Here is a 71943-nt window from a genome sequence, read left to right on the forward strand (position 1 = left end):
CCAGAGTGAGATCTGGGCCGCGTGTTGGGAAACTGAAAGCATGGGCATTTCTTCGGCACAGGAAGCCCTGGAGCTCCGCGCGGGGCTGGGCGGCTTGGGAAGCGGCTTACTCTGCATTCCACGGCGGCCACGCGCGGTTGCCTGGAGAGCCTCTGGGGAGCATCATTAATCACGGCGTGGCCCCTCGTGGGGACTGGCCCCACCCGCCCTGCCCCTCCTCTCTCCCTTGCCGAAATTCTCACTGAGAAAGGGAGAGTGGCTTTCCCTTGAAGGGTGGGCTCCTGGCCTCCCACGGGTGTGTAGTTGGAACCAGCTCTGCCCTAAAGTTGATCTTTAAGGTTTTTCTGTGTCCCTGCCAGGGGCTTGGGTCCACGAGGCCCAGTCGTGGGCTATGGATGGGATGAGATGTATGAAACCCAGGCCTGGCGCAGGGCACGCACAGGCCACACGGCCAGGAACCGAGAGGGCAGGCTCACAGGAGTATCAGGGGCCCTGAGGGTCGGGGCACTGGGTCAGAGAAGGCTTCCTAGAGGAGGGGGAGTCTGGGAGCTTTGTGGCAAAGGGGTGAGCAGACAGGTGTGGCCTGCTACTGGGAAAAGGGTGGGAGTGACAGGGGCTGCTGGCAAAGCCCTTGGGGCCACGTTTGTTGAGCCCTTTTCCTCCCAGGTCAGGAGGGCTGAGACCCCTCTTGGTGCTGGGCCACAGGGCCCCATCATGTAGGCTCCGGTATTCACCCCTGTGTACTGGCGTCACCCCTCTGTGCGCCCCACGGGGCAGGGCCCAGAGCACATGGGCAGCACTTAGAGGAACAAAGGAACTAAGGACAAGTAACCGGGTGATTCCCCACCAGACCTTGGCACCCCAGCAGAGCCTGCCTGCAGCAGAAGCCTGGGTCAAGCCTGGAGGACGTAAGCATGGTCTTCCTTCACCTTAGCTGTGTGCCTCTCCGGCCCGCCTGAGCCCTGGATTCGTGTATGGGGCAGCTGACCCTGAGGGTGCTGCGTTCTCCTCCAGGGTCCCACCCTCAGCCCAGGCACCTGGCCGGGGGGCCCTGGGGAGCTCTCAGCGCCCTTCCCCCTTACACCCTGTCACCAGGCAGGACTGGGGGAGATGCCGGGCAGTGTCAGCAGGGGGCCTCAGCCCTGATCAGTTCCCCTTACTCATTGGTTTTGGGGGGCGGGGAACACCCTTGGCCCTACCTTGGTTTAGACTGACCTCAAAGCAAACACAGTGGCGTTTCTTGGGAGCCAGGCCACGGAAGTAAGAGGGCTTCTCCCTCATCGCCAAGGGAACACCACGGAAAATTCAGGGCCGGCCTCTCGCCATCCTCTCCACATCTCTAGCAGAGGGGTCATCAGGAATTACATACCCTGAAGACCTTTAAGTTTGATTTTCTGTCTGTGGGCAGCTGGGAAAGCCTGTGGAGAGTGTCACCACGGGCGATAGTCTCCTTCCTCCCCGCCCTGTGTCGGTCTCAGTCAAGCCCAATGACCCCGCCCCTGCCAGGCTGGTGACATGGGGAGCGGTGGCTTGATTCTCAGGGGTCGGTGGGCCTTGAAATGTAACCTCTCCCGGGGCCGTTTTATATTCTCACCTCCAGCTTTATGTTTCGTTCAGAACTGTTCCCATTATACTTTAGCACTTAGTTCAACAGCCACAGAAAATATGCTCTTTTTACTTTTTTCACCTTTTTGACCTAAGATCATGTTGGTGCCAATTTCCTTTAAAATAATTCATTACCTGTAGGCCGCTGGTGTGAAATCCCAGTGGTAGCACCCACTGACCCTCTCTCTGTAATTCCTTGGCCTCCCCTCGCTCACCCTCTCCTCGGGGAGCCTTGGCCTCTGTGTTTAGACACTAATGTTTTTTCTCACACATTCATTGTGCGGCTTTCCTTAATTTGGTGTCCCGCAGGGCAGCAGCGGGAGGCCACTCAAACATTATGTCAGTGATCTCAAAACTGAACCCCAGGGCTTTCTTCTGCCAGCGGCCCGAGCAGATGTGTGGCACACTTTATTAACTCAAGTACCCACGAGTTGAAAATTTCATTAGTTTGAGGGGAGGGCTAAGTCCCATCCAGAGACCTGGTCTGGACATATTCTTTGTGTCAACCTGACCCCTAGCAAAACGGATTATTGTTCTAAGTGAGACAAGTGACCTAATGTTCTGCCTGTTACGCACACATGGTCTGTAACCTTTTAAAATATGAGTGTGGGAAAACAGCGCATTCTGCCACATCCCTGACTGCAAATTCCTGACAGGTGGCAGCCAGGCTCTTAGCAACGCCACCAGGAGCCTGGAATTATCCAGGGGCCACAGTGCTTCCCTTAGGGCAGGTACAGGCCGGGTCCAGAGAAGGGAAGGGGGAACCTTGGCCTCCAGTGCTCCTGAGACAGACCAGGGTGCGGCGTTAGCCTGGGGCACAGGACGGACCCCTCCTAAGCTCCCTCACCCTGGGTCCTGCTTTCCAGAAGCACTGGGGGAGCTCTGCCAGGGAGCACGGGAGACTAGCAGGGGAGCGCCGGTTGGTTTGCTGTGTAAGAGAGTTTCCTAAGGCTCCGTGCTGGGTGCTGGGCGCAGCCACGTCCCTGCACAAACCCATCTGCTCACCTGGGTCTCCCGCCCCCATCTAAGTGACCTCATGTTCTACCTGTTAGGTGTCCATGGTCTGTATCCTTCCAAAACCCGAGTATGGGGGGCACAGCACCTCCTGCCTCCTCTCTGCCCACAGATTCCTGCCCAGTGGCAGCCGGGCCCTGGGGGAGAAAGGGCATGGTGAGTTCAGCATCTCCTGAGGTTCCCTAGCAAGGCCATGAGCTGGGGCCCACGTGGACGTGGTGACCCCGCTATGGCCTGGTGTGGTGGAGGCAACGGTCTGTCGGTCCGGAGGAGAGGATGGATGAACAACCAGTCGGGCAGTGGGTACGGTCTCCATTTCATGATGTGGCTGGAGGGGGGAGGCAGATCTGACCACGGGGCCTGCAGAGAAGGAATTGAGCAAGGCTTGTACAGGCAGAGGAGTGGGCGAGGCCGGGGCCTGGGAAGGAAGGCCACAAGGTGTTGGTCTTGGTTGGAGTTTCAGAGGTTCTAAGAGGTGGCTGTGATCATCTACAGTGTGCTTGCCCTGGACTGTGTTTCTGGCTCAGAGACAGGGCAGTTCCTGGGCAGAGAGAGATATCCACGTGGAGTCCTCGGCAACCTTTCTGGTGGCACTGAGTTCTCCATTGGGGCCTATCGAGGGCGTCCACCTGTTGACAATTTCAGCTTTGGTGGCTGCATGCCTGGAGACCTAGGATGCAGCCCCTAGGCCCGGGCTTGTCCCTCCCCAGAGGCTCTGTGACCTGGCCTCCCAGGGAGCTGGGGAGAGGGCGGCCGTGGCCCCTACCTTCTGACAGACACAAAGCAGAGCTGGTTGTAAAAACTTAATTAAATGAAATATTTTAACAAGAAATTCCAAGAACAGAATGCCCTGCTCGTAAGCAAGCCCTCACAGAAATAAAAGATGACGGGAAGCGTGTGTTCTGTCCGACAAGAGAAAGTTTCTGCGGGAATCAAGATGGTTCAGAGAAGCAGCCTTGCTGGGCGGGCCGGTGAGCCAGGCCCGTTCCTGGGTCAGAGCCGGCAGGGGAGGGCTCAGCCCTCCGGGAAAGCCTGCACCATCCTTCACCCCATCAACACACGTTACTCAGCATCTCCTTGTGTGCCAGGCAGTGGGCAGGCTGAGTGTGCCATGCCTTCAGCGGGCACCGGTGTTTCCATGCTCCTGTGAGAGGGATTTTTATAAGATGCAGAAATGGAGGCTCAGGGAGGTTACGTGACCTCCCAGACTTAGGTCAGAGGTACAAGTGAGGACGAGCTGGGACCAGAACCCAGACCACTTGACCCCCAAGTCCAGGCTACTTTCCACCCGACCTGCCCTTTCCACCACAGAGAAATTGCTGGCTGGCCGGAAGCAGGGCCGCTTCCAGGGCTGGGGTGCGCCGTCATTCCTCCTCTTGGGGGAGTCCAACCAAGCTCTGTCCCCACAGTGAGCTGAGGGGAGTGAGGAACCTCGTCCGTACTCTGAGAAGAGGGCCCCAGGCCGGTACTGCTGAGGTGTCACCGCGAGACCAGCCTGTGTCAGGCCCAGAGGACGCATCACACGATGGAGACAGTGGGGCTGTGTCGTGGGCAGACAGGTGGTCAGGACTTAGGGAGCCCAGGAGAGGGGGCCGGCGGAGCAGAGAGGAGGCTGGACCTGCTGATGGGCTCCCCAGGGTAACCTTGCCCTCACGTATGTGCCGGTGATGATGACGTGGCAGGAAACACCTCCTGCCGCCGTGTCAGACTGGGGCCTCTGTGAGGAAAATGCACCATATGTACAAACCAAGTGACCGGCCTGATTTCTCAATTGGATTTTTCCTAGAATAGAAGTATTTCTGTAACAGTAGAAACAAATCCTCTCTGATGTAACCTGGTATATTTACTGCACACTGTCTTCCAGTGCCTTCCAGTGGCCTCAGTGGGACGTGGCTGGGTACCACCCTGATTGAAGAAAACTCCATAAAACTCTGAAAACTGCGAAGAACATTCATTTTAGGGAGAATGTTTCATAGGATAAGAGGAAACTGCTTTACGAGAATCTTCCCATCAGATTCTCTTATGTTGTACATTTCAAATATTCTTTGGCAACATCAGCTACTGAAATGTTACTTTAAAGGCACTTTACTTATTGCCCTTTATTTTCCCTTCATTATTTAATTTATTTATTTATGTGGCCGCCCCATGCGGCGTGTGGGATCGAACCTGTGCCCCCTGAAGCGGAAATGCGGAGTCTTAACCACTGGATCGCCAGGGAAGTCCCTCAAATATTCTTTGATTTATCGAAGTGAACACTCACATTTTCTTGGACCTAGTAAATGTGTAAAGTGAGTCAGGGATGTGATTGGCTTAGAAATCACCTTCCAATGTAAGTGACTATTTGGCAGCAGAAAAATCGCCTGCAAATTCTATCCTCCACTCTCTCCTACCTGTTTCCTTCCCTTAGACACCAAAAGGGAATGCAGAGAATATTCTTTTTTTTTTTTTAGAATTTTAAAAAAAAATTATTTACTTTTTATTTATTTATTTTTGGCTGCATTGGGTCTTCATTTCTGTGCGCGGGCGTTCTCTATAGTTGTGGTGAGTGGGGGCTACTCTTCATTGCAGTGCGTGGGCCTCTCACTGCAGTGACCTCCCGTTGCGGAGCACGGGCTTCAGGTGCGTGGGCTTCAGTAGTTGCGGCATGCAGGCTGAGTATTTGTGGCACGCAGGCTCTGTAGTTGTGGCTCGCGTGCTGTAGAGTGCAGGCTCAGTAGTTGTGGCGCACAGGCTTAGTGGCTCCGCGGCATGTGGGATCTTCCCGGACCAGGGCTCGAACCCGTGTCCCCTGCCATTGGCAGGCGGATTCTTACCCACTGTGCCACCAGGGAAGCCCCCGCAGAGAATATTCTATCAGGAACCTGCATCCACAGGACCCACCTCTCACAACAAAACCAAAGCCTTGACTAAGTTTCCCCGTGCAAGGTTTTCATCTCACCCTCTTGGGAGAAGGCAGAAACACATGGGGGCCTCTCGTTACCTATCTACCTTGTCCCAGGAAAACTGTGTGAAGATTTTTCGATAAACAGATTCTTTTAAAAACATGGTAGGATGAATCACTGCCCCATTTTATTTGTGAAAGGTAGGAAAAAAGTATGTTAAAGCCAGCTGCAGTTGGAGCCTGCTGGCCTAAGAAGAAGGCAAAATGTTTCCTGGTAAGAAGACTGCTTGTTTTGTCTTAAAGGAAAATAGGTCGATGGGTGTTTGTTGGAAAACGGGAGGCCCCACTGCCTCCCCAGGAAGAGTCAAATCCTCCTGCCGTCCACAGTGACTGGAGTCTTCCTCTGTTGGGTGGGCAGGCAGGGTTTGGGGACCTGGGGAGAGTTGAAGGGGGAGGAGAAGAGAGCCCTAGAGAGATGGGAGCAGTTGGCTCACAGGATAGCCATGGGTTAGGGGACCTCGGGGAGGGGGGCGTATGTGGGCTGGAGCTCAGTGGGTTGATTCTGATGTTAAAGAGGAGGGAGACCTTGAAGGCTGCATAATGTGGGCACATCCAGGCAGCCAACACTTGGTTGCATAATGAGTTTTAGGTTTGTGTTCTGTGTATATGGATTTGCTCAAAGTGGGGCACGCCGTGGTCATACTGGACCCACAGGCTGTCAGTCCTGGGAGGACCACAGGAGGCAGGGTGACCTGTGCAGCGTCAAAGAGCCAGCCAGGTCTGCGGCAGAGATGGAGCCAGGCCTCCTGACTGCCGTGGAGGGACTCCTCCGAGTAGAGGCCCTGCTTACAGATGGAGACTGCCCCACTGGCCAGATGGAGGACTCCCGGGAGGTCAGATTTCCACTGGGGTTTCCCAGGACACGGTGGCCCTGTGGGGAGCGTGGAGAAGCTGAGTGGCCGTCAGAGGAGGAGTGAGGAGTTGGGGTTGGTGTGTCCCATGTTTGGATTATTCCCGCCTCCGGTGTCACTGGGGAGTTGAGGCTTTATGTGCCTCTGTCCTAGCCCCATGGCTTTGCCCCACACACAGACCTGAGGGGAGTTTGCACCTGTACCTGATACAGAATAAGACTCAGTCCTGCATGACCTAGGAGACCTGTGAATGGGGAGGCGGGGTGTCAGGGCCGGGGAGGATAAAGCTGAGGTAAAAACACAGAATCTGGCCTGGGAGAGGGAAGAAGGCAGTCCAAAGTATCAGGCTGCAGTCAGTGAAGGTGGCCTTCTGTTATCCATCACCCGGGGCGTTAAGAGCCCTGACCAGAGGTCAAGGTAATAAAGCAGGCAGACGAGGTGATCTAAGACATCAGAGAAACGACGTACAATGGGAAATGCCACTAAAAATGGACCAAATGAACTGGCCTGATTAATTAAAATGCACACCCAGTCATCTTGGAGCAGAGGAAGTAGTGGTGGCTGGGTGGAGGCTGGGAAGGCAGCAGGTAGGTTGGAAGGGGGTTGGAGTTAGGAGAAGGCCAGTTCTTACTGGGGGGTGTGGGTGTGTGAAGGGGCAGTTCCAGGGCGGGTGTGGAGGAAAGAAGAGACAGTTCAGCTTCCCACCACCCTGAGCAGCCCCTGGCAGCTCAGCCTCCTTGGAGGACATGGATAGTCTCTCCCCAAAGAGCCAACAGCAGCCTTGTGGGTTTTCAGCCCTCTCCTTCTTCCATTCAAACCCTTTCGTGAGAGAAAAAGTCTACAAGTACGACTTCAGTGCAACGGTCACTCAGGCAGTCAACAAACAGCCCACAGCAGGGCTGAGTGGGTTGTCTCAGAGGAGTTCACAGAAGGGAATCGTTGTTTCACCAAACTCAGGGGATCCTCAAAAGGGGCTGGGACCTTCAAGCACCCAGCCACAAGGTGGAACGTAGAAGAAAACTGACAAAGTCTTAGTGGAAGCCCATTGCAATAGCCTGGTTGATTTCAGAATTTGGTCTGGGGCAGCAAAGAACATGGGTCAATGCCAGCATGTGGCCTGGGTGTGCATCATCGGTGAGCAGAGAAGGTTTCAAGGACTAAAACCCATTATTTTCATATATATATATGTATATATATATTTTAAATCAAGTATAGTTGATTTACAATGTTGTATTGTTGTATTAGTTTCTGGTGTACAGCAAAGTGATTCAGATATATATACACACACACACACACACATATATCCTTTTTCATATTCTTTTCCATTGTGGTTTATTACAGGATATGGAATATAGTTCCCTGTTCTATATAATAGGACTTTGTTGTTTATTCATTCTATATATAATAGTTTGCATCTGCTAGTCCCAACCTCCTAATCCATCCTTCCCCTGTCCCCCTTCCCCCTTCCCCCTTGACAACCACAGGTCTGTTCTTTACATCTGTGAGTCTGTTTCTGCTTCATGGACAAGTTCATTTGTGTCATATTTTAGACTCCACATAAAGGTGATATCACGTGGTATTTGTCTTTCTCTGTCTGACTTACTTTGCTTAGTGTGATAATCTCTAGGTCCATCCATGTTGCTGCAAATGGCATTATTTCATTCCTTTTTATGGCTGAGTAATATTCCATTTTATATATATATATACACATATATTGTATATATACAATATATATATACATTGTGTATACATTGTGTATATATATATATATATATATATATATATATATATATACATACATACCACATTTTCTTTATCTGTTCATCTGTTGATGGACTTTTAAGTTGTTTCCATGTCTTAGCTATTGTATATAGTGCTGCTGTGAACACAGAAGTGCGTGTATCTTTTTGAATTATATTCTGGATATATGCCCAGGAGTGGGATTGCTGGATCATATGGTAACTCTGTTTTTAGTTTTTTGAGGAACCTCCATACTGTTCTCCATAGTGGCTGCACCAATTTACATGGCAAACCAACAGTGTAGGAGGGTTCCCTTTTCTCCACACCCTCTCCAGCATTTGTTATTTGTAGACTTTTTAATGATGGCCATTCTGACCGGTGTGAGGTGTAGCTCGTTGTGGTTTTGCTTTGCTTTTCTCTAATAATTAGCGATGTTGAGCATCTTTTCATGTGCCTACTGGCCACCTTTATGTAAGAGCCATTTTTTGCTGAGGCTTGAAGGATTTTCCTAGGAAGAATTAAAAAGGATCAGTCATGGAGATAAGAAGTAAGAAAGTTTAGATAGTGCAGAGGACCAAGACTAATTCAGTTTATCTGGAGTGTATGACTTTTGTGTTCCCATTTCGCAGATGTAGAAACTGAGGACTGAGAGGCAGAGTGACTCTCCCAGGACCCCACATCTAGTTTCCCTCTCTCCCTCCCTGCCCCCACTGTCCCCTGGGACCCTAGGGTTCCTGTGAGTCCTTCCCATCTGGGCCTCCCCCAGCCTCCCACTGCAGAGCCTTGTTCATTTCTGTGTCCTGAATGCTTACGAGAGTGCCTGGCCTAGGGAAGGGGCTTAATGAATAGCTGCTGAAGATATGAAATAATTTTCTTTTGAAAGAGGAGTTTGTCCATCCAAAAATCCCAGGTTGATGCCATAAAGAAAGGGAACCACAAATTAAATTAAGTACTTAATATTTGTACTTAAAAAATTAAGTACTTAATATTTGTCAGGCCCTTGCAGGTTTTCTTTTCTCTCGTTACATTTTTGAATAAAGTAAAAATATATTTAAATTAATTAATAACATAATAAATGCCCCCAAACTCATCATCCAGCATGAGAGTGAAAGCATGACATAACTCACACCTACCTTTGTGTCCTCACCCGTTGTGACAGTTAATTTTATGTGTCACCTTGACTGAGCCAAGGAATACCCAGTAGCTGGTAAACATTATTTCTGGGTGTGTCTGTAAGGTCGCTTCCAGAAGAGATTAGCCCTTGAATTGGTAGACTGAGTAAAACAGATAGCAGTCACAATATTGGTGGGCACTAACCAATCTGTTGAGGCCTGGATAGAACAAAAGGCAGAGGAAGGGTGAATTTGCTCTTTCCTGAGCTGGGACGTCCATCTTCTCCTGCTCTCGGACATTACTGCTCCTGGTTCTTGGGCCTTTGGACTCCGACCAGGGCTCACACAATTGGCCCCCAGATTCTCAGGCCTTCAAACCCAGACACTGCTGGCTTGCCTGGTTCTCCAGGTTGCAGATGGTAGATCATGGGACTTCTTGGCCTCCATTTTCTAGACAATTCCTATAATAAATTTCCTGTTAAATCTGTTTCTGTGTGTGTGTATATATATATGTGTGTATACACACACACACACACACACACACACACAATTAATTCTGTTTCTCTGGAGAAGTCTACTACACCCATCCTTTCCCGTCTCTCTCCACCATATGTAACCTATTTTGAATCTTGAGTCTACCATTCCTTTCCTTTAAAACTATAATTCCAGAAAATATATTGTTTGGTTTTAGTTGATTTTAACTTTATTAGAAGGGTACCATGCTGTGTTTAGTCTTCTGGGACTTACCTTCTTACTCCATTTATGTTGGTAAAATTCCTCTACGTGGTTGTGTGTAATTGTAATTATACTTCATTCGCTTTAACTTCTGTCAGTATGATACATTCAATTAATCCACTTTCTGTGTGCCAGGTACTTCAGATACATTCTTTCATTTCCCTTCATTACAAGCCTGTAATGTAAGAGGGAACCACCCTCTATTCCTGCTCAGAGTGCTTCAACCTATTCTTTCATTATTCCCATTTGAAAGGTGAAACTAGAAAAATCAAGTAACTTTCCTGAGGTTATATAACTCATGAATGGTGAAGCCTGAATTTGGCTCCAGAGCTTAGCCTTCTTTTGAGAAGAGGGAAGTAGTGGCTGCCCCAGCTCAGCAGAATTACAGGCAGGACTCTGCCATCTTTCTACTGTTCTCTCCGTGAACTTCCAAGGCATCGTGTAATTCCAGGAGTGTTCTAATGACCTCAGCTCCGATCCGTCTAGCTCCTGGAGCTCCAGGCTCCTGGAGCTGTCCTGGACCTCACTGCTCTATAGGGGCCTAGGTGCCGGCCTGAGTGGGACCTGCTTGATGGAAGGGAAGAGGAGGAGTGGAGAGTCCACCTGAGGGGCCAGGGAGAACTGGGGAGCTGGGCTGCTGGCGGAACTGCCCTTTCCTCAGGCTGCTCTCTAGCTTACAGTCTGAACTGTGGGTGCCTCTGCTCTGTGTGGCACTCATGCTGCACAGCTATGGCCCAGATACAGCTTAGAAGCAAGGGTGGGGACACAGGTCTACAGCTCACGGACCAGGCTACCTCCAAGGCCTGCGTTGTGTCTCTCGCTTAAAACTGGGCCTCGGTGGTGCCAGTGGAGGGTAAAGTTGACACAAAGGTCAGAGCTCAGTGCCTAGTGCCTGGGTATCACTGACCCAAAGCACTGCTCAGACTCAGAGGAGGCGTGAGCCAGTCTGTACAGGAGAAGGGCAGGGCCTTCTCCTCCTAGAAACGTGTGTACCTCCTACTCCACCAGCTTTTACGAGGCCCTGGAATGTTATTTGTTAGTGACCACCCAACCATCGCACCAACAAATGGAGTGCTTGAAGGGAGTGCAGCTGACCTCTTAATGTGAAACAGCAAGACAAGGAGATGAGCTAAGAGGTAGGGTCTGTTTCTGCACATTTATCTCTGGTTATTAGACACTTTTAGAGGGAACATCTGTCCACTCTGGCTCCCATGTTACAGGCCCCATTTGAGGGCCAGCTTGGCCCCTTCTCTGACTGAATGGGGACTAAGTCGTAAATTAGAGCCAGAAGAGGGACCTAGAATGAGAAGTCAGAGGGGGTTTTGCTCATCTCACCAATAAAATGCAACTGGGTTCCCCAACGGCAGCCGCCAGGTGAAAAGCAAAGAGACCTGAGGGGGCTCCAAATGCACCTGGTGGTGCCCACTCTCAGTGGACCCAACGATCGCAAGGTTTCTTCTGGGGACAGCACCACTAGTCTAAGGCAGGACCTGGGAGTCAAACCAAAGCACACAGCTTGATCACGCTTCCAGAGTTCCAGGGACCTGGGCTGGGCGCCATTATCTTATTTCTCCTTTGGTTTTAAACTTTGGATATTTGTTTTACGGGAGGAATAGCTGTGTTTATAGTAGTACTTTCCGAGTCATCTCACAGTATGTTCTCAGGACACGTACATGTTGGCTCACTCTCAGATCAATAGGCCAATTAATTGTACAAGAGGACAAACTTTGTTTTCTTGTTATGTTTCTAAAGGTACGTATAAAGACATAAAATCAATACAATTGGTTAAAATTCCCCTTAGTCCCCATTCCTTTGGATGTTGTTTTCCTAGCCCACATTTCCAATTTAATATTGGAGATACTTCTGCTTGGACATACCACTGCAACTTGAAACTTACCATGCGATCCCACACTCCCTTTCCAGCTGTCACTGATCATCTGTGAGTCCATGCCTTACATTAATAGTCTACCCTCAACACGTTTCTCCTATTTCTAGGGATGCCCCATAGGTCTTCAAGTTACGCAGGTTCAAAATTTCGTAACTCTAAAGTCTGCTTTAGTCATTCTTCCTTGTTTTCAGGTCACTCCAGCAACCCCTCCAATTTTTGGTTCCGGTGAGTTTCCAAGGCAGCTCATTTCTAATAGCTTTTGTACCCATCCCTTCTGTCCTAAACAGTCAGCCCCTCGGCTCTGTCTTATGTCCTCATGATGCTTCTTGTATCCAACCGGTCCTCACCATCTGCAGCACCTATGACTTGGCTGAGATGCTCAGCATCTTTTACTTGGACCTTGGAACAGCCTCATACCCAGATTCATCTCATTACAATTCAATTCATCCTGCAACAGCTGCCATTATCAGTTTTCTTAAGTCACAACCCATAACACCCTCCTGTTCAAATACTTTCATTGGATGCCCTCTCCAGCCAAGAGAGTACCACCTTTCACTCCAGCTTTCAAGACCTCTGCTGCCTTTCCAATCCTGTCTCCCCTTGACTTTTCTGTGCTTTGGCCACCTTCAAACACACCCATCTATCTTTATTTGCTATTTTCTTCTTCTAGAATGTCATTTCTCCCTTATCTCTTATTAAAGTCTATGTAACTTCAAGATCCATTTCAATGGTCTCCATGAAAACTTCTTCTTATCCTTTCCTGTTATAAAACCTTCATAGTACTTTGTTTATACCCATCACGAGACAACACATTCCACCTTTGATAAACAGATGGACAGACACACATCCAGGAACTATGTCTTGCTGATTTTTGTCTCCTCTGTAGAGCTTTTGTGCTTAGCACATAGAAACATTTAATAAATGTTCACTAAACTGGCCAGTTCTCCTTGTCTCCATTCTCTCTCCTTGCCATAAACTTGTTTAAATAATCATCTAATAATAATAACACTTCATTTCTACACAACATTAAAGGTTACAAAATGCTTTCACATTATTATTTCAACTGATTTTCAGGGGACAGCCTTTCAAGGCAGGTAGGATAGATATTATCCTCATTTTGTAGATAAGAAAACTGAACCTCACAGAGGGGAAATAAGATGCTCAAAGCGCCAAACAAGTAAGGAATGTAGCCACTAACTGAACCCAGAGAAGTATCCTGATATGTAGTGGAAAACCAAGGTAGAGGACAAGCAAAGTCCAAGCCCTGCCAAAGATCCCTTCTTCCAACTTTACTGAGCATGATAAAGATACTCTAAGCCAGCCAGGGGCACCTCGTATAAGGGATACCAGTCAGGGAACTGAACAGGTGGCACTGTGTGATTCTATGATCATTTTGAATTTGTGTCTATTTTTTCCTCCTCTCATGACCCAGACACAGATATGGCCACGTGAGCACCAGGAAGCTTGGACTCCTCCTTTCCCTCCAAATTAAGCCATAACCCCAGGCCTCCTTTCAGTTTGAACACTCATTAGATCCTTGCTGCTCACAGCTCGTCAGGGAAAGTCTCAGAGTTATGTCTGGAACCGCTCACGTGCTGCTGTGGGACCTGGGCCTAATTTCTCCCCTTATCTCGCGCTTGGAACTGACCCCTTATCTACCCTCTCATTCATTCACTCAACTATCTGTCCATCCATCTACCCATCCACTCATCCATCCATCCATCCATCCATCCATCCATCCATCCATCCATCATCTGTTGATTCATTAGCCAAAAGACTTTCTTTGAGCACCAGATCCATACATATTCCACCTCCCTATGACTCTTTCTGGCTCCTCGGTTCTAGACAGAAGAATCCTGCTAAGGTACCAAGAGGCTACTGTGTTTTCTTTTCCAGGTAATGCTTGTGCATTTTAAGAGCGGCCTTTACCAAGGGAATTTGAAGGCTTTATGAAAGAATGCTGCAGCTTGAAGGTATCTGGGGATAAAAAGGGCCTTTTCCAAACAGGTCTCATGTAGGACTTGGGGTGGTCTCCAATTTCCTATTCCCCAAAGGTCACACCCTTCCTTTGTCCTCCAGTGCCACTGAAATGCAAGTTATCACTGACCTTTCCAATGACATTAGTGACAGCTGGGCTGCACAGCTTCTCTGCAGCCTTCCCTCACCAGAGCTCATCCTGGATGCTCTGACTGGATGTTGCCAGTGTTTAAAATCAGAGTTTGAGGTGAGTGGATGTAGTAGGGGAAACGCTTGGGTTTTGATTACACTTAGGATTACCGGATATTAAGTTTGGAGAAATAAAGAAATTCAAGAGCATTAATGTATGCTTGGTCCCAGAAATGTTAGGAACCCGTGTCCCAAGTCTTCTCTCCTACCCTTACTTCCTCTGCCACGAATGGATCCTGGCCGAGCTGCAGGGAGCCTTCTGGGATCCCTACTGCCATGAAGCCCTTGCCATTAGGACTTCTTTCTTAGCCATTCCTTTTCCACTGCTGGCAGGTGAGTCAAATAAAGGGCCTGATGGTTTATCTCAGAGCCTAGCAGAGCGCCTTGCCTGGCAAAAGCAGACTGGTTGGTGAGGAAGGTTGTGTGGCACCTAATGAGATGCTCCTGTGGGTCAAATTATGTGAAAGCCTTTACAAATAGTTGTTCATTCTCACTTGGCAAATACAGTCTCTGAGATCAGTTACTTTCTTCAAGGTGGCAAAGTGTTTCCCTCCCCGAATTCTCCTTTTCCCCTATCACTCAAAACAGTGTGTGTTCTAGAGGTTTTGAAATGCCAGACATTTGAATAAATTACCTCATTTCTCTATCTTTCAATATGAATGAGTCACATTGAGTGGTAGGATACACAATAAAGAATTTATTTATTTGTTCTCGCTCTCCCAAAGTTTAGCAAAATAACTCAGATCCTGGTTTTCTTTAACTTGCAAAAAATGTCATTTCCCAGAGTTCAGAGACCTTCAGAGATCTGATGCCAGCTTCGATGCAGGTCCAGTTCATATGTGTTTCTGCTTGTAGTCAGCTACCTGCTACAGGGCTGGCTTGGTGGATGATTATATTAATACATACAGTTTGAATTTTTTCCCTACTATGTGGAAGTTTAATTGGAGAAGAATAAATGAGAATTGCTATAAAAAATTAGAAGGTGATAGTAAACTCTCCCGGAGCAACCTTTATGTAGGGGCTCACGCCACTGACTGTGGCCAACTGTAGCTCTTTCAGTAGCTCCACGATATATCTCGGAAACATGCGGTAGTTTTGAGTGGACAGGTCAATCAATCTTTTGGACTCAGCAATGAGTTTTTCATAGTAATCAGAGAGTAGGTGTGCAAAATCCTGTAGTTTATATGTGAACTGCTGGCGGTAATCAGAGATGATTTCCTTCACTGCAACAGCCCAGCTTTTAATTACTTCCTGAGCACTGGTAGAAAGCTCTGCAATCTTCTCTTTCCCTTTTCCATCTCCATCGGCAACGATGCTCAGATATTCCTGGAAATCTTTCTGCACCAGTTGCTCAACCTGACTTGAGAGTTGGGAAGCAAAGCCAGCAGCACTGACAGTGTATTTGGAATGGAAGTCCTTAAGGACATCTACTAGGTTCTTGATCAGGTTGATGAACTTTTCTTCAAGTTCATAATATTTCACTGTCCAGCCAACCGTACTTGGATCAAAATATTCTTTGCGAAGAGCCTGCACATACTGATGGAGCTGCTGTAACTCTCGAGAGGCTTCCTGAAATTTGTTTTGAACAAGTTCATTAAACTCACCAAAGTTATGACCTAGGTTTCCTTTCAGGAGTCTAAAAACAAATGAAATGAACATGTCGAAGGTTGTGCTGATGTCGTGTTGGATATCATTAATGAGATCAGTAAATTTCTTCTCCTTCAAGCATTTAAGGTCTTCTTCTATCTCTTGGAAAATGCTTTGTAGAAACCTCTTAAGATTACTTAGCATCTCTGTAGTCTTGACAGACTGGAGGTCACTAAGTGCCTTTTGGATCTCTTGTGATAAAGATTTCAACAGTTTTCCATACTCTGAGCCTATACGTGTTAGTTGATAGTACACTGAATCAAAGGGAAATTTATTCTTTAGGTCCTTGATTAATTCAGATTTCTCCATCAGGTCTTGGAAATAGGAAAACAGTATTTCTAACCCACTATGGATCTTTGAATGTACCTGGGACAGTAGCTTACCTACTTTCTTCAGGACCATAGTGTAGAGTTCATCTTCAGTGTAGTTCCCGGCTCTTCCTGGGAGCTGGAATCTGGTGGACTTCAGGAAATCAATGAACGAGTCAATCACACGGTTGACTGTCACATTGTATTCCTGAGTAACTCCTATTAAGCTGTCAAACACCTTCTTCTGGAGTCTCTGGAAACCACTGTGGTCCTCCTGAGCCAACAGTTCCTGGTACAGACTCTTGGCCTTGTCCTTCCACTGCTGGTAGGTTCTCGTGGTGCCTCTGGCTATCCTTCGGAGCCCCACGTCCTCCTCATCAATCTGCCTCACGGCCCCTTGATACACCTGCTCAGCGCTGTTCTGCAAACCTCTTCTCAGTTTTAAAGAAGCATCTCTCAGATCGAGTCCCGTGTACTCCTGGTGGTACTTGTTGACATAGTCATAAGAGGCCCCCATGGCCTTGGGCATATTGTCTTTGAGAGAGCTTAGCAATTCAGACACTGCTTCTTCTTCCCAGTTAGCTTTAATCTGAACTTCATCATCTGATTCCGGGGCCCTCAACTCAATTTTGACTATGTTGAGTGTTTTATCTGGAGAGGACTAAAACCAGCAAAAAAGGATGAAAAGAACATGTTTTCAATTATCTTGATTTCATAATATACTACACTAAAACTTCATTAGCAGTTAAAAGTAAAGATCAGAGGATCTTTCATATTCTGATGGGGATTTATCTTTCATATGTCAGTTCATGTGTTTGTCTTACGGTTAAACAAATACACTCTTGTTAATTCCTCTTTAACACATGCCCCAGAAAGGACAAAATTATGTAAGGCATTTACACAGTAACATTTAACATTCAGGCCTTTCTAGGCCTGAAGATCAGAAGAGGACAAGGAGGAAAAGAATGGGGAGAAAATCACAGGGAAAGACTAATTCAGAGAAAGGAGAAGTAACAAGAAAGAAAAAAGTCCAGGGCCCACCGAGCAGAGACCTAGAAGCCCAATATCAGGGGCCATCCATCCATCCTCTAAGCCTGTGATAAACTTTAGTGACAGAACCCACTTATTTTCTCTCCTCTACTAATGGCATCTTTGATTGGGCCCTGGCAGAGCTTGTAAAGTATGTGAGAGAAACCTGGCATATCTAACAATCCTACTGTGGGCAAGAATTTTGAAGCCTCAAATACTCCAAGAAGCCCCAGTCTGAAAAATGTTCTCAGCATATGGCAGAGTTTTTCCATGATTTAGGTGATGAGGCAAAACTCTCATCTTTCTAGAACTGCCCAAATGTAATAAAATAATAGTGGTAATATGAGGTCATGTGTGCATCTAATACAATCAATAAAAGACTCCTAATATGTTCTGGAGAACAGCTCCTCAGAAGAGAAGTTCAACCTGCTCATTGCTTGTGTTTCACCTAGTTTGGGAAAGCCCCTAGGTAATACTTTGTATTACCTGCCCATATTCTCTGTTTGCTCTTGGGGTGTGTAACCCACTAGGTGGGACTCACCTGAGGGCGGTAGTAGAGGTTCCATCTCAATAAGGTATCGTTAATGTTCTTCACGTCGATGACCACAGTGCCTATGGCTGGGGAGGCTACTGAGGAGGAGTGGTGGTTCTCGCTTTCCTGGTAGCGCAGACGGACATCAGTTAATGTCGGGCTGGTGATGTTAAGGTCGACCTTTCCATTCCAGTACCTGAAAGCAAAAGAAAGCAGATGGGCTGTCACGAAAGGGACGTGGAGATGGCAAACATCACAATGACTGGAAAAGAGATGAAAATAGAAGTTCCATACCCGAGTCCTTGATATCTGCCAACTTCTTCATACTCTGCACTGAAGTCATGGTGTGCAAATGATCCGTTAGTTTTACAAACTAACATGCCACCTTCAATTTTGTGTGTTCCCACAACTGTATGGGAAAGATTTTATATTTCATTAGATTAGTAACTGCAGGATATAAACATTTTCATTGTGAAAACAGAGAATTCTATCTTAACTGTCTTATATGTTTGAAACATACGGTCCTCATTTAAAAAAACAGGAGACCTTTTTAGTCCTAAAATCATTACAGAAAAATCTATTTTCTCTGAAACTATTCTTCTGCAATGTCAGTAGGTTTTCAAAAGGATGGTTTTCACATGTGGGGTATACATGTGTCTCCTTCCCGCCTCTTTTCAATTTTGCTATAGAGAGCAATTTTGCTTCGAGTCATATCTAAATACATAATTATTTATTCACAACTCGCACTGAAGAAATAAAGCGCGTAGGGGAGGCAGGAAATTTCCTTACCATTTAGGTCATATTCCAGGAACTGAATGGTGGAGCTGCATGTGGAATCCAGGAATGTTTCAACGTGATCTTCTTTATTTTTCAAACCAGCACTCCAAGTGGCATTATACAAGGGAGAGGCCACCTCGAAACGTGCAGTCAGTGTTCCAAAGGAAGGAATGAAAATTCCGGCAGGTACAGAGAACTTCATGGAAGGAATCTCAATAGTCTGCTCAGGCATGGTGACTGTTGGCAACTCGAAGTCTGCAGTGTTGCTGGCCACCACATTTAGATCCAAAACAGCACTGCCAACTGAAATACTTTTTGGAAGGGTGAAGTGGGACACAGTTAACTGAGATGCAGGCACAGTTATCTCAAAAAAGGGAAATGAGGAGACTTCTGGTTTAGAATATTGTGCTAACACATCAACTTTGGGGAATTTCACTTTGGGTAGTGTTGGTATGTTGAGGGCAAATGGCAAAGTACTTAGCTTCTTGTAGATTTTTATTTCACTGAAGTCAAGTATGTAGGATGGAACCTGAAGATCTGTAAAGGGGATGTGGAATGTAGGTGTGACATGAACGGAATTTAGGTTACTTAGTTTCAGTCCAGGAATAATGAATTTATCAGCCAATTCTTGCACGGGGATAGAAACAGGATAGCCATTGGGGTTTTTGGTATATACAAGGGCAGTTGAAGCACGGAGATACTGTTTCCTATCGGTGGTGGTGGTTACATCCAGCTTTAGGAGGTCCCATATGCTCTTGTCATAAACTGGTAGGACAACATCTTTGAGGAACCATAGGTACCCTTCTAAGGAGCCTGCCATGTCAAGGCGTGCCTCTTCTTGGCCATTGGAAAGCTGTATGTTGTTCTGGAGAGACCCAGAATGAACCTGGACCTGACTTTTCCAGCTCATTTTCTGGTTCTCAGTGTTAGCATTCAGGGACACTTCCTGGCCAAGGTAATTGACATTAAGGAGGGAATTGGGCTGATGTGCACGGACCTGAACAAGGGCTGATATTTCCCACAGGGAAAGTTCCAGGGTGGCTTTGCTTGTATGCTCTCCAGATGTTAAAAAGAGGCCCCCTAGCTGTAAATGGTTTTTTGTATTTTGTTCCCAGATGGCATATATGCGTTGGAGAGTGGTTTCTCCAGCAAAATTTTCTTTTACTTCAAGGTTCCAGATACCATCTACTTTGGAAGCTCCTAGCAGCTTCACAGAAGATCGAGTACCCTTGGAATTCAAGTAAGTGCTGGCCTCACTAGCAAGAGTTCCTGAATATTCCCTTGAAAGGATAAAAGCCTTGACACCTCCTTTGGTAGATGACTCAATGGAAAAGTAAGAGGTGAGACATTCTAAGCTGAGCTTGTGGTCAAACGCCCCCGTAGCAGTAGTGTACACATGGGGCCAACTGAAATCATAATTCAATTCAATGGATGAAGAGACAGTAGGTTTTGACTTGGTATTTCCATTAAGTTCTTGCTTGAAATTCATTCTCAAAAGTGGAGTTTGGACTCTTGCAGTTGTTGTCATGGATGCATCCATGTTTTTCTTGGTGAAGCTAATAGTATTGTCATGATTGCCCTCCACGAGTTTGTTACTCAGAGACAAAGCTGTGGCTAACTTCAACCCTCTTTTCCTTGTCAAACTTGAGGTGCCCTCTAATTTGTACTGCAGTGCATCAATGACAGAAGAAGAGGAAGTAAGAAAATGAGCCACAATATCTGATTGGTTATAAAGACCAACATTGGTATTCAGTGTGATGACACTTGATTTAAAGGAAAAATCATAGGTAATATTGCCCATGGCTGGAATTAAAATTTTGTTTGTGGTACTCAATACCTTGAACTCGGGAAGAGAAAGCTCAAGAAGATTCCTAGGGACATGAAGGGTTGGCAGCTCTAGGAATGGCAGGACTAATGTGTATGAGGGCACGTAGGCGCCAGAACCCGGGATGGTGATGCTGGGGGTACTGATCTCTTTGGGGATCACATACCCGAATGTCAACGTCTTCACCGTGAATGGAGACACTTCAATGTTGGTAACTGGAATAGTGTATCCAGGAAGTTTATGGACCCTGGGCCGCCGGTTGAGGGATTTTTCAACCTTGTACTTATCAAATGTAATTTTTGCTTCATTGTAGGATTTGATAAAAAAATCGAATGCCTTGTTTCTGACTGTCTCGAAATGCCTGTTGAAGGAATTGATGTTACGATAGATAAATGCATAAAATACAGCCAGAGGAGCTGGGATGGAATGCTTGTCTTTGTTTTTCTTATACTGAGCCTTTACACTTAAATCGAACGATTGCTTCGTTGTTTTCAAGAATTCCTTCAAGCCTGTCTTTTCCCATAAGGAGATATCTTTCACCTGGGGTGTTGTGAGGTTTGTATAAGGCAGAGTCATTTCAGGGATTGTTAAAGGAACGTTTAAAAAATCCAGGTTGGCTTCTCCATTTATCCCTATGTGGGCTTCGATGCTTTTCTCATTGTTTCCAGCAGAGAAATTTTGATTGTACTTATACTGATTGAACCTGGCACTTGCTTGCCAACTTGCTTGCTGGGCACTAGGACTCAGAAACAGTGCATAATTATTCAAAAAGTCTATCTTCCCTGTCAATTTTAATGGAAAACTAACTCTCAAGTTCCCTTCATTGTTTGTGGATGCGGTAAGTGCACGTGGCTGTGCTGAAAAGAAAAGAGAATTTTTCAAAGTTCCAATAACCTTTCCATTTAAATGCGCATCATGGTTGCCAGTTATCTCTGCCTTCCCTTCTCTAAGCAGTGCCATACCTTTAGCAGTTAGAACACTGCGGCCCAAGTACTGGCATTCAGCTTGTGACTGGATTTCAAATTTAGAAAAGTTGAGGAAGCGAGATTCATAAACTATATTTTGGTTCACTCTTAGGTGTTTGCTATTGATCTTATTAGATAATCCAAAGGACGTGATGGGTCCTTCCACAGTAAAGTTACTCTGGGATTCATGTGTTCCCTCATCTGAGAATTTGTGGCAGGCCAATTTCCAGGACCCTGTTCCAGAAGAAGTCCACGCTAGGTGTCCAGCTTCCAACAGGGTCTTGATTTCACTGTGCAGGTCAGCCTGGCTGGAGAAGTCCAGTTTGGGGATGTTCAATTTGTGGAAGTACTTTGTGTTGCTGTCCAGGGCAAGCTGATGATTTATCTTGACGAGCACACCGTTACTAAGCTCCAGTGTATTTTTTTCTGTGTGTAAACCTGCCACTGTGTTTGATTTTCCCTCAATAGTATTTCCAACAAATAGCACTTCACTCTCATGCTCCATTTTCAGGTACTTGCTGGAGAACCTCATAGATTCCTTCAGAACCAGTGGATTAATCTTAGGGTCTGAAAGTTGTGCGTTTGCTTGAAAATCAAAATTGAGAACTTCTAATTTGGATTCTCCTTTGGCAGTGACAGAAGCCTCAATCTCTGCCTGGTTTGCTGAAGCAGTTACATTCTGAATGTCAGCATTTGCATCTAATATGAGAAGGGGAGATTGGATTTTCAAAATGCCATACAGCTTGCCAAAAGTAGGTACTTCAGTTGTGTGTGAGATGTGGGGAAGCTGGAATTCTGGTATGTGAAGGTCAGAAACTTGAAAATCTGTAACATTGAGATGTGGGATGACAAATTCTGGAATTGTGATTTCTGGTAAATGGAAGTCTGGTACAGGGATTCTAGCAAGAACCGTGTCCACCCCGCTCAGATCCCTCAGGTACACTTCCGGGACTGGCCACTGCAGCTCACTGTTCAGCATTTGGTCAATGGTTCTGATGATCTTTGTTTTTATTTCTACCAAGTCAACTGTAAAGGAAGGGATGTGGAAGGTATTGAGGACAGTAAATTCTGGCGTGGAGAACCTGGATGGGATTTTTATATCTTTCAACTTTTTGAAGTTGATCTGAACGGATGGAATCTTCAGATCTGTCAGGGGGACAATGAAGTCAGGAGTCTGATATGTAGCCTCCTGAAGGGCACGGAGACTGACTTCAAAGGCAGGTATGGTCCCAAAGGTGGTCTGGATTTTGGGAACAGTGAACCCTTGTTCTACTAATGTTTTCAGGTTTTTGGCCCAGTCTTGGAGAGAATACTGTTCTGCAAAGTCAGTAAGGTTCTTAGAAGCAAGATTCCACCAATCAGAAACGTAGGTGACAAGTGTGCTGTAAACCTGGCCAACTAGGAACAGGTATCGCTGGACTTCCTGCTGCATATCCACTTGATACACTCGGTCTCGTATATCTTCCAGGGTGTCTTGGAATCTGGCTTTCATGTGAACTACAGAAACCCGTAACCAATCAAAGAACAAGGTTACTTTGGTGGCCTTTAGGTTTTCCAGATGGACTGAGACTGTGGCCTTGACGTCCTCTGTGAACAGCTGTAGTGCTTTAGCTTTCTGTGGGAGTCCCAGAGCCCGAATTTCACCATTGATTCTCTGAGTCACCTCACGAATTTTGTTATTGGTTTCACCTACAAACTGGTGGTAATCAAATGACCTTAACTTCTTTACCAGCATGTCAAGGAATCTGTTTATTTCCTCAATGAATTGTTTAAAAGACAATGCTTCAAGCTGCTTGAGAGCATGGTCGGTAAACCCAATCAATTCCTCAACAAGATCTGCCATCTTGACTTGTTGTAGGACACTGCTTAGCTTCTGAACAGTCTCCTGCAGCTTGTATTGGTGGGCCAACTGCACTGACTTATCCATTAAAACCTGGATGTGGTGGTCTATTTTATATGTCTCAATGAACTCATGGACCATGACTCTGAAAGCATTGATTTCCTCAGTAACTTCAAAATCTTCAAAAAGATGTGTAACACAGTATTTGACATGCTCAATAATTTCCTTTATTCTTTGAAATGAGATTGTAGTTCTCAACTGATCTAGAAGCACTCTGACATCAACAGCTTCAACCTGTTGTCTGACCTTTTCCGCAAGGTGCTGGATGTCTACATTCTTAATCTGTGCATGGAGCTGCTGCAATTTTTCTTGTATCTGGATTCTGATTTGATACTTAGTATCCATATTTTGAATCCAAGATGCAGTACTACCAATTTTGTTAAAATCAATATTTTCAATAAAAACATACAGATCACGGATTGATTTTAGTACAGTTACACGGATATGATAATGTTCATCAAGAGTTTTCAATTTTTCAATGATTCGATCAATAATCTTAGCAACAGCTGCCTTAAAATCATGTAAATCATAATTATCTTTAATATACTGATCAAATTGTATCACATATGTTTGTAGCTGAGATAGTTTTCCATTAAGGTTGATTTTGGCATTGTCTAATGCGATCTGCAGATCATTTTCTGTAATTCTATAATTTTCTGTGAAAGCAGTTAGTTTCTCCTTGGCACTCAAAACTTGTTTCTCCCAGTTGAATGCATTCAGATAACCATTAACTTGCTGTGGGAGTTTGTCCAAGGCTGCTATGTATTTCCTCATGCGTTCATCAATGTTGATGTGTTTCAATTCTTTCTGTATAGCTTCCAGTGCACCTATAACTGCCTCTCGAGTCTTCTCAAAATATTCTGGCAGGATTTTAAAGAATGGGAGGTTGATGGTGTGAACATCTTGGTTCTTATCATATTTTACAGAAGCAACAAGAGTGAATTCTTGGGGCTGGTCAACAGCATCCCTCAGCTCTAAAGCGTCAGTTACACTGATGGGCTCACTGAGTAAAAGTGGCACTGTAATGGAGTCCAGCACAGTGAGGTCAGCCAGGGCTCGTCCACTGAGCTCGACACCAACGTTGTCTTTAGTGTTGTAAGCACTGAAGTCCTGGCTGTATTCATTTTGGTTCAACTGGGTCTTGAGTTTCCAGGTGCCTGTCTGCTCGGCCAGAGTGAGCAGGGCACTGATTTTATGATCAAGAGCAGTCCTGATGCTCCTCCTGGACACGAGATGGTGACTTGTGGATCCTCTGTAATCATGAGAGAAAGTAAAGGCCAGAGGTTCTGCTTTCAACAGGAATTTGCTATACAGCTGCCCAGTGTGTTGTCCCCAGAGAACCAGTTTCCCATTGCCATTTGTATGCGTGTCGACGGTCATTGTGAATGGGGCCACTGCAGAGTGGAAAACATTGCTGAAATGCAGGGAGTCCGAATTGTAGTTTGTACTGATGTCAACGGTTGAAGCGAGCCCAGCGACGTTAGTGTTGAGCCGATGGCTAAACTCTGCCCCCTGCACCTTAGCTACGGTGTCTGCTTTGTAACTTGCTGATAAGTCAGCGTAAGAAACAGTGTAGATGTGCTTTAGTTCATTATTTTGGTAGGCTCCTTTTATGGTCCCACCCACATTCAGCTTCAGAGGCTCAAGCCGTAATTTTCCATTGTTGGTCATATCCAGGGCACTGAATTTCAAGTCGTTGTTTAAAGTAGTTACCAGGGAATAGGGCTGTAACTGTAGATTAAAATTTTGCTTATAAAACTTGTCAGAGCTATAAATGTTGTCAAGTTTGGAAGAGAAGTCCAGTGATAACCCTGCAACGTTCAGATTGTTTGTGTAGTCAAGTTTCATTTCAGCGTATGAGCCCATCATGTCATTTGAAAGCTTGAGTCCTTCCTGGTTGATTCTGAAGTTGAAAATGTTCTTGCTGTCGACCCCCAGAATCATGGCCTGATAAGCACTTCCCAGTGACACCTCTGTGAGGGTAGCTCTTCCATCTAGACTGAATTTTGCATGGTGTTCCCGGAAGCGGCCATTTGTTGTTGATTTCAGGGACGCCCCAGAGAGGCCAAGCGCGGCATTGAGTTCATTCTCCAGCATTAGGGGACTATACTTCAAGTTGGTCGCTGCACTGGTAGACATTCCATCTTGGGCAATCCTTAGTGTTGCCTTGTGAGCACCACTATTAATTCTGTCAGTGCCCAAGATGACAGCATTTAACTCAAGACCGCGGGAGTTTAGTGATCCAGAAAGCAGGGTGAAGAACTTCAGTGACTTGTAATCAGCCTGATACTCAGAACGTAGCAATGCACTTTGCTTAGAGAAGGTCAGATCCATCTTGTTCGAAGTGGCAAAGCCCTCATACTTCCCATTGGTGTCAGACTTCAGAGTCAGCTCATTCTTCTCGTACTTCAGGGAAGCGGTATTTTTCATGAGGCCACCTTGCAGATCCAAGGTGGAGGTAACAGAGACTGTTCCATCTTCATATCTTCCTGTTATCTGGTTGGTGCCCTGGAGGTAGGAGGAGTTAAACCTCACGTTGGATTCTCCACTTAGCTGGCCAGTGGTAGGATCCCTCTGATAAGACAGGCCATATACACCTTTAGCATAGAACGAAGAGGCTCTGAACTGCCCATCAATCGTGACCTCTTTGACATACAAATGCTGTTTCTTTTTTGAGTCTAAATGGACTGAAGCAGATATCTGTGGTCCCCAGGCACTCGATGCATCGAATGTCAGAAAACCTTTTGAGGCTGGATTGTTTCCAGTTTTCTCTACGTGACTGAATTTGACATGTGAATCCAGGAATTTGTGGTGTAGAGACCCATCACCTGAAAACGTGAGTGTATTCCTGTGGTCGTACGTTGTTTTTGCAGATCCTAGCATAAAAATCAAAACACACTGGTTAAATGAAGCCATGCACTTCCACAACAATTCCTGTGTTGAAAGTCTTTCAATAAGGAAGTCCCATTGGTCTCGGTCATTTGCGCAACAGTCTCCTCCATTTGTAACATGAGCACAAAATCTGATAGCAAAAGGCATTCCTCCTGGAGGCCTTCCCTGACCACCACAGACCTTGCTGGGTTCCCTTGTCCTCCACTGTACCTTACACACACTATACCCTGTCACAGCACCTCTCACACTGAATTCTAATTGCCAGTTTATCTGTTTTCTCTGTTACTGCCTAGTAGAATACTTGATACATAGGTGTTTAATAAATACTTCCGAAGGAAGGAAGGGAGGGAGGGAGGAAGGAAAAAGAATAGGGTCCCAGGTAGCAAGAACAATGTCTGCAAGAAAGCCCAAGTTCTTCCCTTCCCAGAGGAGGCTAGCCCATTGGAACCTGCAGCAAATTCGCTCTGTGAACCTCCCCTTGGGCAGGGCTCACCTTGCACGTGGTAGGAGAGCAGGTCGACCACGGCGTCTGCCTTCACATGGCACTGAGCCTGGAGGCTCAGGGGGTCTGTGCTGGTGTTGCCGCCAGTATAGGAGGCGGACCAGTTGTACAAGTTACTGTAGGTATTTGTGGAGAGGTCTAGAACACCCAAGAGAGGAACCCGCAGTTGATACAACTTGGGGATTGTAAAAGTGGGGACTTGGAACTCTTGAGATGGCAGGTGGAATCCCACAGGCTGGAAGTTGAGGGCCGGTGTCCGAATAGTCTCTAACATCTTTAGATCTTTAGAGGATTTGCCACCAAAAGGCAAAGGGATCTCAATGTTCACACTGTTCTTGTTCAGGGTGTATTTGATCCGACCGTCACTGAAATGAAGAGCAAAGACAATGTCCCCACAGTCAAGACAGCAAGCCCTCGAAGTTCTCTGCCACCTGAGCTTCTAAACAATAGTGCATGTGTCTCATTTCCAATCCCGCACTGCACTGTTCCTCCTGCTGCTCCCAGGGCCTGGCGTCGCTTGGCTTTAACCTCTACCTACAAACACTCACATCCGTTCAAGTCCCTCCCAAGAGCTGTGTCCTTATTTCTACCATTCCATCTAAGTCACAGTCAGTTTCTCTTGTTCTTATAGTGACACAGTCGCTTCCACCTATCTCAAAGATCTTTTCATAATCTGCTTATATAACTAGCACTTATTTGTTCAGTTGTCAGTGTCTACACAGTGTCTTCCTGTGAGGGGAAGCATTACACCTTATCCAGTTTTGATTTTCTCACTGCACCTAATCTAATCTAGTACTGCACACGGGACACTTGATACGTATCTGCTCAGCTGAAGTGAGGCATCTTGACATGTGGAAAGAGCACAGGCATGGGCATCAGTAATCTTGAGTTACAGTGTTAGTATCAGCAATCAGTGGGAGCTATGCTAGTGAATTCGCCTTTCTGAGCCTCAGTGATGTTATCTGTGTGGTGAGGGTGATAGTACCGTTTCTGCTGATCTCACAGAACTGGTCTTGGATAGGAAATGAGAAAAAATACCTAAAAGCACTTTGCAATCTTTTCAGTACTATGCACATACAATGGACTATTTTGACAACTCACAAGAGGAAAGTAGGATGGTAGAGTGTAAGTGTAGTAAACAACTATTCATTGCATTACTCCGTCAAGGACTGGATGCTGCCTATCCAGATCCCAACATTCATGATAAGATCCCATGCTTGATAAGGCCCCATCCATTTCTAAGATCCTGTGGTCCTGCCTTTTCAGCACAGCACAGACAAGACTGTTGGTTGGAAACACTAGGAGTGAAGGAAGAGGTTCCTGGGTCCTCTGAAGCTGCCACTTTTTTTTCTCTTATCTTCATATTTTGTCCACATGACTGTTTTGGTGGATTTTAGCCCCTTCACACACTTATCTGGTCTATTAAACTTTGCTGCCCAGACACAGACTGTGGAAAGGCCCATGTGACACAGGCCACTTGTTTTCTAAACCCTGAAGATAACACAGAGAACAGTCAATCCAGAACAGACTGTAGTCTTTTCAGCTCATGCTCTGAGTTTAAAATTTTCATGACAGAAATCAAAGCATCACATGTATTTCTGTAAGTACAGAAGGGGCCCGAGCATTTTCCAATCTGACTTCCCCGTAAGGATGATGCTATTTTGCTAAAGTGACGTATGCTCTCAGAATGTGCCTTCATTCCATGCCCAGTGGCTGTTCTGACCCTGTGAGCTAAACAGCAAGCCTGTGGCCAACAAGTCTGCCAGCCACTCCTGAATTCTTCACGATTATGAGTATATCCTGAGCCTGAGCATAAGGCGAGCTCACTTATAGCAGAGGAAAAGTGAATGGCTTTCAAATTCAGTTTTAAAACTAAGTGAATAAAACATCTTAGGGTGAAAGTACCAGAATCTCCTAATTACTTTCTTAGGTTTTTATTTTTTGACTGGGTTGGCATTCACATTCTGACCTCATATTTAATAATGCAAAAATGCCACAATGTTTATGTGACAGTTACTAATCTCCTTAAAATGCTTACCTTGTTTCCCTTAAAAATGTAAATTTAAAAGAAGTCTAAATCATGCTAAGTAAAATCTTCCATTTACTTTTCATGGTTCAAGAAATCTTTCTGGTTCCTCTTTTTACCTTTTTAAGAAGAGGTTTTCTGGGATGTGGAAGTCTGGCAATTCCATTTTCTGGAGGTACAACTCTTGTAGGCCACTGAGATGATCTTGTAAATTCTGGGCATAAGGAAGATTCCTCGATGCCTCCTGAAGCCATGTACTTGTTGCCTACAAGATAATAGAAGTTTTAAAAGCAATGGGCATGGATGGGCATCAAACACAATTAACATCAGGTCATATTCCATATTTGGCAGCTCGATCATTAAGCAGGACGGTATACTCAAAGTTAAAAAATAATGATGAATTTTGGTTGTCAGTAATTAATCTCTTCCTGTATTTTGTAAAAGGAATACGTAGCATGGTCAGACCCCTAGTCAGTGTCCTGAAGCTCCCTGTGACATCTTAGGTAACTCTTCTGCTTAGTAGTGTTCATTTGGTATTTGAAAACATAGCCTTGTGTCACTGGGTAACTGTGCATACGTGACTGCTTCTTCTTCTCCCCAGGAATTCCCTGGGGGTAGGAAGCATGCCTTATCCACCTCTGGATACTCTTTCACCTAACTCAGAGCGACTATGTAATTAGCACTTATAAACGTGTATTTATTGACTGGCTGATGTGTACTTACAACTACTAATTGGGAACCCATGTGCCGGAAAGTCATGTTTGTTTGAGGAACTCTGTGATCCAGGAGACTACTGGCATACATATGCAAACTTTTAGGATAATCAGAGAGATCCACAGGGAAACTGGAAGCTGCTTTTTTGGTATCCACGTTGGTGCCTGTGTTCCATTCAAATTCAATCTTCTCTTCATCTGAAAACACACACGTGAAATAGCTGTCAGTAGTGCCAGGTCAGCTCCCACCTGTGGCTGTCAACACTGCCATCGAGTACACCGCGCTCTTGGAAGTGCTCACGTGGGGAAGGCGTGCTTACCATAACGCCACGCCACCTTCTTGGAAACTGTTGAGCCATAAGCTGTAGCAGATGAGTCCATCTGCAGGAGCAGTTTTGAGGGAGACCACTGGGTGAGGATCTCACTTCTGGCTTCTGCTTGCAAATGGGGTATGGAGATAACACCTTTGATTTTGCCTTCTTCCTTCCTGTCATAACTATTGAAAAAGAAAAAGTTGACATCAGTGACTCCATTCATTCCAAAGAGAGAGATAGGCAGGGTTCAATGCAAGTTCCATTTGTGGCGATGAAAACGAGATACATGAATCGCTCAGAGAAATGACCAGAGATTGAACTCCTTGACTTCTAAAGCTAACTCACTACAAATTCAGGACACTCCAGGGAGGTATGGGAGAGAGAAGGTTTTCGAAAACTGTTTGAATCCTGCTCTACCATTTATTTACTAGCTCTACTGCCTTGGCCGAATTATTTAACCCCTCCGAGCTACCATTTCCTTATCTATAAAACAGGGAAGCTCATACCTATCTGCAGTTTATTATGAGAGCTGAGATAATTTCTTTAAAGTACCCAGTATAGTGCCTGATGAATAGCAAGTACCCAGTGAACGGTAGGCAGATCCAGCTGGACACGTGCAGAGGGTCACAGTGTTGAGGGCTCCGTCTGCCCCTTAAAGTGCAGACCCTTTGGTCAGCTTTCAAGCTGAAAAGGAAGAAAGGAAAGAGCCACGAAGGCCCACAGCTCAGGTCAGACCCCGCCTTGAGCCTTCCTTACCTCATATGGCCGGTGAGGGTGACCTCGGTGATTTTCTTATTCTGAATGTCAAGGGTGAGCCTGTAAGACTTTTCTTCCTCAGAAGATTCATCATGAACTCTGAGGACTGTCCCAAGGTCAACATCAAAATCTGGAATCTGGATTGCACTGGACAAAGTCTTGCTCTGCCGGTTATATGTGAACATCATAGTAGCCTCGGTCTGCTCCACACCTGGAAGAGTGTACAAGAGAATCAGGATGTCTATTCAGAAGACGTGTTTAGGAAGGAAAGAGAGAGAAACAGGCAGAGAAAACTCAAGTACTTAATGTGCTCAAATGAGGACACAGTTCAGGATTTTACCTTAAATTTTTAACTCAGTGGTACTTGCACATTTGTTCAATCTGTAAGTATTTATTGATTGCTTATCACGTGCTAGGCACTGCTCTTGGCACTGGAAGCCCCTGCCCTCATGGAACTGACATTCTAGCGGGAGGGGTACAGACAATAAGCAAGTACATTATTCATGTCAGGTGGCAATACGTGTTTGTTAAGAAGAAAAGTAAAACTGGATAAGGTGATAAAGGAGAGAAAGGGATAGAACAGGTGCTATTTCACGTGTGGTGGTCAGAGAAGTTCTGACAAGAGGATATGTGGGCAGAGACCTGAACGAAGAGAGAGGCTGAGCCGCGCTGCATTCTGCAGGGAGAGCCTTCCAGGCAGAGGGAATCAGAAAGGCAAACGTTCGGATGTGAGAAAAACTCAGCGTGTTCAGGGACCAGTAAGGGCTTCGGGGTCCTTCTGTGTCAGGCACACGTGACATCTCTGTATGATCGTCTGCCTACGACACCCTTCCTGGTTCTCTGCCACCCTGCCCTGCCTTTCCCTCTCCCCGGCTCCTCCTTTCTTTGTCACAAGATTTCCAGGTTTCCTTCAATTCACAGGTCAATACCCATTTAATATCTCTTGTAAAATCATTACTTGACACTTTTTTTCAGCATGTGCCCCCTGTGTGCCCCCCCCCCAACTTTCCTGCGGGTTTTGTTTTCCTTGTTGAATTTTGTGACATACTATTCCTACATAAAAAATCTTCCAAAGTGAACATTTAAAACCTGCGCCTCCATCTCAGGATGCGGCAGCCCTGTTCTTCAGCTGCTCGGGCCAAAAACTTCGAGTCGTCCTGATTGCCTTTTTTCTCTCAGCCTGAACATCTACTGTATCAGCAGATTGTTGTCTGCCCAGTCTTCAAAACATGGCCGAGTCCAACCGCCTTTGCCATCACCACTCCAACCCAAAGCACCACCATCTCTGGCCTGGATTACTCTGACGGCCTACATACTAGTTTCTCTGCTCTTGTCCCCCTCAAGTCTTTCTTCAACATAAACATAAATCAAACAGTAGCTTCTTCAAAAATGAACAAATAGGACATAATCAAACTTAAAACCACAGCAAAGGAAACCACAAACAAAACGGAAAGACAACCTACAGACTGGGAGAAAATATTTGCAAACGATGCGGCCAACAACGGCTTAATTTCCAAACATACAAACAAACAGTTTATACGGCTCAATATCAAAAAAAGCAACCCAATCAAAAAATGGGCAGAAGAACTAAACAGACATACAGATGGCAAACAAGCATGTGAAAAGACGCTCAGCACCGCTAATTATTAGAGAAACACAAATCAAAACTACAATGAGGTGTCACCTCACACCAGTCAGAATGGCCGTGATCAAAAAGTCTAAAAGTAACAAATGCTGGAGAGGGTGTGGAGAAAAGGGAACCCTCCTGCACTGTTGGTGGGAATGTAAATTGGGGCAGCCACTATGGAGAACAGTATGGAGGTTTCCTAAAAAACTAAAAAGAGACTTACCATACGATGTAGCAATCCCACTCCTGGGCATATATCAAATTAGACAAAAACTCTAATTTGAAAAGATACATGAACCCTAATGTTCACAGCAACACTATCTGTAATAGTCAAGACATGGAAGAAACGTTAAGTGTCCATCAACAGATGAATGGATAAAGAAGATCTGGTATATACATACAACGAAATACTACTCAGCCATAAGAAAGAATGAAACACTGCTATCTGTAGCAACATGGATGGACCTAGAGATTATTGTACTAAGTGAAGTAAGTCAGAGAAAGACAAATATCATATGCTATCACTTACACGTGGAATCTAAAAAAAAATACAAATGAACTTATTTACAAAACAGACTCACAGACATAGAAAACAAACTTATGGTCACTAAAGGGGAGAGGGGGTGGGCGGGTAAATTAGGAGGTTGAGATGAACAGATACACAGTACTATATATAAAAGAGATAAACAAGGATCTACTGTGTAGCACAGGAAACTATAGTCAGTATCTTGTAATAATCTATAATGGAAAAGAATCTGAAAAAGAATATATGTACAACTGAATCACTTTGCTGTACCCCTGAAAGTAACATTTTAAATCAAGCATACTTCAATTAAAAAAAAATAGCTTCTTACTTCACTCATCGTAAAAGCTAACATCCTTACACAGCCTAGAAGACTATCCTTCCCTCACAACCACCTACCTCTCTGACTTCATGTACCATTTTCCTCCCTGATCTCCCTGCTTCAGCCACACTGGCTTCCTTCCTTTTCCTCAAACAAACACAGTGGCCATGCACCTGCCTCAGGGCCTCTGCACCAGCTCGCCCCTCAGCCTGTAACGCTCTTTCCACATGGCTTATCCCCTTCCCTCCTTCACGCTCTTTCCACATGGCTTATCCCCTTCCCTCCTTCACGTCTCTTTTTTATGCTCCCTTTACCAGTGAGGGTTTCCCTTATCATTCCAAATGGCACTGGCTTCCCCCATCCTTCCTCCTTGCTGCCACTCCTGACATTCCCTAGACCCCTCTGTGCTCTATTCTTCTCCCCAGCACTAATCTGACTTTCTGAATATTTACTTGTTTGGTTGTTTACTATAAACTCCACAAGGATGGGGACTTTCTCTCCATTGTTTACTATTCTAGCCTCAGCTCTCAGAACAGGCCTGACACTTATCTGGCACTCAGTAAATATTTGTTAAATACATTAAATTAAATATATTCTGCTTGTGAGTCCTGGACCTGAGACCAAGGGCAGAGATAGAGGGACCCTTTTCTGGGCACTTGCCTTTTGCCTGTGTTACAAACTTCAGCACGTCCACCAAAGCGTCACCATCTCTCTGGAGTTCGTGGAATGCCCTGGCAGAATACTGCTCTACTGCTCCCGTTGGCTTCAGTTCCAGCTCAAATCTAAAGATGGTACAGTGCGTGTGATGCATAATGTTAGAGCTTTCACGATGACGACAACGTCCCCAAAGCAAGTCAGCCTCAACTGCAACAAAAATCTGGTCCTTATTTAACATTGTCTCTTGTCCTTAACTAACGATGATCTTTACGATCCCTTTCAGTCCCTCCGAAAGCCCAAGGCAAGGGCAGATCCCAGGGTGCCTGGGGTTTTTGGACAAGCAGGAGTTGGTTGGTTGTGTCAGCAAAGCTGAGAACAAGGACAAGACTTGTCCTGTAACTCTTATTTTATTTTATATTTTGGCTGCACTGTGCTGCATGTGGGATCTTAGTTCCCCGACCAGGGATCGAACCTGTGACCCCTGCAGTGGAAGCGTGGAGTCTTAACCACTGGACCACCAGGGAAGTCCCTTGTTGTTTATTTTTTGAGCGAAGACCTCCCTTAGGGGTCATGACGCCTCACCTTCCAGCACCGCCCCACTCCTACCCACCTATGAAGACGCCCACCCTAGATTCAAAGGTGTGTTGGGCAAAGGACAACTGTTCTAAATAACCAAAGGACAGTGCAAATTCCTGAGGCTGGTGACGTGACATCTACAACACACAGCGTTTTTTCTTGGCCTTGCTCGGTTGCCATAAGGTAGGAGGTAAGCACGTGCTGGGTGGGGACACTGAGACATCTCTGACCTGCTGTCCCCAGTCAGCGGGTAGTAGGGAGAAGAGTCTGTGGAGCTGGCGTTGGAATAAGCGACCGTGGTGCAGTAGTTCAGGCCAATAAAGAAAGGCTTGCAAGTTGACCAGGACTGCCTGTTCTCAGCAAGAGGTGGGATCACTTCTGTTTTGGTGGTAGACACCAGATGCAATGTGTTACTGGTGAAGGAAGAAAAAACCTGAGTTATCTTCAAGTCACGGACCAAAATGAACATCACTGATTGTCCCAGCACAAACGCCCCCTTATTCTGCCCTCTGTCTCCCCTCTGTCCACACCCACCTCAGATTCTTTGATTTGCTCAGAAACAAAGAATAGTAAGAAGAACATCAAGGCTAACAATCACGGTGACTCTTATGTTTCCCGAAACAACTTGCACTAAGACACTGCACTAAGTTCATCACATTTGTTATCTGTAATTTCCACAACAGTGGGCATTAAGAGTCTCCTTTTACAGAGGAAAGAGGCTCAGAGGGGTCAGTAACAATCACTGGGATCTGACATCAGGGCTGCCCCTTCCTCCCTGAAGTGTGGATAAGAGGTGTCCTGCTTCTCTTTCATCTGAAATCTCTCTCTACTAGCTTCTTTCCACCAGCATTAAACACGCTCAAGTCTCTTCTCCCACTGTGTGTGTACACACACACACACACACACACACCTTTCCTTCCCTTCTAGCCCCCTCTTGTCTCCCTCACAGTCAAGAAATTTGTCTGCCTTTGCAGTCTCCACTTTCTTTCAACACCCATCTCACTGAACAGGGATCTGACTTTCACCTCCATGGTGCTTCTGGAATTGCTTTCATCAGCAGCTCCAATCAGCTCCAAAGGACATTTTGAGGCTTTGTCTTCCTTGATCTCGGAAGTATTCAGTAGAGTTGCTCACTTATGGCCAGATTAAGACTTTTGAGTCCGAACCCCCTGAAAAGATTATGGTATCCTCCTCCCAAGTATGTACTTAAAAAATTAGTAAGTGCCAGAAAGTTCAACAATGTCCTGATTTCATCCAAGGATGAAAGGATCTCTGATATATCGTGTTCTTTTCTCAGTATTGTTTCCTCATCTTAGGGGGTGCCCTAAGACAAACGTTTGCTGGTGGGCTGGGACCCTACGTGCCAGTGTTGGCCTGTCTATGGGGTGATCCACCCCGTGGCCACTCCTGGGCTTCTGGGCCCCTTTACGGCTTTGGTCACCGCTTCTCACTCGTTGCTGCTTATTCCTCTCCCCTTCTCGTGTGTCTGTTCTGCCTGTTTCTGCCCCAGTCCCTCATGCCTTACTCTATACTAATCACTGTTGGACTTGAACCGCCGCTATGTGCCAGTGATGCCCAGATCTGTATTCAGAGCTCAGACCTTTTCACTGAGCTCAGACCCACTGGTCCGCTGACACCTGGGTGTTCTCGTCGGCTGGCTCACAGGACTTCCAGTGCAGCGTGTTGAAAATAGAATTCGTCATTGTCCCCCACACAAGCCGCTCTTCCTCTTTAGTCCTTATTTCAGTGAAGGGCACCCCTGACTCCTCTTGCCTCTTTCTCTGCCCTCCCCCCACGCCCACCATATTCAATCAGTCAATCACCAAGTACTTGTGTTTCTACCTCCTAAGGATTTCTGGGGTTGGCTCACTCGTCTGTCAACCTGGCCCTTGTTGGGTGTGGCCACTATCGTCTCCCTCCTGTATGTGATTGGAATAGGCTCCTGACTGGTCTCCCTGTTGCCAGTCACGCCTCCTTTCCACCCATTTCCCGCTCTGGAGTCAGAGTTTTCTAAAGCACCGACCTTAGTTTACTTACGCTCCCACTTGAAACCCTTTTGCCTTCAGAAGAGCCCAATCTCCCTAAGACGGCTCACAAGGCTGACCCTTGCCAGCCTCTCACTTCCTCTCTCCCCGTGTTCCCCATGTACTTGACCTCATGGAATTTCTTGTAGTTCCCAAACCGTATCATTTTTCCTTCAGGCCATTTCACGTGCTTTTCTCTTTGCCTGGGAACACTCATTCCTTTCTCTTCTGTCTGCATAACTCCGACACAGCTTTCAGGGATCAGCTCAAGTGTGGCTTTCTTCAGAAGGTTTTCCCTAACTGCCATAGGCTCCGTGATACGTAATTTCATGGTCCCCTCCTGCTTCCTCTAACCGAGCCCTCACTTGATAGTCACTGCTTGCCTCACTGTATTTGAATGGACAAATTAATGTGTCCAAAATATGGAAACTAAGGTAAATCAATGTTTGAAGATTTCATTGAAAATGGAGCTCTCGATAGGAGGCAGCATCCCATAATCAGGAGAGTAGGACTTCCATGCTTTATGCACTGAACTAGCCACTGCAAATCAGTATGTCCTTTGGTGGTTTTCCTGGGAAAAATACCCATTTCCCAAAGATGACTTCTCTATAGCTAGAGCTTCTTCATTCTCAAAACAAACAACAAGAAAACACAACCTAACAGCAACTAATTAGTCAGTAGGTCTTAAGTCTCATCTTAGTAAAATGTGAAAAGTCGAGGAAACTGTAATTACATACTGAGTCTAGGCCAGGTTAAAAATAGGTAATCCAGTACCTTCTCTCTCTCTCCAGCCACCACTGCCCCCAGATCCACTGGGGCCTGAATTATCTCAATCAGCTGTCTAGCCTGGCCAAACCCTGTAGTCATAATTCCTTCTTTCAAACTGGCTCATCAGATCTAACTGAAAGAATTACCTGCCACTGAACAGCCTGACTGGCCTCTTAGGAGAAGGAACGATGAACTCCAGCTGCCCAGCTTTCAGGGCTACTCTCGCCTCCAGGCCTGTCTCATGGAAGAAGTTGGTGTTCATCTGGACCCCACTCCTAGCAAAGTCCGGAATGATGATGCCCATACTTGTCACAAACTCCACAGACACAGACGGCTTTGTCACCAGTTCTGCCTGTATCTGTAAGTCACAAAACAACCTGTTCAGCTTTGTTAAATAACCTCATTCCCCTGCAGTCAGATCAACCATCCTTCCCACCCCCGGGCAAATATCTCTGGATGGCTCACACCAGAGGAAATGTTACTGAGATTCGTTTGTAGGAGGAAAAGCCAAGTTCTCAGTCGTCCAGGGCCAGACTGATACCCAGGAATAGCAAGTGCCCAAGTTAACCTGAAGCATAACAAGACACAAGGACGACAGAAACAGCTGAGTTCTCACGCTACTGCTGTACCCCAGCAGAACTAGCAAGGTGGTGCATCCTAGTGGAAGCCTAACGTTTGTCGTGAAAGTTAATGAGGTGATTCCAATGGTGATGCACTTCGTCTTGAACCGCAAACACATTTTTTAACTTGCACAAGACACCCACCCTGGAGGAAAAGAACAACCCACGGAAGGAAAAAGTGGACGGAGTCTTACACTGGCTACTTCCAGTTTCACTCCAGCCTTGATTCCAGGAGTGATGACTCCAGAGGAGGACACCTGCAGTTGTAATCCAAGTCCGGTGGGGAGTTCAAAGGCATTGTCCATGAAGATGTAGTGAAGAAACAGGTCGCCCTTTGAACCTTTCCTTACGAGCTCTTTAATCTGTAGATCCGACAGGGGAGACGAAAAGTACGCCTCATCAAAGTGGGCTTTGTGAAATGCGACCTCCCCCTACCATTAGACAATGGTTATTCTTCTTTATCCAGAAAGGAAGGGACCAGCATATTTTAATTAGCTGAATAGTTTAATAAGTAAAGATGAATGATTATTGATTTCAACAAATTGGGATACAAAAAATTGCCCTGTGTAAATATCATGTTGTTTTCAACTGGTGATTTAGAAGGCATTTCAGAATATTTCTGAAATGAGAAATTTCAGATTTCTGAGATTTATGAGATCTCAGAGTTCTCCGAGATTTATGAACTTTAAATATCACTGCATAGCATGGCTTAATTCTGATTTTCTGGCGTCTAAATGTAAATGAGGGTTTAACTTGCAGCACAATATATTATGGTAAAACCGATTTTTAAAAACTGATGAGCTGGGACTTCCCTGGTGGTCCAGTGGCTAAGACTCCGTGCTCCCAATGCAGGGGGCCTGGGTTCGATCCCTGGTCGGGGAACTAGATCCACATGCTGCAACAAAGAGTGTGCATGCTGCAACTAAAAGATCCTGCACGCCACAACGAAGATCCCGCAGGCCGCAACTAAGACCCAGCACAGCCAAATAAATAAATAAATATTTTAAAAAATAATAAAAAAAAAACCAAAACTGATGAGCTATTTAGACGATGTACATAAGTATGTATTGTTCTTTGTTCTTTATAACACACCTGCAAAATAACTTGAGATCTCTTTTATTAAAGCCACATTATTATTCATTATATCCTAGGGAGTATACTTGGATATTTTCTCCCTTTTTAATAAATTAATAATTATAAAACACTATAGGGACTTCCCTGGTGGTCCAGTGGTAGAGAATCTACCTTATAATGCAGAGGACGTGGGTTCAATCCCTGGTCAGGGAACTAAGATCCCATATGCTGCGGGGCAACTAAGCCCGCGCACCACAACTACTGAGCTCACGCACCTCAACTAGAGAGCCTGCGTGCCGCAAACTACAGAGCCCATGCGCTCTGGGACCCACACGCCACAACCACAGAGCCCACGTGCTCTGGAGCCTACACGCCACAACTAGAGAGAAGCCCGCGCGCGGCAACGAAGAGCCCGCATGCCACAACTAAGACCTGACGCAGCCAAAAAAAAAAAAAAAATCTTTAAAAATAAAAAACCCTATAGTTCATATTTAGATAGTGGATTACAGTTTTCCACATATGTTGTTTCATAATCACTGCATCATTTCAATATTAAAAGGAACCTGTAGCATAGGTAGAGGGAGACACACTTAACATTGTTTTCCAGATGAACAAATGAACGCTGTTAAAAGATACGTCTAACATGATGAATAGCTTAATTTCTAAATGTTTTCAATTCCTTAGGATCCAAGAATCTTCTTCACTGAAATTCAAGACAAACCTGCCTCTCTGAAGGAAGTACAAGCACTTTCTCTGGTTTGTATGGCTGGGGTCTTAAGGGAGCCTGGGAGACCTAAAAGGAGCCCAGGCTAATCCCGTCACCCTGTGACAGGGCCTGGCCCACTTACCATCTGAGGGACCCCCTGCAGGGTACGGACACCGCTCAGCAGCAGCCTCCCCAGGAGCTGGAGGTCCTGGAGCTTCACAAAGCCAAGCTCTTCGCCCAAGATGTGGAGGTAGGCTCTGGCTTCTGGGAAGTCTTTGGATTTCAAATCTTTGATCAGCTTCTCAGCGCTGAGCATAATTCCGTTGACCATGTCCTGGGATTTTAACAACAAAATGTCCAGTGAGGTGTGAGTGTTGTCAAACAAACACCCATAGATTTAGATGTGGGACCTTACCTGCTGCAGCCGGGATGGGCCTAAACACAAATGCTCAAGGCGGGGGCATGGGGAAGACACTGAAATCAGGCTCCCACCTTTTATCAGAAGGTAGATACTAGCTCCTCCAGACTGAGACGAAGACGCTCGGGGACAACGGCGCTTCCACTCTGTTCTTAACTTGAATGATGTAGCCATAGTAAGGGACGCTCTCCAGGATGCCAGGATCCCAACGGCTCCCCAAGATTAGAAGACCCTCTGTCTGCCAACCCCTCCCCTGCTTACTCCCTCTCTCCTTTGACGAGGCAAAAACACTAGGGGTTTCTTGGGAAAGCATAGCTGCTACATACATTGGCCAAAAGCTTGAAAAACACCTGGTCTAGGTAAGTTCTTATCTAGGTAAGTTCTTAGAAGAATTCCATAGACTGATGCTTAGGCATTGAGGAAGAAAAGAGTGATTGATTGAAAGGCTCCAAACAGATCAAAGACCCTCAGCCTCAAGTGGAGGTAAGTAAATTAGAAGACAGAGGTGGGACCATTTGCGAGCATGGAGGAGTAAATTATGGCCCTGCTTCTCAAACTGAAATGTGCACACCAGTTCCTTGGGGGTCTCGTTATAATGCAGGTTCTGATTCAGCAGAGCCCAGCAGGGCCTGAACACCTGCATTTCTAACAAGCTCTGATGTGATGCCAACGATGACCACACTTTGGGTAGCAAAAAGCTAAAGCATAAGAAGCTCCAGATCATACAAGCTATTTTCTCCTCCTTAAGTGGAGGCTTATGCTAGCTTCAAAGAGGATTGTGCTCCCATAAGCTAGTGTACTGGTGTTGGTGAGAGCCAAAGACAGTAGTTATTAAAAATGAAAATATGAAGATAAAGAGTATAATACTGTCTGCTTCTAGAGTAATCAATTGAAGAGTCAGGCACTTTGCTTCGCTTTTTACATACTCCAGTTCATTTAGTCTTTAAATATCCTCATGAAGGGTACGGATTATTATTAGCAATCTGGGGATGTGGAAACAGACATAACATCAAGCAACTTGCCCAGGTATGCAGAGCTTGAAGAGAGTGAGGTTAGATTTCAAACCCATGCCCCAGAGTTCACACTATTATGAACTCGATGTTAGAGAGGCCTCTAATGAGTCTGGATGTGGGTAGACTGAATCTCCAGGAGGCCCATACCTACAGAGGATACTGGCTCTTATCCTCACTGGACTGGTTAATAAGAGCCATAGTTGTCACTTCAGTTAGATAGTACCTTGGTGACTTCCAGGCTTAGACAAGAATGTTTTCGCATTGAAACCCAAAGCTTTCATTGAGAGGATACTTAACAGAAACATACCTGCTCACGTTTATCATCTTTGTTGTAGCCAAAGTGATCCACCAAGACCTTGGAGACATGATCAGGAACTTGACCATCAACCCAGTACAAAGCCTTGTTGACACTGTCTGGGAAAAATCCTTGCTTCCCAAAAAGAGCTTCCAATGTTGGCTCAAAGCCTTTTCCTTGCAGACCAATCTGAGAAAGAAAATCAGGCAAGAAAATGCCATCATGTTTCTCTGTTGTCTGTCAGCCTTCCATCCCCCTCTTTATGCCCAATTCATTAAACAAGTATTCGGTGACAACTACAGGGCAGGAGCTGAGCTTGGCACTCCACGTGAGTTGTCTTATTTAAATCTCACCAGAATCTTGACAGGCAGAACTTATCACTTGCCTGTTTTCTGGAAGAGGCAGCTAAGGTTCAGAGAGCATAAATAGTTAAACCAAAGATGCAGAGTTGGGAGTGGACTTGGGGTTTGAACCAGAGCCGTCTGACTGTGCAGCCCATGCACTTCCTTGGATTTGGGGTCTAAGGGCTTCTCTGAGACATCTGCATTTCCATTCATGTAAGGAGTCATGCTTCAGATGGCCCCTAGTGGGGAGGCAGGAAGGCAAGGGAGGAGGGAAGGAAGTGATGGTACCACTGCCTGACGATTCTTGCTCCTCTGTAGCTGGCTCACGGCTCCCTTGATTTGACTTTATGTTTATGATGTAGAACAGAATGGCCTAGAAAACATACGACTCTGCTTCAATCTCACACATACCTCAAAGAGGTCAGCTGGAGCAAATCCAAAGACTGAGAGGGTCATTTTCAGCATGCTTTCTTTAGGAAGGTAATTACTTGGATCAAATATAAGATTCCCTTCAATTCTGCCTGAGACTGGGTCAAGTGATGGAAGAGAAATAGATTTGGAAAGGTGATAGTTCCGGGAAAACTTTTTGAAGTCCATGACAGTCGGAAGTTGAGATGTTTTCAGAGCTTCTTCCACTAACTTTTTCAACCTAGATGAAGAGGAGGATATTGTGAGCCGACACACATCACGTTACTCTTCCACCCCCAAGTAAATATGGATTTCCAATCGCTACCAAACTACTTGGGTTTAATTTGCCCCAAGAGCTTGGCTCAGATCTGCCACCCTTTCACCCAGATGTTTGTTCCAGAAGAAAGAACAATGTATGAAGGGCAGGCAGCGGCTAAATCAGAATCGAGGTTTGGAATTTCAGGCCCCTGTGGCAGATGGGGACGACTTCACTCACTCCTGGACATACAGCTCTTCTGAGTTTAAGATGTTGGCAATGTGGGAAGCCACAAAGTTCTTCACTTGCTCATTCTTTTCCCGTGTGAGGAGTTGGGTGATTTTGTTAATATCTGACGGGGAAGGGCCGCCCATCAGCATGAGATAGGCAGCCAGTCGCTTATCCCCCGGAGAGGTGTCATCGAGGAAAGTCTGAAGTAGGACTTCCCGGACCTGTAGCCAAAAGAGGAGACTGTTATCACTGTCAGAACACAGAACATGCCTGGTCTTATTATGCGCAAGTTGAATTTCTCTCTAAGAATCCTTCAAACGCTGGTACTGAACCTTCTTGCCTGTGTTCCCCCCAGAGCAACTAGCTGAAGGAAGTGTTCTCAGAAGACACCTATCAGATGCATGTTGAATTCAACTGCATTAAAATACACAAGTTATGGCCAAGTTACAACTTGTCGGAGATCTGCCACTAACTGAAGATAAAGTTGTTTTAACATAAATTATCCCAATATGAGGATAAAGGTGGGAAGGGACAGTGACAATTTGGTGCTAATAAGTAAGTCAGGTTGTCTGCAAAGCTCTGGAGCCACTGCCACTTTCTGGGGCCAGTTTGACTATCCTAGTCTAGGGAAACTGGGGAAAAATCAGACACGTTTTCCCAAGATGGGAACGATGGTCAATCTGGCGCGAGGACAGCATATAGTGAACAGCTCACACTCCGCCTGCTGGAGTAGCAACAAGCTCAAATATTTCTCTCAGGTCCACCGTACTGCTAGGCAGTCACCAGGTGTGTTGAAAGTTGCAATTAAAAAGCAGTAGAATAAAGTCACTAGAATGATGAGATTTAGAATCTCATTCCAAATCCTTGTCAGTCTGAATAAACTTTTCACTTTCAGTCCTCTTCTGTGGACTTTACCTCGTCTCTAAGCTCCATTTTCCGCAGGGCCTGGATGGCAGCCTTCTGAATCAGCAGGGATGGCTGTCTACTTTTGATGCATTTCAGGACTGAAGATGGGAGTTTTGGGGTTAGTTGCTCCATGGTTCTACCAATATTTCCAATGACCTGCATTGAAAAGAAACAAGAGGGAATCAGGGCACAGAAGAAGTGAGGGGTGTACAGGAAAACTGCGTTTCATACAAAAAACTGAAAATACCCTCAGAATCAAGTAGATGTGATCTTCGTTCCCAGTGCAGTCATTGCGAATCTGTTCCGACAGGTAATCAGCAATTTCCAGCAGGTCCTGTGTCCCCGTAGGGTTTGTCTTATGATAGCTACAGAATAAGAGGTAGGATTCAGCGAGCACAGCCAGATTTATCTTAAAATATACACTTATATTTGCTGATTTCTTATTTCAAATCATTACTCTCAAAATGAGCAGTAGAAAAACAAAAGAGTAAGCATCATAATTTGAAAGTGGAGGGAGGGGACAAACTGAATACAGAGAAGCGGGGTCGTCCTTAGCTCCTACGAGGAGAACCAGTGTAAAACTCACTTGTTGATCACGTGACTCAGAGCATAAAATGTGGCCCGGCTCTGCTGCTCCTTTGCCATGTTAAAGATTGTTCGCAGCCTCTCGGCAGAGGGCTTTGGGATCAAGGCCACCAGGTAGGTCACAACATCTATCAGAAGGGGGTTGGCTTTCTCACTTTTCAGCCACTGGAGGATGTGAGTGTAACACTGGGGCTGTCCGCATTGAATCAAGGCTTGTAAAGTGATGGGGCTGAGAAGAAAAGGGCAGAGAGAGTTATAAACATCACCTTCTAGGCATCTAAAATATCCTTGGCCCATGGTGTTCCCTCTGTCAGGAATGCCCTTATTCCCCTTATTCACAATCCAAATCCAACCATCTTCCAAAATCTAACTCAGATCCCTAGAACCAGAAAGCCTTCCCTATAAGCATTATCCACCGGAAAAGCACCACGGAGCAAAGCCTGAAGAAGGACCCCCTGGACTCAACATCCAGAAAGGTCTGTCATCCTTTGGTCAGAACACAGAACATGCCAGGCAAACACTCATCCAGTCTTCAGTCCCTTCGCTGGTCTTCACGGCACTAACAGTGAGTGCATTGGAGTAAAGAGAAGGCACGGTATTATTTTGTTTGCCTGAGTTCTCTCTCCTCTAGCCTATAGGCTTCCAGAGAGTACAGACTTCTTTTTCTCTCAAACACTCCAGGGTACCCATTATAGAACTAGGAATTAGAAGATACACATCAAAATGTGGGAAATATTTTCCTCCTGTCTTAATACACAAATATGTATCTACCTTGGATGCGATGTGTGTATGTGTGTTTTGCCCATGGAACTCTAGACACCTTAGCTGATACTTCTCTATCCAGTAAACATTAACTGACTGACTAATTGATTAACTGGGTTGAAATTTCAGTGGTCCCTGAGATTCTCTGTGTGGCCGGGGTCTCGGCCAGCTACCACAGGTGTATAATCTATGAAAGACTGAGCTGTGACCATTCAAGAAATACCTGGACACCTCGATCAGCTTCGGCAAGAGGGATGTGACTGCCTCATTGCTGAGGGCTCGCAGCTCAGTCACCAGTTTATGGAAGAGGTTAGCTCTCTGGGCGTTCTGCTCGGAGACATGCAGTTTCTGCAGCTCCTGGAGGGTCTTCACGATGGCCTCGGCCTGCTTTGGAGGTGATGTGGACTTGGTGCTCTCAAAGGCAAGACCCACCGCCTCGGCACCTGGAAGGAGGAATGTGTCAGAGGGATTCTGGCTTACCTCTGCTTCTCACCCCCATCTTTCTACTGGAAACTGGAGATCAAGGAGGGGTCAGCAAAGGGGAAAAGAAAAGAAAACTATCCAGTACTGTACTTGATGCCATTACGTATCTATCTGGCTCTGTGCTAGGGGTCTGACTTCAGTGTTTTCATTGACTCATCACACTCTCCCTGAGGGTAGCAGTATTCCTCAATTTAAAGATAAGGGGGGACTTCCCCGGTGGCGCAGTGGTTCAGAATCCACCTGCCAGTGCAGGGGACAGGGGTTCGAGCCCTGGTCCGGGAAGATCCCACGTGCCGTGGAGCAACTGAGCCCGTGCGCCTAGAGCCCGCGAGCCACAACTGCTGAGCCAGTGTGCTGCAACTACTGAAGCCCACGCGCCTAGAGCCCAAGCTCCACAACAAGAGAAGCAGCCACCTCAGTGAGAAGCCCGTGCACCGCAACGAAGACCCAATACAGCCAAAAATAAATAAATAAACTTATAAAAAATTAAAAAAAAAAAAGATAAGGGAACTAAGACCCAGAAGCGAGCCACTCACCTTGCCCAAGACCTTTCTGGGTGTGAGAGGCAGAGCTGGAACTGAATCCAGGCTTTTGTGACTCTGGTATCAGATAACCTTTCTGCCTAAAAGACCTGGTGAGGAGGCGCTGCTGCTGATGTGGCAACAGCTGAAGCTGACTCACTGCTGCTCGCCCACCCTTTCTTCCAGCGGGATCTAATGGCAGTTTGTGGGGGAGGGGAAGGTGCTTTTGTGTCCCCTCCATCACCCTGCTCTCACCTGTGCCAGGGAGGCAGGTGAATCAGCACGGAAATACGGTGCAGTGGAAGGAGTCCACTTAGATTAGAGTAGACCTGGAGGCCTATTTTTTACCACCTCTAATAGTCTGTGACTGTGAACACATCACTAAGCCTCTCTCTGGGTCCCTCTCCCCTCTGATGGGTACAAAAGCACACGTTGGTACCACCTGACATCACAGGTTGCTGAGAACGATGAGGTAAGATATACGACAGCTTCACGTACAAGACACATGCAGGGCTGGGGTTGGACTAGAGGTCTCTAGTTCCTTTCAGCTCTAAAGACTGATCCCTGACCCTGAGGGTCTCTCTCACTTGCCCCACCCTGTCCAGGCCCCAGGCCTTATCATGGGGTATATGAGGTTGTCAGATCTACCAAAGGTTGACTTAGGAAACCAGTTTCCTACTTACAAAAACCCAGGTAGCTTTGGGGAACTCCCTTTCCTTTATCCCACTGCCACCTGACATTCTGAAGTGAATGTGCTTTCTCAGTAGAACGGCCAGAACACTGGAGCCCATGACCTCATCACCAGCAGACATTTCATCGGGCCCAGCAAGGAGCTAAGCCATGGTTGGTACATCATGGGCAGATTTCCCAGCCCTGGCAACCAGGTGCACATAAAGTCTTACCTTCATCAAAGAAGCGGCTGTTGATCTTAGGTGTGTCTTCAAGTTTCAAAGTCTGTGTAACCTGTGCCATCATCCCATACTTATTCCTGGTAACAAAGGAGGCACATCATGTCATCAACGGCCGGCTCCCCAGACCATTCTGTTCTTTTCACGTTGAATGTTTCCCCCACCTCTGCTTCTACCCAAATTCTGCTCACCTTTCAACCCATAGTTATAGCCAACTGTCCTTCACAGGTGTAGAGAACAAACAGATCGATACCAAGGGGGGGGAGGGGGCTGGGATGAACTGGGGCATTGGGTTTGACATATATACACTACTATGTATAAAACAGATAACTAATGAGAACCTACTGTACAGCACAGGGAACTCTACTCAGTGCCCTGTGGTGACCTAAATGGAAAGGAAATCCAAAAAAGAGGGGATATATGTATATGCATAGCTGATTCACTTTGCTGTACGGCAGAAACTAACACAACATTGTAAAGCAACTATACTCCAATTAAAAAAAAAAGCCAACTGTCCTTGATATGTCCACCAGAAGGACATATGTACCTTACACCCTCCACCATTCTGGAGCGCCCAGAGGGAATGGACTAACATTGTGCTTTGAAATTCCTTCGCACCTCCCACAGCACAGTGCCAAGACTACAGCGGTTACTCCATATACATTAGTTGACTGATCACTTTTCAGAATGGATTTGGATACACAAGTCTCTACGCCAATTCCCAAATCTTCTGCAAAGCCTTCATAGCCAGGGCAGGCTGTGATGATCCCCAGTTTTCCCTGACCTATAGCCCTTAAAGTCTGGGTCTCAGCTATCTTTTGTTGGTTCCAAATTATTTTGCATGCCTAAGACTTTCCTACCAAATTGCCTGTTAGCTTGAGACAGGAGGACAGGGACGGGCTCTGCTTTGTACCTCTTCACAACCCCCTCCCAGGCACAGCCTAGCTTGCAAGAGGGCACCTGAGAAGCATTCAGCTCCTACTGGCTCCATAAATAATGAATCAAGGCTGCAGAGGGTGACCTACTTATAGGAGAAAGGCAGGAACAGGTGTTGCTCCTTGCAGGTGGCTTCTGACACGTGCTTCCTCTTAGGGTCCAGGGTGTACTGGCAGGACTGGCTGCTGCCAATCAGCGTTGACAAGGGGCGGGTCTGTGAATGAGATCAGGGGAGAAGCATTTTCATCAGTCCCTGGGGCTTGAGCCTGAGTCTCCTGCCATAGGTATTTACCTTCTGGGAAGAAGGTGAGGGAATGCAGGTTCTGTACCACTAGATAAATTCAGTTAGAGAAGAGAGCTTGGTACTTGACATTTTGACAAGGGGATGCGACAACTTGGCTGAGTCAAGTTACAGACTCTTCTTATTCTACCCCAGTGGACCTATGATCCTGCACAAAGTATATATAACCTGGTATCCTACACACGCCTGTCCATCCCACCAAACATAAACACTTCACAGCTGCTATTGCTCCTTATGTTTTCTTTGCCTAGAAGTTTTTCTTTGAGATCCCTTACAGCGCTAACATTCCATCATCTTAATAATAAAGAGGCTGCTGCCAGCTTGAATAGCAATGCTGATGTGAAACTCACCATGCCTTTGATCAAAGCAAGGGGGCTAACTCCCGTGCTAATGGGCTGGAAGTGATCACAATTCTCCAGGTTTCTTTCAATGGATATTTCTGTTGCCACATTTCCCTTCCTTGTTTTAACGGTAACGTCACTGGAGCAGTTTCCATACACGGTGTCCTATGGGAGCAAAAGATACAATTGGTGTATTCAACACGGGGAAACATCTTTAGGTTCTTGGGGTGGGGCTGGGAAAGGAGCCAGGGAGAAAAGGCGGATGCAACGTGGCTTTGGGAGAAAGCTTCATCCTCTTTGACAGAGCGTGGGCATTGCTGGTTCCAAGGGCGGCCAGAGCTGGAGTGAGAAAACCACTTACAGGTGATCCTGGTTCTGAGGCATACCTGCCTGCCCTCCTAGGACCTCGCCAATGCTGGTTTTATATTCTGTGCTCGCAGAGCATTTTCTCTGCTGTTCATTTATGGCTCGTATTCCAATCTGCCTTGTGTTATACGTGTCTCGGTTCTCACCCCAGGTCCTGAGAACTCCCTGAGGAGAGGCCCCTGCAGGATGCAGCAGTGAGTTCTCGGCGAGTAGCACAGGATGGAACTCAGAACATAGTAAGGGCTCAAAAGTGTTAGTGGGACTGAAGTCAATTGAGTTCTCTCTCCGATCAAAACCTGAAATTCTTAAAAGAGGCTGGCAAGTAGATTCAATTATTTCTGTGTTTAAAACACACAGAGGCTATACCTTGTGGAAACAGAACAAAATCAAACAAAGGAGTAGGGTGGTTGGGACTCCCCAGAAACTGCTATAAAATTAGACCCAACCTGCTCAGGCTGCGTGGGCTGAGCCCTCAGTGAGCCCAGAGGCTGGGGCAAGCCCTGGGCACTGAGCTTCACACCAATATCGGGCATCCCGTGTAACTAGCCATGCAGCTGAGTCAACGATCCACCTGATGTATAAGTGGGACCCGGCTCCAATATGTGAAGATGCGTTCAAAGGGCCACTGTTATCAGCTTTCTAAATTCTCACCAGAAATAACACTTGTTTAGCCTCTTCTGTATCCGGGGGAAGCAGGAGGGCAGAAATGATGCCCCTCTTGATGTTCAGGATGTGTTTAGGCTCTTCTTTCTCTGGGTAAAGTAAAACTTGCTTCCCTTCAGGAACAGCCAGCCTGAGATCGTACCTGTCCCAGAGAGAGTGTGGTCACTCAGTGTCCTTTCTCCACCATGAACCTGCTGGACATAAGCTGGGTGGCTTTGTAGCCTCCTCTTTACTTATTTTCTTTTTACATTTTTTCTTCATACATATCAACACATATATATTGTTTTTCAAGAGCATACAAATATGTGTATGCTTTTGGTATTCTTTCATTTCTTTTCCTTCTTTGATTGGCTCACTCATCCTCTCTCTCTTTTTTACCCACATCGGGTCTCTGTAGTCACACTCCCCCACAGAACAACCTACTGGGCATCCCCCATTTGTATCTCCACACTCAGACAATCCCATATAGAAGCGTGGGAGTGAAAACACCTGCATAGAAAGAGTTTGTCGTTCCTTGTTTTATCCAAATGGGATGGTATTATGCATACTTGTCTTTATCTTGCTTTTCTCATTTAATTATACTCCATGAAAATCCTTCTGAGTCATTTGGTAGTGCTCTAACAGATTCTTTTTAAAAAGTTGTATAACATTCCATTCTGTGGTTATATATACTTTATTCATAGTTCCCTGTTTGATGGCATTCACTTTCTCTTCCTAGATTTTTTTTGCCACACGAACAACACTGAAATAAACATTTTTATGCATCTGTTGTCACACATTACTACTTTCCTTTTCATGGGCTAGAGTCCCAGCATTTGAAATTGCTGTGTCAAATGCTACAAGTATTTTTAATTACAGTAGATATTGACTAATGGCACTCATTCTCACCATCAGTGCACGAAGGTACACTTTTCCTCATAGGCTTGTTAGCAACAAGTGATATAGCTGTTTTCAATTTCTGTAGTCTTAATGGGTATAAGGTGATAAATATCTCATTGTTACATTAATTGCATTTCCTGACCACTGGCGAATTGGAGCTTCTTTCCATACATTTGTTGGACATTCATTCACTCTTTTATATGATCTCAGGCTATGTCTAAAGCCTGGGTCAACTCTGATCTAAGGGACCTTTCTTTGGGGACTTCCTTAGGGGGTTTCACATGGCCTGGCAGCACCTGCTCTAGTTAAGTCAGAGTAAAGAAAAGAAGACCAGGCATGTTTCCCACAGCTGTCCATCCGCTCAGAAAACTGCAGACACTGATGCAGGCTCACAGGAAAGCCCTGAGGTGGCCAAAAGCAGGAGTCCTTTTCTGCAGGAGGTTAAGGACTAAAAAGGAACTGTGACTCCCTTCTGTCACTGCACCCCACTCCCTCAGATGCATCTAAGTCTTGTATAAAATAAGATGTATTGGTAAGAGACAGAAGCATCAAGGCCTACTATGGCTTCCGAGTCTAATGTTTAACAAACTGAAAGAAGGGCACGGGGTGGGGGTGGGTGGTGGTGGAGTTTCCGATGTTACCAAATCAACAAATCCATGACTGTCTGTATTTGCACACACTCAGGACACTACAAACTGTGATCTGGAGATGAGGCAGGGATGATCAAAAAATCTAACAGGGCTTCCCCGGTGGCGCAGTGGTTGAGAGTCCGCCTGTTGATGCAGGGGACACTGGTTCGTGCCCCGGTGCGCGAAGACCCCACATGCCGCGGAGCGGCTGGGCCCGTGAGCCATGGCCGCTGAGCCTGTGCGTCCGGAGCCTGTGCTCCGCAACGGGAGAGGCCACAACAGTGAGAGGGCCGCGTACCGCAAAAAAAAAAAAAAAAAAAAAAAAATCTAACAACCAGTACAACGTGAACACTGATCAGTCAGAAGTGATGCCAGTCATAAACAAGAGGAATGGCCTGGTCAGTGTGCACTGGCAAAATGCCAGCCCTGGAGGGCGATCAGCTCAGGCCTCAGCTCTCCCTGGACCCCTTGAAGCTGGTGTCCTCTGCTGAGCAGGACCCGCACTGCCATGTTTGGCCACAGCAAGTCCTGCCGGGACCCTGTCTGAAGACCACGAGGCGTAGTCTTGTTTCATTCTTTAAACGTGAGTTCACTTGTTTAAACAAACCATCTCAGCTTTACTGTCTCAAGGAGTTTTAAAACGTGAGATCTTTTAGGACCACATTTAAATGATAATTAGGGGAACTTCAGTAGGGGAGGGTAAATACTGCTTCCCTCTTTTGAATTGTTGTGAAAACTCGGCAATTCCCTGATCCATGGTGAATAGAGAATACCAATACTTATACTCACATACGTGCCCAACATAAACACACACATTCATGCCTCGGTGGACACACACCCACACGCTCATGCACAACACGTGCAGCGGTACTCAGAGCTCAGAAATGTAAATGCACAGGCCCACGTCTTACTTGGACATGGCGGCAGCAAACTCCTCAGAGTTCTTGGCCTTCTTCAGCAAGGCCTTGCCCTCAGGGTTGAAGCCATACACCTCTTTCAGGGTGCAGAGGCTCGTCTTCAGGATGAAGTTGCAGAGTTGGGGGACCTCCAGCTCAACCTGACAACAGAGGGTAACATCACATTAAGACTCTCCATCAAGAACACCAGATCCCCCCTCAGCCCAGGGCTTTCTGGCCTTTTCCATGTCCTAGGGTACCATGCTTCTGAAGTTTTTCCCTATGCACGCAAAGGATGATATCTTTTTATTGGTTCTAAATGTACTCCCTTTAAAGACGTACAACTGGCTAGAAGAAAGGCAGTCTAGGAGTGAGGGTTTGGAAGAAAACCAGGAGGCAGGAGGAGGGCTATCATTGCTTTCAACAGCGAATGTTTCCTTAATATAAATAGAAAAACCAAAAATCCAAGACCACTGTACCTATCAGGGCCTATTCAGAGCTCTGCTTGCAGCTGTAGTTTAAACAGATCCCTAGTTGTTATCCAGCACTGTTTAAAGGACTTTCTGCAGTGCTGGAAATGTTCTATATTCTCACTATCCAACACGGGGGCTGCTAGGTGTAGGTGCCTATTGGGCGTGTGAAATGTGGCCAGTGTGACTAAGGACCTGAACTTTTACTTCCATTCAATTTAAATAGCCGCACGTGGCCAATGGCTACCTTACCTGACAGCACAGGCGCTGGGACCCTAGAAAGAAGAGGGTGGCCCAGCCTGACTTCTCTTTCCCATACGAACCCCAATAGTGGCCCTTAGATCTGTTCCACAGGAACATGGATAGGAGTACAGTCATTCTCAACAATAAGTAGTAGCAGATACGATTTGACTTAGATGATAAAAACCGCTCTCCAGAATGCTTTCCTGGGATGCTCACGTCCCTTGGCTCACCCGCTGGACATCTCTCAACATATTAAATCTTCTGGTCTGCAATCCTGATATTCTAGATCACATATTCTAATTACATCTTGGAAGCTAATGGGAAAATAAACCTGGTGGGTAAAGTTTTTTTTTTCTGTGGCAGACAACTTCTCAGCAAAGTGGCTGACTTTCAAACTGAGGGCCAGTCCAGCACTTGGAGATGACGACAGTTCTGGCACAAGCTGGTTTGCTCAGCCCCGGGCTCCAGGGTCCTCCAGTGGCCCTCCATCTCCCCTCATACCTTGCAGTTGATCTTGGTGGAACTTCTTGAATCAGCAGTCCCGGGGACTCCACTGGAACTCTCAGCCTCATAGTTGTACACGTATTTCCTGAGGTGCTTGAATCGCGTTGCATCTTCTGCAATGAGGAGAAGTCAGTCAGCTACATAGCAGAAATAACTCGCCCGAGGACAGTCAATCCTGGGCAGAGAGGGGTAGTGGCAAAGATAATAAAAAATGGTAATTAAACTCAAATTATTTTTAATTGATTTTGGTTTATACTTAATTTTCCTTTATAGATTTAGCTTCTGCATTATGATTTTGCGGAGGCTAATATTTAAATTAGCTGGTAATCTTTGAATATATAATCTGAGACACAAGGCAGGGAGTGTCAAGTAATGAGGCTCAGAAAGTCTATAGGAAAAACTCCCTGGAAAATTAAGAGTTGACAGCATAAAAGCAAGTATCTCTCATTGCCTTTTCAGCTTGAAAATACCATAATTCTGTGGCTCTTTTTTGATTCTACCAAATATCTGAGGCTAAGTTCACTAAGCGTTAAGGGTGTCCGGCTGATTTAAGAAACCCCCAAGAAGGAATTTCCGGAGGTTTCCACAGGGCGTGAGAGGCATTTTCTGAATAATTTGAGAAAAAACATTTGGGTTCTGAGCCCAGATGCAGTGATGCCAGACGCCCACGAGATGGCAGTGCTGCTCCATCAGAGGGCAGCCTCCGGCTCTTGGGAGAACACAGGGTACCACTGCAAGGCCAGCTCCTTTGACCCCTAGGGGTCAGGTAAATACAAAGGGGTGGGCATCTGGATTTCTGCACAAAGGTTAAAGTCAGCATTTCCTCACCTTCCTGCGCTTCAAATTAATGATTAGCCCCTGACAAACAGGACAGATGTCTCTTTAAAGTGTCTATGGACCAACAGTTGGCGGTCCCTTCCCCACCCTACTCCCAGGCTGAACTTTTAGGACCGATGGGAAGGGTGGGTAGAAGAGAGCGGAGACCCCTTGGAGGGGGTCAGAGGCTCAAGGAACTGGCTTCTTGGGCTCAGAGCAGGGTACGCCAATCACAGCATCACAGCACTTAAGTGGCCTGAGGTGCAGGGGGATGGGTGGGGGATGGGTGGGGGGGGGCCTTCCTTGCCCCAGCGGGAAATGCCTTACTTGGGCAGCTCGGGCTGACATTTTCCAGCACGGTGTCTCCTGTAAGAAAGGGAGAACGACAACTGTGGGTGTTCTCGTCCTTCCAGATGGGTCCTAGCGTCTGACGGGGACGACAACTGCAGAGGACTTTCAGTGTCTTGGAGGGAAGCAGGTTTTGAAGAACCCAATCCCCAGCCCCACCCATTACCTGAGTCTGGAGGAGCCACCCAGCTGGTCCTGTGCCCCTGTCCCCCGACCCCTGTGGCCGTCCTCCCTCTGACCCAGGCCCAAGCTGCCCCAGCCCCCCACCCCCGGCCTGGCGCCCCAGCGGCTGGGGGGCCTCACTCACCGGCCCGGGCGCTGGCGGCAAGCAGCAGCAGCAGCAGCGGCAGCAGCGCAGGCCTCGGGGGGCCCATGGCCGACCTGAACGGCGGCTCCCTCCCGTCCGCTGGCTGGGCCTGGCCTCCGCGCTGCTCGCTGGCTCCTTAGGGACCGGCGCCCACAGGCAGCAGCTCCGCACCCGCACCCGCCTTGGGAATGCGGGGCCGGCGCCCGGGCCCGATTTATATGAGGCCGCCCGCGCAGGGCTGCAGCTGAAAGAGCGCCGGGCAAATTGCAAAAGGTCCAAAGGGCAGCGTCCCGGGCCTGTTTGCTTTTCTGCCCCAGGCCCTGCTCTGAGCCCCGAGGAGGGGGCTCAGCCTGGACTCAGCCAGGGCCACTGGGGCCTTGCCTCTCGCCTCTCCTGTCCCTGGGGTCTCAGGGCCCCAGGCCAGTGGGCTCAGCACGCGAAGCGCCTGCCCTGAGCTAGGGGTGCCTCCGGGAGATGCAAGCACAGGAGCCAATCTCACCCCTGCTCCCTGAGCTTTGTAACCACTGGGGAGCCAGTCCTTCACAGCGTCTTGGTGGAGACATTTTCCTCCCCCTTCCTCCCCCTTTAGTGGACTCAGTTTGCATGGGGGCCTGTGACCCAGGTCAGTACCTGTGGCTCTGGGTCACATGCCCTGGATTCAGCCCATCTGGAGGGAGCAAACAGCAAGGGGAAGGAGGGAGGTCTGGTGAGGGACTGACCCCCACTCGACCTGAGGGACCACGTCTCAGTCAAAGCAGAAATCCAGCAGCCTAAATCTTCTAGAAACCCCAGTAAGGTGGGGCCTTTGGAAAAGACCAGCCTCCCCCGTCTTCCCCCCAGCAGTCCAATTTCTTCTTCAGAAATTGAGGAGAGGAGGCTTTTCCCTACGTGAACTGCTTCTGGGTTTCCTCACGGATGGGGGAGGCCAGCGAGGAGACGTACAGTAGTGGGTGGGTGCATAATGTTCCCCCTAAACATCCCGGAAACATCTCCATGAATCCTTCCCTTCTTTTCTAGGTACCGTCCGTTTCCCACAGGAAACTTTTGCCAAGGCACAGTATAGATATTTCAGCAACACTGACTTACTGACCCAGAAGTGATGATAAAGGGTGAATGATGGGATGGTGCTGTGATGGGATGGACAAATATCTGGGACTGGCCATGTCCACAAGGCACCTCCAATCCGGCTGGGGAGACAAAGTGTGTAGATGGGAAACTGCTGGTGAGCAATGAAGGCAGGCTGAAAGCAATGCTAAACTGTGTGGGGTATAACTGCTGGAGGAGAGCAAAGGGAGGCGTGGGAGACGGGGGTCCTGGAGCAATGAAGAGGGGCTGTGGACTGACGGGGACATGAAGCACTGGAGGCAGAAGTCAGTATTTGTTGTTACAATTTGTTATTTATGAGACGTATCCAGATGTAACAAACTACCTGTGGAGTCATTTAAATCTTCTGGTGCCAAATGTGATGGTCAGAAAGGTCAGTTCTGAGACAGTAACAGTGTATAAACCCCCCATTACCTTAGCCAAGACTTACTGGCACTTGGGTCGCCACACTTCTCAATTCATGTATTTTCCTTAGCCAGGAACTCCCTGTGGGCAGCTAAACTCCCTTCAGTGATGAGCTGCAAGGTATAGTAATATTGTTAAAAGTGGATATTACAGAGGTTTCAACCCAAGGCTGCTCATACCTACACCACTGAATTCAGAAAGGTCTGGAAAAAGTAGCTGCCCCCAAACCCCACTTCTCTGAACACTATTTGAACTATTTTACGAGGATTGTCTTTCCACAGGAGGAGCTGCTGTTAGTATATCAGGAAATGGTCATGCTCCCATGCATGTGTGTAAAAATATTCAGGTATAAAGAAACTGAAACGAGATGGTTAACTTCAGTTTATAAGCACAAGGCCAGGATTTCTCTGTTGGATGACAAATGAAGCCACTGTCCTATAGTCTGTCAGTAGAGAACATTAAATAAGACTTGGGGATGTAATGTACAGCATGGTGAACATAGCTCATAGCACTATTTTGTGTATTTGCAAGTTGCTAAGAGAGTAGATCTTAGAAGTCTTTATCACAAGAAAAGAAAAAATTGTGCGGGGGCATGTATAGTGTCAGATGTTGGCATTGTGATCATTTCACAACATACACAAATACTGAATTATTATGATGTAAAAAAGTAGAGAACGTCATTTATATGATTTGGGAATCAGAAAATGAATCTGCTAATTTGGATGCAGGGAAAACTTGTGGGTTGCTTAGATGCCCCTGAGCTGACTGTCACCATATCTAAATGGAGACTTGGAAGCATCGGGCTCAGCTTCTCTTTCTTCCCCTGATTTCCTCTGAAAGGTCACCCTAGTGCTGGGTAGTGGCCAGCAGTACTCATCCTCTGACAAGGTCAGGTACAGAAGCACCACAGAGGAAGTGTTGGATCGTTGAGTTGACTTGGGTACACTTACAGAAATACTGTAAGGATTAGTGCATAGACTATTCTTACATTACTACATCCACTTAGATCTTTTGTCAAAAGCTATTTTAAAATATAGCATTATTTGTGAACACAGATATCACCCTTCATCTCTTTGCCCTTAAGAAGAACATTTCTCAGTTCCCTCTCCTAAACACATTCAAAGTTTCAAAGGACAGTGACCTGTCTTCACAGAGACATCAAATGGTGTCAGGAGTCAGGAAATCTACTAGTATAAGGTATTCATTGAACAGAGAAAACCCAGGTCGAGCGAGGTCAGCTGATGTAAAGGAAAGCAGTATGAGTGTTAGACTCAAGACGACCTGGGATTGTGTCCTAGCTGGGTTTCTTGTGGGGCTTGTAACCTTGGGTGACTTCACTTTCCTAAGCCTCTGTTTAGCCATCCCTAAAACCGGATTAAAAATAGCAACCTTCCTCATAGGAATTTTTGTGAGAATTAAGTGAAACAATTATGTAAATAACTGCATTGATAGCACGATGCCTGGCAAAAAAGACAATGAATGATAAATTATCATTTATTATGTGTGTGTGTTGGAGTGGAAGTATATTTAGAGGGTAGCTATTGAGCTAGCTAACCACAGTGGATATAGAGACAGAGATTGACAGAACAAAAACAGGAAATCGCATTAGGGAAAGAGAGCAGAAACAAGACAGGGCATCCTTGAGGGCTGCGCATAGGGGAGACAGAACATCCATTTGTCTCTGATGATTCCTAACTTTTCTGGGGATGTGAAATCACTGTCCTTTCTGGGGGTGAACGGAGGCCTTCCTACAGCAAGCAGACTAGTGACCCTAGCAGAGACACGTTCTGATATCACAAAGATTAATCTCAGCTAGTGGCTATGACTTGACAGTGTGTGAATGCAAAGTCCCATAAGGTGAACCATCAGTCTGAGTAATCACAAAGCTCTGCGTACCCATTAGAAAGTCACCTGATTAATGGAATTTCAAGGAATTAGATAATGCCAAGGATTCCAGTTAACAGCCTCTAGAAGTGAAACTACGCATTGTTTATCTGCAGGTGACCAGAAGGGTCCTGGTCAAGTTCAGGGACCTATGGAGACTATTAAAAGCCCCACAGCAGCCCAATATCCTGAGTTAGTGTAGTTCATATACTGAAATAGGTGTTCAATATATATTTGCCGAATACAAACGAATCTACGCCATTCAGTTACACCCCACTGCTTCCAGGATATTTATGTACAGTGACCATGACGCTAAATAAATCTTTACAGTCACATAAAACAAGGAGATACAATCTGATGCAAATTATTCCCAGCTGTACCGTTCAAATAACTCATCTGGCAAATAGGGACCAGTGCTGACAATGACTAATTAGCCTCTCTCTTTTCTGCCTATGACAGCATTGTAATTGCACATGATGCCCAGAAGCTGGAAAGTAAACTTCAAGAACTGTAGATGGAGCCATGCCCAGCGTGGTCTGTGCATGCTAATAACAAGTGCACACACACATATATACAAACACATACACAAATGATAAACGTCAGGGAAAAAAAAGTGCATTGAGGTGAGTGGTACGAGTGAAAGATGGTGGGATGGGCCCAGTGTCAACCAGATGAAGACATTACTGATGGATGATTAACCTCCGGTGAGGAAGCAGAACGAAACTTTCCTACTTTGTTATTCTGCTATCCAAGAGATAAGGTCAGAATGTTGAGCAGCGGTTCTTACCGGGGAGAAAAGTCCGAAGTCAGCACCGTTCAGCGTGCAGTCAGGTTCTATGTGTGTGCAGCTATCACTTCCTTGACCATGAAGGTCTCATCCCTCCACCCTGCCAGGGCCTGCTCCAGCCCCACCTCCTTCGAGGAGCCTTCCTCTGGCTCCAGTCCAGTAAGACCTCATGGCATCTGACCCTGGTCTCTTATCAGTCAGTTTCTTCACAGGGCAAGTGATCCTGAAGGGCCTTCATACAGACCTGCTGTTGCCCTGAACTTACATTTGTCTCTGGTGATATTATCTAACTTTTCATGTGTTTACATGTTAACTTGCCAACCAGAGAGATAAGCTTGGAGGATGAGAACTGAGCGTCGTTTTTACCTTTGTATTCCCCTTCCTTCTCCCTCACCAGCACCTCGCACTAGGAAAGGCAGATGGTAGCAAAGGAGTAAACGCTGTGATTATAATGTGAGATGGTCCTTGTGAGACAGGTGTTTTTCATACCTGCAACTCAGTTTTACCCTCAGGTGCCGCTGCGTATGCTTATATCTTAATTTAGACTGCATGGTGAACCTGAATCAGCACGAGAGAGTCAGGATCTCGGAGCCGGGATCATGGGACAGTCTCCGACACTGAGTATGGTCCCTCACCTGTGTGATGAGTGGACAGGACTAGGTGACCTTTTTTTTTTTTTGCAGTACGCGGGCCTCTCACTGTTGTGGCCTCTCCCGTTGCGGACCACAGGCTCCGGACGCGCAGGCTCAGCGGCCATGGCTCACGGGCCCAGCCGCTCCGCGGCATGTGGGACCTTCCCGGATCGGGACACGAACCCGCGTCCCCTGCATTGGCAGGCGGACTCTCAACCACTGCGCCACCAGGGAAGCCCTAGGTAACCTTTTAAACCCATTGCAGCTCTGACTACTTTGATTCTGTGAAGACTTTGCAACTTAAAGAAAACAACACACAAATTATCCTGTACTGGGACCTCACTGTGATGAGGAGCTGTGGCTAAGGATTTGGAATCACTGAGCGGGATGGATTTCTAGAAGGCCACCTACCTCAAAGACCTGCACTCATAGTACTGTGCAAGGAATATAACCCTTCACCCATTTTAAACAGATTTCCAAATAAAGAGAGGCCATGCCCTCCTGGGGATACGGGGGACTCTCGGGAAGTTCTCCCTCATGTCTAACTTCAGGCTTCATCCTTGCCTTGCCTTGCCTTCCTTAGGTATATCTTAGCTTTTCCTTTGAAAGACTTTTTGCTGGTTTTGGTTGGCTGTTCTTCGCTGATTTTCTTTTTTTTCTAAGTTTTCTTTGTCTTCTCATGGACTGAGGCTCGGAATGCACTAGCCTCGAAGGGCTGACTGGCGCTGATGATAAACAGATGGCTGGCTGGCTGGATGAGCCTCGCCATCCCCACGTGACTGCTGATTATCTTCAGGTATTTAGGAAGCCTCTGAGCACTTTGTCTTCGGAGAGCTTACAGGGGAGGAGAAGGGCCTGAATACACATCACAGCTAATAAAAAAATGAAGAGATAAAGCATCCAGAGTGGGGTCTGCACAGCCAGACTTCAGTGGTCTGATGTGGGTCTCAGAGGTCCTGGAGGAGGTGGGACTTGAGTGGATCTTGGGTGGGTGATGGGCAGGATTTGGGTAACTGGACTGGGTGGCACCACTGAAAGGGCAACGGCAGGGAGCTGACACTGTTTGACACGCCTGACAGTCTGTAACCCAGCCAGCCAGCTGAGTCCATGGAAAAGGCTGGGGAAAAGCAGGATGGGGATCGGCAGGGAGCACACCTTGCTGTGCTCAGGACAGAGAGCGTGCTGGCTAATTCAGTCTTTGATTTAACTGTGAGTTACTGTGTAAACTGCACATCAGACATTTGGCATTAAATATGGAACATATGGCATTGAAACTCAGGCTAGTATAGAAGGCTATGATTATTGGGCTGGATTCTCCTTGTCCAGAGCTGTGAAGGGAAATGGAGGAACAGGGATTCCCAGAGTGTCAGACAAACAGAAGGTCTTTTAAAAAATAATTAATTAGGGCTTCCCTGGTGGCGCAGTGGCTGAGAGTCCGCCTGCCGATGCAGCGGACACGGGTTCATGCCCCGGTCTGGGAAGATCCCACATGCCGCGGAGCGGCTGGGCCCGTGAGCCATGCATGGCCACTGAGCCTGTGCGTCCGGAGCCTGTGCTCCGCAACGGGAGAGGCCACAACAGTGAGAGGCCCGTGTACCACAAAAAAAAAAAAAAAAAAAAAAAATTAATTAATTGGCTGCATTAGGTCTTTGTTGCCGCACGCAGGCTTTCTCGGTAGCCTTTCTTGTTGCAGAGCACAAGCTCTAGAGTGCAGCCTCAGTAGTTGTGGCTCACGGGCTTAGTTGTTCCACGGCATGTGGGATCTTCCCAGACCAGGGATTGATCCCATATCCCTGCATTGGCAGGTGGATTCTCAAGCACTGTGCTACCAGGGAAGTCCCATACTGAAGGTCTTAGAGGCAGACTCTAGACAATATTCTTACTTTATAGACAGAGAAACTGAGGTCTCGACAGCCTGAGGTTCTTTCTTGTTCTTGTTGTTTTTCCCAAACAAGGGTAAATGCAGGGCAAGAACTTGGGTCCCCTAGTTTATAATTTAGAATATTCATTATACTCCAATTGCACTAAATCTATGTTGACTACATAAAATTACTTGGAGATTGCTTTACTGAAAATGAATCTTTGACATCAGTGTATTTCCTTATAATCTATTGCTCATTAAAAGTGAAAAACTTAATTGATTTTTTTGTGGGTTTGTATTCAGAATAAACATTGTTGTTACTAATTACATAGAATCACAGAGATTCAGGGTTTCAAAGGGCCATTAAAGTCACTGCATCCAACTCATCTCCTAATACGGGGATCTCATCAGACTGAGAATAGCTGGGCACCCATTAGCAAGCTGCCTAAATGGTGGAATTTTGTGAAATTACATGATGCTCTAGTCAGCACAGCAATTAAAAGTCCCTAAAAGGGACATTCCTCCAGCCTGTTTATCTGCAGAGGACCAGATGGATCCTGTGTATGGACAGCAATGCCTTGTGGTCATATCTCAGGTTTATTCTATTTCTGTCCTCTGTCCAGGTCAGACCATCCATCACAGTGAAAGCTGAGAAAGGTGCCAGTTTGGGGATGGAAGTTTCTGATACTGTCTTTACCTGTATTTTGAAGTCAAGAGCAAATAACTGCCCGATTGGCTGATGTTATTTTCATCTGTACACCCTTTCTTTCCTATTAGCATGGGGGGAGGAGTCAGGCCATCCCCGGAACCCAATCTGGTTTGGTGTCTTGGTATTCGAAGCAGAAAGTGGGTAGAAACGTGCTGTTTAGTATCTCTGTCTTCTTTTTAATAGTGACACTTAGCTTTTAATAGTTATTTAAAAGAATAATGGCCACGTTCAGCTGTTTTGAGATCTACCTTGGAAAAGGACTTCTTTTTTATCAGCTTTATTGAGATAAAATTCATACCATAAAATACACCCATTTCAAGTATATAATTCAATGTTTTTTCGTGTGTTCAGAGAATTATACAACCATTACCACAACCGATTTTTAGAAAAATTTTAACACCTCAAAAAGAAGTCCTGTGCCAATTAGCCAGCACCCCTACATTCCCCATTCCCTCATCCCTAGGCAGCCACAAATTGCCTATTCTAGACATTTCATATAACGGGATCATACAATGTGTGGTCTTTTGTGACAGGTTTTTTTTTAACCCAGCATAACATTTTCAAGGGTCACCCAGGCTGTAGCATTTCATTCTTTTTTATTGCCAAATAATATTCCATTGTTTGGATTTATCAGCTTATTTATCTGTTCATCAACTAATGGACATTTGTGTTGCTTCCACTTAGTGGCTATTATAAATAATGCTGCTATGAACATTTGTGTACAAGTTCTTGTGAGGACATATGTTTTCATTTCTCCTAAGTATATGCCCTAAGAGTGAAATTGCTGGGTCATATGGTAATTCTATGTTTAATCATTTGGGTAACAGCCAGACTTTTCCAAAGTGCCTGCACCATTTTATGTTCCCATCAGTAGTGCAATCTCTCTGTATCCTGGCCAACACTTGTTATTGTATGTTTTTTTGATTACAGCCATCCTAGTGGGTGTGAAGCAGTATCTCACTGTGGTTTTGATCGGCACTTCCATGATGGCTGGGATATCGAGCATAGTTTTGTGCTCTTACTGGAAATTTGTATATCTTCTTTGGAGAAATGTCTATTCAAATCCTTTGGGTTTTAAACTTTTTGAGTTATTTTGACATTTTATTATTAAGTTGTAAGAGTTCTTTACATATTGTAGATACAAGCCTTTTATTATACATAGGATTTGCAAATATTTTCTCTCATTCTGTGGGTTGTCTTTCCACTTTTTTGGTGATGTCCTTTTTTTTTTTTTTTAAAAGGTTGAGCCTTCTTTTATTTTATTTATTTTTATTTTTTTTGGCTGTGTTGGGTCTTCGTTTCTGTGCGAGGGCTTTCTCTAGTTGTGGCAAGCGGGGCCAGTCTTCATCGTGGTGTGCAGGCCTCTCATTGTCGTGGCCTCTCTTGTTGCGGAGCACAGGCTCCAGACGCGCAGGCTCAGCAGTTGTGGCTCACGGGCCCAGTCGCTCCACGGCATGTGGGATCTTCCCAGACCAGGGTTCGAACCCATGTCCCCTGCATCAGCAGGCAGACTCTCAACCACTGTGCCACCAGGGAAGCCCGATGATGTCCTTTGAAGTACATTTTTAATTTTTTTCCTCGTTATTTATTTATTTTAACATCTTTATTGGAGTATGGTGTGTGAGTTTCTGCTTTATAACAAAGTGTATCAGCTATACATATACATATATCCCCACATCTCCTTTGATAAAGTCTGCTTTGTTTATTTATTTTTGTTACGTGTTCTTTTGGTGTCATATCTAAGAGACACTGCCTAAAACAAGGTCAAGAAAATTTACTTCTATATTTTCTTCAAGGAGGTGTATAGTATTAGGTGCTATATTTATGTCTGATCTATTTAGAGTTAAATTTTGTACATAGAAGTTACCGTCTAAGCCTTGCTTTTGGACATTTCTAGGTTCTGTGAGCCTGTACCTGACTCTGAGTAACCTCTCCCACCTCTCTGCTAATAGGGCGTGACCTGTTCCTGACGAGGATGACGTCAGTCCCCTTGCTCAGTGAGCGGATCGTCCCTTATTGGGTGCTGCTCCTCCCTGGTGCTTTCCAGGCAGTGACCAGTCACCAGTGACTGAGAGCCACAGTCACCGAGGGCACAGGCCCTGAGGCCTTGTCTTCTCAGAAGGAAAAATGATGTGTTTGGTCTCTGAAGCTAACATCCCAAGCTCCTTTTCAAGTCCATGATACTCTGATAACCATGCTTCCTTTTTCCTTCAGAAAGTATCCAGTGGTTAGAGAAATGAGGCTTTTCTGCACCCAAACCAGCTCACATGTTTTACAAGGAAATATACAGAACCAGAGACAAACAAACAAATAAATAAATAGAAAAAAGTGACATCAAACACATTGGAATGGTTGCTTTGGGGAGGAAGGGGAGAAGATCAGGAGTTGGAGGGCGGGGATGGGGAGTTAGGATGGAAAATAAACAAATAAATCAACAAACTGAGACAGGGGCCCTTGCAGACCTGTACCAGTGTGCCAGATGCTGAGGAGGGGGGATAGTCATGTCTCCTCCTGAGTGGTAACAGAACAACAGTCCTATCATTATAAATGTTAAAAAACATTAGCATTTATCAAGAACTCAGAATGTACTGATCACTGTTACAGTTCACTTTCATAAATGATCTAATATTCAAAAGATAAAACCTGCAAAATAGGTATTTTTAACCCTCGTTCCTACAAATAAGGAAGCAAGGGCTAAAGTCTACATAAGTTATGCAATGTCTTCCTTGTGATCCCTAGAGGAGGCAACTATGAATGTATAAGAGGATCAAATGAGCAACATAAGGTTCATCTCAGTGACCCCGGGCACATATACTTAAGTTGCCCTTTATCTGGGGAAATAAGCTAGTGTCTTATTAACAAGAGCTGCAATTGCTTTAAGGTTTGTTAAAGGCTTTGGTATTCACTATTTCTTTTCATCTTTCTAATAACCCTGTGAGTTTTATATTAGATATCACAGGTGAGGAACCTGAGGCTCCCTGGAGTTAAATGACTTTCTGAGATCACCTGGCATGTAACTAGCTGAGCTAGAACTCAAAATCAGGTGTTCTGATTTCATATCCCAAGGAGTTCATACTCCACCATCCTGAATCTTAATGAGAGGATTAGGGAACCCAGGACTTTTTATGGAATTTGGTAGAGAGATAAGGCATGGGGGTTCTGAGCCGTAGCTGGCTCCCAGAGAGGACACTCAGAGAGGCAACATAGAAATACCGCAGCAAACCACTGCCAGAGAAGGAGATGGGGCTTGGCGGCATTTCCGAGGGGCTGCCTTTGATAACATCCTGATGTCTGATGAGATGTACTTAGGGAAGAAGCAAAGACGTGGTGAAACACCTGTGGTCGCTGCTCCTTGGATGTGTTAATGTAAATACTGTTTATTGCAATTTTCCCCTTCTAAATGCCTTCATGCATTTTTATTAAGTAGGTAAACAAGAAGCTGGCTCAGACACCTCAGTTCTTTTTCCATACTTATCTTGCACATAATGGCCTTGCACGATTATTCCTATGGATTAACACTCTGGAATGTGAGACACTGTTATCACATCCAGAAAATATCTCTGAGAATGAGTCAGTATGAATTGATATGTCTGTCTTCTTATTCCGGACCAGTTCTTGGGACTGGAGCCCCTGGCAGAACACTGGCTGACCCACAGGCAAAGCTAAAGGCCATCTATGTAACTTAATTTGGACAAGTCCAATATAAAATGGTAAATTGAGGCAATTAATTCAAATCAATATATTCCTCTAGACTCTTACACCTTTTTTACCTGGACTTCTTAGTTGAATATGGTGATGGATGTCTGAATTATCCAGATAATTACTTCATTCTCACTTCATTAATAACAGAACTGTGTCTCCTTGTTAGAGGGCAGAGGAGCTATGTGCACTCTTACTGCTCACAGAAGCTAGAACCTTCCTCAAAGGAGGGAGGTACAGGGGAGGAAGAGTCAGATAACACAAGCAGCTTCCAAGGCCATCCCATGGATGAGCACACCACCACCTTTACGGCAGAGCAGCAGCTGCCCTGCTTTCACCCCCTAATAAACCCCTCCCTAAAATCCTCCCACGGAGGCAGAGGAAGCACTTCCTTACGGGACCTCCTTCCCCTCCCACTCTCTCCCTTACTTTGCCCCTTCTCACTCCTGCTCTCACTCCCTCAGTGAACTCTCTCTCCTGCCCTGGTCACCAAACCTCAGCCCTAATCTCCATTTTCTCTATTAAGGTTGTCTGTCCTATTCTTCCTCCTCTTTCATGTGTGCTTTATCATCGCCACCATTTTAGTACCTCATTATCTCTGAATTGACTTATATTTTGAGTTACTTTATGGACTGAGATGCTGGCATATAAGTGAATATGCTGTAATGACTCCCAATATAGCCTGTGTATTAGTTTGCTCGGGCTACCATAACAAAGTACCACAGACTGGGTGACTTAAAACAACAGAAATTAATTTTCTCACAACTCTGGAGCCTAGAAGTCCAAGACCAAGGTGCTGGCAAGGTTGGTTTCTTTTGAGGCCTCTCTCCTTGGCTTGTGGACAGCCACCTCCTCTTCCCTGTGTCTTCACATGGTTTTCCCTCTGTGCCTGTCTGTGTCCTAATTTCCTCTTCTTATTTATAAGGACACCAGTCCTAGTGGATTAGGGTTCACCCTAATGGTCTCATTTTACTTAATAACCCCTTGAAGAGCCCTATCTCCAAATACAGTCATGTTCTGAGATACTGGAAGTTAGGACTTCAAAGTATGCTTTAGTCTGCTCAGATTGCTGTAGCAAAATACCATAGACTGAGGGGCTTAAACAATAGAAATAAATTTTCTCACAGTCTGGAAGCTGGAAGTCTGAGATCAGAGTGCCCACGCGGTCAGGTTCTGGTGAGAGCTTTCTTCCTGGATTGCAGATGGCTACCTACTCCCTGTGTCCTCACATGGCAGGGGAGTGGGAGTAGGAGATAGTGGGGGAGACAGAAAGAGCAAAACAACGAGAGCAAGAGTGAGAGCGAAAGAGAGAAGGGGGTAGCTCTTTGGTGTCTCTTCTTATAAGGGAACTAATCCCATCATGAAGGCCCTACTACCTTCATGACCTTCTCTAAACCTAATTACCTCCAAAAGCCCTATTTCCAAATACTATCGCAATGGGGATTAGGGCTTCAACATATGAATTTGGGGTGAACACAATTTTGTTCATAGCAACATATGAATTTTGGGGGAATACACTTGAGTCCGTAATAGTCTGAATGGGTTCTGTAAACAGAAGTACATGATTTCCTTACAATTGACAGTGATATGGACTCCCCTTGTGACTCCTGAGAAGGACTCTGGAAAGCTTCAAGAAGACCCTGTTAGCTGAGTAGCCGACTAGGGACTATGGTCCACATGGTCTTGGAACTACCTCACTGAGTTAATGGCTTCCTCAGAGTCCTGAGATGGCTTTTGGCCATGTGATTACTGCAGTAGAAGGATATCGCTGGATAACAATGCCTCTATAACATACCTTTGGGCAGCCAGGAAATCCTGTGGTAATTCCAAGGGTAGGACAAATCCAGAAAACAATTGGTCTGAGAAGTTTAGACAGTTTACCAACAGCAGCAAATAACTCAGAAGGAGAGTAATAGAGCTTATTGACTTCCGTTCTTTAGGGGCTATTTTTCTCCTAGCAGAATAAACTCATCTCTAGGGGATTAAAGACAGACTCCCAGAGAACTATGGAGTCCCTTGTACCTGTGGGCCAGCAATCCCCTTAGCTCAGGAGCAGTGCAGCCAGCGACCTTGGTCTGATTAGGTAGGGCAGATTAATGCTTTAATACTGTGAATGCTTTGGGTGGAGAACGGAGAAATAAAAGCATCTCTTGCAAGGAAAAAATAGGTGCAAAAATCTACAAATTAGAAAAGACTCATTTACATGAAATACCAGGCTTCTCAAAAAAATGCTGGAAGAAATATTTATGAGATTTTTAAAGTGACACCATTAACATCAACCAGCCTGTGAAGAAAGGCACAGTAATAGCATATTTGGTTAACATGACAAAAATAAGGCAAAAATAACATTATATTATTTAGTTGAGTAGCTTGACTGAACCCAAAGGAAATTTGATTTCCTTATGGTCGGAGAATGTACTCTGTATGATTTCAATTATTTTAAATTTGTTGAGGCTTGTTTATGTCCCAGAATATGGTCTATATCGGTGAATGTTTCAATGATCATTTGAAAAAATGTGTATTCTACTGAGTTGGCTGTAGTTTTCTATAAATGTTAATTAGATCCTGTTGGTTGATGAGTTCTTCTATATTCTTGCTGATTTTGTTTATTGGTTCTATGAGCTGCTGAGAGTGGGGTGTTGAAGCACCTGACTATAAATGAAGCTGGGACTCAAAAACAAAAAGAATAAGGCTTCCTCCTATCAGTCAGTCAGTAAATCAATTAATCAGCAAAAGAGCACTTATTGATTATTTTTCAGCACTCTCAATCCTATACTGGGTGGTGAAAGAAAGAAGATATGGATCTAGTTAAGAAAACTGGGTATTTACGTCATGTATGAAATCGGCTTGTATGGGCTCATGATGACATGCTGAAATATTTGTAACTTCCCTTTATAAAGATCTTTATGTGTTCAATTAATCCATCCTGTTAGCCAGACTTTGTTCTAGATAACCAACAACAAGGAAGCTGGGCTTCCAGGTTGGATGATCTACTGAGCAACTTTTTCTTGTAGAACAAGCTGATTCCAGCAGACCCAGAAACCTACCATTTTTTTCAGAGCTGGGGACCCGATGCTTCCTTTGCTCATGTATCTCTTCTTTTTAGGAAGTGCATTAGCAGAATGGTTAAGAGCACACATTCTGAAGCCAGAGGTCTGGGCTTACACTACAGCTCCGTCACTTATGGGTTATGTGATTGGGGGCATGTTATTTAATCTCTTGTGCCTCTGTTTCCTTATCTGTAAAAGGGGGATCATAATACATAATAGACTGTTCCTACCTGATAAGGTTTTACGATTATTAAATGAGTTAATACCGATAAGGTACTGGGCACAGTTCTTGTGCATGGTAAATAGTCCATAAATATCAGTTAATGTCATCGGTCTGTCAATATATCCTTTCACATTCAGTTCCCTTTCTTCTCCCAAATGTCTGTGATCTACTGATGTGCACACGTAACGTCTACTTCAGATATTTTCCCAAGATGAATAAAAAGTTTTTCTGCTAGTTTACACTCTTATAGAGGAAGTAAGACCTACAAGAACAGCCAGATTGTAAGACCAAATATTACTGCCCTAGAAGAGGTGCAGCAGCTGCGGTCACAGGAGGTGGTTACGGGAGATGAAGTGCTTTGACAAACGATCCAAACCTTTGAGGAATTTTGCAATAAGTTCCTTAGGATGCCAGCTGAACGGTCAACTGACTTTTTTGTGATATTTATGTTTTACTGAGTATGTCCATGGTATTTTCTCTATTAGGTGGGATTTATCTTTTCATTTGAAGTAGCAACACTTAACTTCTCATTTTGCAAAACGAGTTTCAGCTTCTTATTTGGTACCTTTACACTCTTAGTGGAGATTCTCAGAAATCTGGAAACTCTCAAATTATTTTTGGGTAGGCAGTTCCTTCATCTAGCTTTAACGTTTATGAAAAACAAGTAATTCTTTTCCCACACAACTTGTAAAAATATCATCGTAAGTATCATTATAAAGTTTGTAACACAATTAAAATATCCATGGTTAGGCTGAAAGTTGAGTTGCCTTAGAATCTTCTGAACAGGGTGGGAGTGGATGGGCTGCCCAGGTCTCTGGTCTCCAGTCAGGGGTGGAAAGTAAACCCTCTCACTGAAGTCTGATAAGGGATATTCGTATGTTGAAGAATTCAGAATTGGGATTCATAATTTTGTGATTTGTCACGTAGAGAGATATTCTCCAAAATTTTAGTTTCATGAAAGGTTAACACTAGAGGATAAAATGCCTCTAACTCTCTACTAATCTAATCGGTTGTTCCAAAGCTGCTTAAGGCTGTGACTCTCCCAGATACATCCATGAAGAAAAAAAGAAAAGAAAAACGGACTTTCAGACCTTGCCCAAGTCTCTGAGTCTCTAAGGATCTTCTTCTTACCTCATCCCCAAATCACAGGAGTTTAACTAAATAATCTTATTCTATGGTTATTTATTCCCTCTGCTCTCATCCTCTGTAATTTTACGTTAATTATTTTTTGAAAGTCACTACCTTTTCAAACCCACACTACTACCTCATTTTAAAAATGTCCATTACAGGGACTCATTTCAACCTACATATATGCTTTTTGACATGTATTTGTTGACTGCCAAGGCTTTTGTAAGATAGGCTAAAGGTTCTAGACTCCCTATAAGACAGAGAAGATTCAGTGAGGGATTTTACATATAGATATGGATCCAGCAGAAACAAGAACATTTAAAGATGTTCTTTAAATCTTTAGATTTAAAAGAAACAGAGAAAAGAAACAGAGAAAAAAGAGCTCAGAGGAGTAAGAAGAGACATAGAAGAGAGCAGTGGTGCCTGCCCCTGCCTGCTCACACCCTACACAGGTAAATGTGGGCACTGCAGGCTCAGGTGCAGGCTCTGCTTCATCTGGCCCAGCGCTCACGTGACCTGCCCAGGAGGCACCTCATCCCCACTAGTCGATCAAGTTAGAAGTGGGTCTTGCTGTCCCGGTTCCACTGTGCCCCTGGAACCCATGCCCTAAGCTACACCTCTGTGTCAGAGCAGCAGTGTGGCACAGTGGTTAAGCATGTGGCATTCAAGGCTAGCTTGCCCAGTCTGAGCCATACCCTGGCACTTTATCAGTTGTATGACCTTAAACAAGTCACTTGAGTTTCTTATGCTTTGGTTTCCTTACTATGAAAATGGTGATAACCACAGCCCTACCTTATAAGGTTGCTGTTGTTATAAGGATTAAATGTATTAATATAGGTAAACAGCATCTGACAAAAGTAGGCAGCAGTATGATACAAATACTAGCTTTATATATTGTTACAATTATTATGTGTGCCAAAACCACGGTTTGCACTGGACCTCCACTTACTGGAAACTACACAGCGGATGCCCTGCCTAGCCCTTGCCAGTCCCTCTTCTGTTGCCCTCTCTGTTGCTTCAACCAGGATGGAATTTCTCTGGAAATAAAATACTAGCACCTATTAAAACACTAGCATCTAACTATTAGTTTGAACCATGTATGACATGCCATTTTTGTAGGTCACAAATAACTGAACACTGAAAATTTCATGTGGTTTGACCTAAAATAAGCAGCATTCTTGGCATAAAATCTGTCTGTCAGACAACCACCACTTAACATTGTGAATTACAATCCTGACCTTTCTGGAGACTGGCTCTAGAACCCTGTCAGCCCCTCAAGTCCCGGCACTGCCTACTCCTGTCTCCTCAATGCGCCCCCCCCCCAACCCCCATTATCCCGGGACTGAGGCCCTAGAAAGCTCCTCATCTTCCATGTTATGACAAGTGGCCTCACAGAAGTTAAGAGAAGTGAGGATGTTAAGAAGGGTCCAAGGCTTCAAAGAGAGGTCCAATGGGACCAAAGGATGGAAGATGCCCATTGGTTGTGGAAATTATTTGAAATCTTGTTTTTTGGAAAAAGTGTGAGGCCTAAAGCCAGATCACAGCAAGTTGGGAAGTAAATGGGAGAGAAGAAGGAGGAGACTCTTTTGAAAAGTTTGGTTATAGGGAAAAAAGGGTGATCTGAAGAGAAGAGCACAGAGAAGAATTTATTTTGGTAAGATGGAAACACAGATATGCTTTGAGGTTATGAAGGAGAAAGTCGATGGTATAAAAAGAATAATTGACGGAGTATTTTCCCAAAAGAATTGGGAAATGAGGGGGAAGGGGATGTGGTAAAGGTTGAAAATGGATATCTCAGTGGGGAAAAGAAACTGAGAATAGGATGATAAACTCTCTCTCATGGAGAGTTGAGTGTCTAATGGAAGTTGAAAATGATGTTTGAAATGACCCTGAGAACTCAGTGGGAATTTTCTCCAGCAGAGATACACAGCCTTGAAACACAGATACTGGACAGCCAGAGTAAGCCAGGATTTGGGATTGACTGAGGGATGTGAAGAAGAACAAAAAAGTCAGGTAACCAAGGTGGGTAGGGTAGTCTTTGGAGGGATTCACTATGAGCTGGAATCCAGAGATGAGAGGGCATAAAGATAGTGAAGCATGGACAGATTAGAACGGGGTGAAGGGATTGAAGATCTTGATGAGGGTAAAAAGAGAGCTTACTGGAAGTTAGGGTTAGATGTTGGCTTTCTGAGTTTTAACATTTCAGAAGGGGCTTCCCTGGTGGCGCAGTGGTTAAGAATCTGCCTGCCGATGCAGGGGACGTGGGTTTGTCCCCCCGTCCGGGAGAATCCCACATGCCGCGGAGCGGCTGGGCCCGTGAGCCATGGCCGCTGGGCCTGCGCGTCCGGAGCCTGTGCTCCGCAACGGGAGAGGCCACAGCAGTGAGAGGCCCGCGTACCGCAAAAAAAAAAAAAAAAAAAAAAAAGATTTCAGAAGGAGAATCATTCTGGGGTTCTGGAGGGAGAGACGGTTTGGAGTGTGGCCATGGATGTGGGTT

General features: G+C 45.6%; 1 protein-coding gene across 1 annotated transcript; it reads right to left on the minus strand.

Moving 5' to 3' along the window:
* Nucleotides 1-14729: 14729 nt before the first annotated feature.
* On the minus strand, nucleotides 14730-54031 carry APOB (apolipoprotein B). The gene is made up of 29 exons (XM_032653146.1): nucleotides 53965-54031; nucleotides 53637-53675; nucleotides 52491-52606; nucleotides 51292-51437; nucleotides 48861-49014; nucleotides 47853-48008; nucleotides 47291-47415; nucleotides 46260-46345; nucleotides 44577-44796; nucleotides 43593-43820; nucleotides 43254-43371; nucleotides 43016-43162; nucleotides 42110-42321; nucleotides 41617-41854; nucleotides 40874-41050; nucleotides 39278-39469; nucleotides 37550-37717; nucleotides 36882-37093; nucleotides 34174-34356; nucleotides 33371-33492; nucleotides 30239-30449; nucleotides 29489-29664; nucleotides 29179-29366; nucleotides 28575-28720; nucleotides 26421-26794; nucleotides 18358-25911; nucleotides 17863-17977; nucleotides 17578-17764; nucleotides 14730-16668 (listed from the first exon to the last, which is right to left on the minus strand). Exons 1-29 carry the CDS (start codon nucleotides 54029-54031, stop codon nucleotides 15028-15030), a joined length of 13698 nt encoding a protein of 4565 aa, XP_032509037.1. The 3' UTR covers nucleotides 14730-15027.
* Nucleotides 54032-71943: the final 17912 nt, after the last annotated feature.

The sequence above is a fragment of the Phocoena sinus genome, chromosome 13 (assembly GCF_008692025.1).
Source record: "Phocoena sinus isolate mPhoSin1 chromosome 13, mPhoSin1.pri, whole genome shotgun sequence".
Lineage (NCBI taxonomy): Eukaryota > Metazoa > Chordata > Mammalia > Artiodactyla > Phocoenidae > Phocoena > Phocoena sinus.

Excerpts from the sequence above, each read along its gene's own strand:
- APOB (XM_032653146.1), bottom strand. The coding sequence starts at position 54,031 with ATGGGCCCCCCGAGGCCTGCGCTGCTGCCGCTGCTGCTGCTGCTGCTT. Across the intron at positions 46,346-47,290 it reads TTCCTGCCTTTCTCCTATAA|GAATAAGTATGGGATGATGG; the intron begins GTAGGTCACCCT and ends CTTTGTTACCAG. Across the intron at positions 29,367-29,488 it reads GAAGGTGGCGTGGCGTTATG|ATGAAGAGAAGATTGAATTT; the intron begins GTAAGCACGCCT and ends GTGTGTTTTCAG.